This window comes from Gopherus evgoodei, chromosome 3 (assembly GCF_007399415.2).
Source record: "Gopherus evgoodei ecotype Sinaloan lineage chromosome 3, rGopEvg1_v1.p, whole genome shotgun sequence".
In the NCBI taxonomy this organism is placed as follows: domain Eukaryota; kingdom Metazoa; phylum Chordata; order Testudines; family Testudinidae; genus Gopherus; species Gopherus evgoodei.
Genome location: NC_044324.1, coordinates 76,939,728 through 77,011,816, shown reverse-complemented (window position 1 = coordinate 77,011,816; position 72,089 = coordinate 76,939,728). Strand labels below are relative to the sequence as shown.

At 44.2% G+C, this 72,089-nt stretch overlaps 2 protein-coding genes across 2 annotated transcripts; one reads left to right on the top strand and one right to left on the bottom strand.

The window, feature by feature from the left end:
* The first annotated feature begins 28,532 nt into the window (after positions 1 to 28,532).
* On the top strand, positions 28,533 to 33,903 carry CGA (glycoprotein hormones, alpha polypeptide). Its single transcript, XM_030554218.1, has 3 exons — positions 28,533 to 28,632; positions 31,937 to 32,121; positions 33,826 to 33,903. The coding sequence occupies exons 1-3, from the start codon at positions 28,533 to 28,535 to the stop codon at positions 33,901 to 33,903; spliced, it is 363 nt and encodes a 120-aa protein (XP_030410078.1).
* Positions 33,904 to 67,058: 33,155 nt separating this feature from the next.
* LOC115649379 (paraneoplastic antigen Ma1 homolog) lies at positions 67,059 to 68,184 on the bottom strand. Its single transcript, XM_030558325.1, is given in 2 exon segments — positions 67,059 to 67,739; positions 67,741 to 68,184. Coding segments are annotated over 2 exon segments (1,125 nt in total).
* Positions 68,185 to 72,089: the final 3,905 nt, after the last annotated feature.

Genomic DNA, 72,089 nt, shown 5'->3' with positions numbered 1-72,089 from the left:
GAGAGTGGTGAAGCACTGGAATGGGTTACCTAGGGAGGTGGTGGAATCTCCTTCCTTAGAAGTTTTTAAGGTCAGGTTTGACAAAGCCCTGGCTGGGATGATTTAGTTGGGAATTGGTCCTGCTTTGAGCAGGGGGTTGAACTAGATGACCTCCTGAGGTCCCTTCCAACCCTGATATTCTATGACAGGATTAGAGCCTTTGTGCTTTTCTGTAGATTCTAGCACTCTTGTAGAGTGGTCCTAGACCCTAAATATTATATTTTATTATGCAAATTTCTTCTTAAAATACAGTATTACATTTTAGTGTAATTATTGTAAATGGTAAAAGAGCCAATTGCCATTAATTAATGAAAATACATAATCATGAAGAGGTATATTTAGGTCTTATATTGATCTAACTACAATGTATAATGATGGAATTATATAACTATGATATATACTGTTGGAGAATGCCATAAAGATATCTGTGTGTGTGTTTAAAAAAAATGCCAATGAATCATGGGTGTTTGAATGGTTTTCCAAACAGCTGTAAATAATCAAACATAGGAAGTAGTGGCACCTGGGCCAGATCTTGGTTTCATCCCCTCAGTTGGAAGGAAAGAGTAAAAGTGTGGTGAGGGCTGGGTGTGGGTACTGTGGGCTGGACAGTGACTCCATGTGGAAGTGGTACATAGGGATCATACATGCTTAACCTCAGGTTTTTGTTAAATTTCTCAGTCCTTCAAGACTGCCATAAAAAAATCTCAGGACTTCTAGTGCTGTAGCTGGAAGAATGATACAAATGACACAGAGGAGGAATCGAGAGAGAGGGCCTATTTAGGCTTGCTGTCAAGAAGTGAGTTCCTCAGCTCTTGAGACCCACTGTTGTCTAAGGTCACTCAAAATAGAGGAGTACTTCCCTCCTTAATGTAATATAAAAACACTTATTGTCAGATGGCCAAGAGAGGTACAGGGGGCACAGAAAGTAGCCAAAATGAAAATCTCAGGCTTTCCATTTTCACACTGTAGGCAGATATGGTGGGAGTCAAGTACTGGATGATGGATGGGAATGCTGAGGGGCTGGTGATAAGTAAGGGATTTATCAAATTGAAAGGACTGAGGAAAATAGGACAAAAAATGGAAGTCTCAAGTCATTACCCTGGCTACTTTGCTTGTTTCTCCTTCCCTAGCCCTTCACCTGTGTGTTGCTTTTTAGACTGTAAGCTCTTGGGATGAGGGGTAGCGTCTTTCTTTGTTTGTGCAATGCCCAGTACATTGCGGGTACTACTGCAATATTATGGAGGCACTGGTTGTGATTCTGTATATAAATATGTTAAATGGACTGTATGGTGATAGGGTGTGTTCAGGGTGAGTGAACTGTCTCTGCTGTATGGAGAGGAAGAAGCCCCACCCTCAAAGAAAGTGAGAAGAGACGACCCTTCCCCTCAGAGGGAGGGAAAGTGACAGTTGGAGAAAAGGGGGACGGTTGAGGGACAGAGTCAGGCAGTGCATGATGGAGAGAAACAGAGTTTGTGAATCAACTAAGAGAAACAGGGAGAGGGAAGAGCGCAGAGAGAGGGACAGAGAGAAAGTGAGAGCAAGTGGAGAGACTGAGACTGAGCAGGACACACAGATGTGCTGAAGAGGGTTCCCTTTGTTTAAATCTGGCTGGTCAAGTCAGTCCACGTTTGATGGTGTGTTCCTGAGCATCAATTCCTGTTTGTTCCTGACCATTTGTTCTGGTTGCCTCCTATCATTGATTTGTGTGACCCTGGAGATCCAGAACAGGAGTACCAGTAGGTCTAGTCTAATGTGCACCCCCACAAGCAAGCATCACTGAAGGCGAATCCAGCTCTTCAGGAAGTCACAAGAGGTGCTTGAGTCTCAGAGGGTGTTGGACAGAACCTGGTGAAATGTTTGGAGAAAAGGCAATCTTGAACTAGGGGAAAAAAACCACTAACAACCTATAAGATAATAGTCTGTGCATACGTAGATATATTTCTTTATTTAGAGGATTATATTTAGTTAAGTACACTTAGCAGTAAGTTATACTGTGGGTGTATATATAGATTCAAACTGTTATAATTTATTATATATATTCTTCATCTATTTAATATTATCATAGTAGGTGTAATCTAGTTCCACTTGTTCTGATTTAAATAAAATCCCAATTTTTTTTTTGACAACTTGCATTATTTTGGCTAGCATTAAATAACCTTTTATCACCATTGTCAGGGATCCCTACCCACTCTGAAATCTAGGCTACAGATGTGGGGGCCTGCATGAAAGACCCCGTAAGATTATTTCTACCACCTTAGGTTAAAAACTCCCCAAGGCACAAATCCTTCCTTGTACCTTGTATTAGGTAATGCTGCCACCACCAAGTGAATTAAACAAACATTTAGGGAGGACCACTTGGAGCCCTACCTTCCCCAAATATCCTCCCCAAGCTGCTACACCCCCTTTTCCTGGGCAGGCTTGAGAAGATATCCTCACCAATTGGTACAGGTGAGCACAGACCCAAACCCTTGGATCTTAAAACAAGGAGAAATCACTTAGGTTCTTAAAAGAAGGAATTTTAATTAAAAAAAAAGTGAAAGGAATACCTCTAAGATTAGAATGGAAGATAATCTCACAGGCAATCAGATTCAAAACACAGAGGGTTTTCCTCTGGGCAAAACTTTAAAGTTACGAAAAGAAAACCAGGAATGCCCTCCCTCTCAGCACAGAGAAAATTCACAAGCCAAAATAAAAGTAAATCTAACGCACTTCCTTGGTAAATACTTGCCAACTCTTCTTTGATCTTGCTCAGGCCAAAGCCACATGGAACAGACAGAACAGAAGCCTGTCTCCCTCCCGATTTGAAAATATCTTGTTCTCTTATTGGTCCTTTGGGTCAGGTGCCAGCCAGGTATTTGAGCTTCTTAACCCTTTTTTACAGGTTAGAGGATTTGGTGCCTCTGGCCAGGAGGGATTTTATAGTACTATATACAGGAAGGTTGTTACCCTTCCCTTTATATTTATGACAACCATGTAACACTCCCAAGCTCTCACTTGCCAGGTAAATTATACCACTACTGTGACGGATCATTACTAAACCTTGGTGGTTTTGATTAGGTGACCCTCAGATATATTTCATATTACAACACAATAACCCTACTTAGGGCAGACTTCTTACACCTGCTTGGCATCATGAACAGGATAGGCACAGTTTGAGGCACTGCGGACTAAGTTGACTGATCAAGAGACCAAATTTAGAAACATGCAGCCACTCTGCAAGAAGCAAGACAAGAGCAGAAGGAGGCGCTATCTCTGGGTAAGGTGGTTATCAACTACCTAGCAGAAATACCTGTCACCTGCTTTGTATATAGACAGGGATAAGAAAATTCTAGATTTCTGTGGTACCACTATTAAACCTAGGGACCTGGCTGTTAAAAGACTAAGATGGCTCTGACCATGGTGACAAGGAAGGATTCCTGTCTGTTGCCCAGGATGTTTTGTTGTGCCAGCAAAACATGCGCAAACACTTTCCCTGGAACGGAGAGCAAGGTGATTGGCCTGCAGCTCTTATATTTGCTGCATGGTCCCTTGCCCTTATAGTGAGAGCACAATACCGTCCTTCCAGATGGTTGGCAGGGTTCCAGTTCTGCATACCAGAGAAAAGATGGCCAGGAGTGATTCTACTACAGGTACACAGTGCCTACCAGAAATCTTACTACCCACACAACTGCTAAAACAATCATGAAAAATTGTTTTGATTATAATGGATGTCCTGCCAACGTGCACTCACAGCAGGGGAGGAACTCTGAAGCTGGAGTGATCCAGAAATTATGCCATTTACATGGTATCTCTGAGTTGCACAATTCCATATCATTCTTATGGAAATGGACAATGTGAATGATTTAAATGAACTATGCATGAAATGTTGGGAACACTATCACCAGAGAAAAAGACAAATTGGAATCGGTATCTTCCAGAGTTGGTAATAGCCTCCAATGGCATTTACATAGTTTCAAAGAGTATTCACTCATTTACTTAATGTTCAGTAGAGACCCTCATTTACTTTTGGATCTTCAGTTGGAGACCTTAGAACCATCTGAAGTGAGAAACCTGAGTAACAGGGCCTGTGACCACTGCAGCTTTCAACATTTTGTTTGTTCAGTAGCTTTGAAAATGGCAGAGAAAGGCAGCCAGACATGGAAGATATATTAGCTTATGACTGAAAAGCTCGCGTTGCCCTGATCCGGCCTGGGGATAGAGTTCTTCTGACAAATCATTGTCTCAGAGGTCAGCCCAGAATTCAAGACATGTGGGAACCAGTCCCGTACATAGTAATTAGTCAGTTGAGTCCTGATTCCCCAGTGTTTAACGTTAAGTGTGAACTAGGGAGTGTGATGAAGATGATTCATAAGGACCAGTTAAAATTAGCTACTTTCCCCACAGAGAGACAGTCTTTCTGAAAAAGAGCGTAAGATAGGGGACTCTGATTCAGAGGAAGTTCTGGAATGAGAAACTGTGTGGGTCCTGCTAGGGGAGGAACCTGAGGTTCAAGAGACAGACTCAGTAGCAGATGATATTTAGAAGAAGGGGAAGAAAAGTATACTGTCAAGGATGGTAATGTAGAGAAGGAGGAAGTTCTTTTTGTACCCCATAGGTCTTGCCGTGAGACAAAGGACAAATATCCCACCTACCTAGAAAAAGATTATTCTGTATTCAAATAGTTATACTGTATTAAGCGTAAGCATTATAAAATTTGTAATATGCTGGGGATGGTGTATTTAAAGATGGGGCGGGGGGGAGGTATGTAAATATGGTAAAGGGATTTGACCCTGTAGGGTGATGTATGATTTAGGGTGTGTTCAGGGTGAATGCACTGTCATTGTTCTATGGAGAGGAAGAAGCCCCACCCTCTGAGAAAGTGAGAGGAGATGGCCTTTCCACTCAAAGAGAGGGGAAGTGACAGTTGGAGAAGAGGTGGACAACTGAGGGACTGAGTCAGGCAGTACCTGAGGGAGAGAAACAGAGTCTGAGTCAACAGAGAGAAACAGTGAGGAGAGAGAGCAGAGAGAGGGATGGAGGGGAAACTGAGAGTAAGTGGAAACACTGAGACTGAGCAGGACAGACATGCCAAAGAGGATCCCGTTAGTGTAAAGACTGACTTGACCAGCCAGCTATGTGTGATGGTGTGTTCTTGTTAGTTCCTGGCCATCAGTTCTGGTTGTCTCCTATTATTGATTTGTGTGCCGCCGGAGATCTTGAACAGCAGTACCAGTGGGTTTGGTCTAATGTGAACCCTTGCAAGCAAAAATCACTGGAGTCTAGTCCATCTCTTCAGGAAGTCATGAGAGGCACTTGAGTCTCAAAGACTTGGGCATTAGACAGAACCCAGTGAGATATTTGAGGAAAGTGCACCCTTGAACTAGGAAAAAATAACACATAAAAGCCTGTGCATACAGAGAGACATAGATATATTTCTTTAGTTAGACGGTTATATTTTGTTACATACACTTAGTAGCTAGTTATATATGTATTATACACATGCTCTATATTTGAACCATTAGAAATTTTTTTATGTATATCCTTCATCAATTTAATGTTATAATAGGTAGGTAGAATCCAGTTGTAATTGTTCATTTTAAATAAAATCCCCATTACGTTATATTTTTGACAAACAGCTTTATTATCTTGGCTAACATTAAATAACCTTTTATCATGGTGTAACACACTTCCCAGCTCTTACCTGCTTGGTAAATTATACCACTGTGATGGATCATTATTAAATCTTGGTCTGTGGTTTTGGGACACAGTGACCCTCTGTATTTCAAATTACAATAGAATACTCTACTCAAGGAGGTCTGCTTCAAAGTTGGTAAGGTTGAGTTCTATTTTGCATTTAAAAGCAAGGATTTGTCTTTTTGTTTGGTATGCAAAATACAGTATATCCTCCCAAAACTTACAGCGGTTACTCTTTGATTACAGAATGAATTTTCTGAGAATTTACAAGTTTACTTAAAACTTAATTTTAGCTCAAACTAATGCAAATCTGTCCTTTAAAAAAAATAGCATCTGTGTCAATCTCTTCTTTGTCTCAAATGATCTTAACAGAATCATGCAGACACTTAATACTTTTCCAGATAGTTAAAAATAATTGCATTTAGGTTGTAATTAAGCTAAGCTATTAATGATTGTTCTGTATAGTTATGGTTATGTAACTGCTGTAGCACTTCCCTTGGTTCTTGGGTGTCTCTGTGCTGGAAACTCAGGCGGAAGCAAGATAGCCTTGAGAGAAGCAGGGGAGGGCAAACACAGACTGGGAGAGATCTATTTTAAGCAATAGAGGCCCCAGTTGGCTTGGAGGCGTTATAGCAGGTGGCTACATTGGATGGCTACCAATGTGCCCACTCAGAGGAGGAGCAATGTCTGAGAGACAGGTTAGAGTTCAAGTGATTGACAGGAAAAAGCCTGGGAAAGTAGAGCTAGCCTGACCAATAAAGACAATCTTCAGTGAAGTGCCTGCCTCCAGGAGCACTGTGGGAGGAAAGAAGCCATTTGGGGGGTGTCTAGAGCCAATCATTGAAAGGGTAGCATTTTCTGTTGGTCAGCTTGAGTCTCAGACCTGCAGGCAGGGTGTGACACATGACCAGAAAAGGTTAAGCAGCTTGCAGGCTAATTGACCCAGATTCAACCTGTTAGAAAAGTATGTAAATGGTAATTAGGGCCATTCTATGTTAGAAAGGCTAGAACTTTGAAATGTAAACTTGTATTGTTAAAGAATTGGAAGAAGATAGTGATTGTAGTAGTCTATGTTTACCTATATCTTGTTAGAAGTTAATAATATAACCAAATGGTTCTTGTCTAGGGCTGTATTCTGTTAATTCAGAGATCAAAAGGAAACATTAACATTTAGATGAACCTTGCATGAAATAATATCATTGTCTATGTCTCTTTAAAGTTTGTGGTAAACTGTCTATAAATACTTATGTTAATCCATGTAGTTAATTACCAGTAATGTTTGAAAGAGAGGGTTACTTCGAAAGCCTATTGTTCATCCAAGGACTCTGTGCTGCCCAGGAACTATATAAAGGACTCTTGGGACCTGACATTTCATCTCCTATCTGCTTATGCTTTATCAGGGGAAGCATTGAGCTGTAAGATTGAGGTCTCCAAATTCATTTGGATCACCCTGGTGTTCGACATAGGACTGTAACCTATGGACTAGTTCTATGAACTCAATGCAACTCCTAAGCTCACCATCTCTGCTATGAAACTGATCTTAGATCTGTATTCATGTCTGTATGTATAATGATCTTTTAACCAATACTCTTTTCTTTTTTTAAAATAAATTTTAGTTTAGCTGGCTGTAAGAATTGGCTGTCAGCATGTATTTGGGTAAAATCTGAAGTATTCATTAACCTGAGCGGTAATGTGTCCGATCCTATGGGATTGGTAGAACTTTCTTATACAATGAATAAGATTTTCAGTAATCCTCATTATATTTGACTTGGGTGTCTGGGTGGAAGCCCAAGGCTGGGTTGCTGTGAGGGAACTGTGTTTTGGTTTCCGTGTAACCAGCGAGGTATTATAGAAGCAGTTCTGTTGCTAGTTTGGTGAATCTAAGTATTAGAATAACCACCAGCTTTGGGGATAGTCTGCCCCATTTTTTGCATTTGGCCCTAATTGGGCAACCTCAGTGTGGACTTTCCCCCTACCCCTGCCCCGGGACCCTGGTCACACATGGTAATTCCTGAGAATTGGCCTCTGGGTATCTGGAAGCAATAGCCCTAAGCTTGTTCTGTTCCCTCTTCAAGGTAACTCTCAGTTTATAGGGTTGTGTTAGGAGAACTCCCTACCTTGTCAGGCTAAGTTAGTCCTTCAGATACCTAGATAAATCAGTTACCACATAGCAAGTACTGCTCTTGCTGCTAATTCAAGGTTGCCTACCTGCTGTAATTGTATCTGAGCTGTAGGACAGGAGATTGGGAGTTAGGGTTTTTAAGATAATTATATTCTGCACCCTTTTATCCCTGCATCCTTTTATGGTGAGGATCTTGGGGCCAGAAGCAGCCTGATTCCTGTATGAAGAGGATGCCTGCTAACTTTGACTGTCAGCCCCTCTGCAGTTGCTGAGGAGTCTGGATTCAGCTCTAAATCTGAGGATCATTCACAGAGTTGTGAGCACACCATCTTTTAGTTGGTCAGGGCAATTGTTTGGGAGACACCCTGTTCCCTGAACTGTGCCTTCAAGGTGTGGGGTAAGGATTTGGGATTTTATTACCTACAGTCTATTAAATCTGCTTAGCATCTTATTCCATGTGACAGTCTTTTTGGCTGAACCAAGTCAACCAAATTGCTTATTGCTGCTACAGAAGATACTGTTTTTGCAGGTCATCAAGCAATCTCATGGAGAACACATACCAGTGGGACATTACATTTTATTCCTGGGAGTTTTGGGGAAATTCCACAGTATTATCAGTGTGGGGAGGGCAGTGATGCCCCTGAGAGTATGGTTTCTCTGTCCTGTCATATTTACTTCCTGTTTAATACGGTTACTCTGAATATATTGTGATTGTGTTTATTGCCTGGGAGTCTCCGGCAAGTAATTCAGAGTCAACTGTGGTTAGAATTTTCCTTCCAAGCTGCTACAGAAGAGCAAGGGGGTGGCAGTACAGCCAAGTAAATTGATCAGGGAAGAGAATTAAGAAGTTTATACCCTTTTGAGCTGGAAGTGGGATCCAGATAAACTCAGGGCAAGGGCACTGGAGTCCTCCCAAAAGTGGGGTACTGGGGGCCCCCTAGGCCCTGGCCACAGCCAAGCTGGAACAGGGACAGGGAGCCCATTCAGGGTGGGGGGCAAAAGCATCCCTCTGCACAGATCCTGGGCCCCTCACCTAGGGCAGGTGGAGGAACCCAGGCTCCCCACAGATGCCCCTGCAGCTCTCTCCTACCCGGCTCTGGTGAGGGGGGTGGAGGCTTCACAGCTGCAGCCCAGCCATAATAAGAGCTGGGCTGGGAGCTGTGGTGAGCCTGAGAAGAGCAGCCTCTGGCCCATGTCCCCATCCCTGGGATTCCTCTGCCCAGGTCATGGACCCTCCACCTCCATTTGCCTTCAGCCAGGCAGAGAGCCCAAAGGGCGGGGACATGAGCCAGGGGCTGCTTTCAGCCCCTCTGCACCCCAGGCAGGTGGAGGGCCTGCCACAGCTGCCTTGGCTCTCTGGCTGGGCTTCATGCTGGCCTGGCAGGAGGGTGGGGCATCGGGGGGAAGAGAAGATGGGTCAGGCTGTTTGGAGCCATTGAACCAGGCCCATCCATAAGGAGACTAGTGTTAAAGATGCAACTGAGTGGACAGCAGTGCTACAATTATATTGGCTACAGTTAGATTTAAAACATAGACAGTGGGATACAGGGACTGAGCTCTCCATCTCCCTAGCCCCATTCACACAGTGCTCATTTCGATAGCATGCTAAATCAAGAAGTTAATTGCAAATTAAGGACCCAGTTCTCCAGTATGCCTCAGCTGCTTTGCTGTGGAAGATGCTTTGTTTCTTCCTCCTCCATGCACGTGTGGGAGGATCAGGATGAATATGGACCTTTATTAGTTAACAAAACAATAACACAATAGAATCAAATTACAATTGTCTATTACAGAAAGATTAATTTAGCAACGAATGAGATTTCATCTTTCTTACCATTGTGCTGAAAGGCTTAAATGGTCAGGCAGCCTATAAATCAGTCCAGGAAAGAACAAATGCCAAGCCTGAATCTATTTCAGGCCTTTGATTCAGGGCACAATTTATTATTCAAACACCCAAAAACTCATGCAGTAACAGAAAACAAAGTGATTCCCAGAGCAAAGCAGGCTGACATCCCCAGACACGTTTCCCTTTGCCTCTTACAGTCCTGGAAAGAGCACATACCCCTTCCTTCAATCCTTTCCCCCTGAGTCATGTGACAGGTTGGTAGCCCTTAGCCCTTTCCTGGTTGTTACACCCTGTTGCACCGCTGTGTCTATAAACAGATAGTCTGCAGGGCCGGCATTAGCAAGTGTGGGGCCTGATTCGTACTCACCCGGTGGCGCTTCGGGTCTTCGGTGTTATTTCAGCAGTGGGTCTTTCACTCGCTCCAGGTCTTCGGTGGCACTCAAGGACCCAGAGCGAGTGAAGGACCCACTGCCGAAATAACACCGAAGACCCAGAGAGCGCTGCCGGGTGAGTAAAAATTAAAAATGCGCCGGCACGGGGCCCTCTTAGGTGCTGGCATGGGGCCCTCTTAGGCATGGGGCCCGATTCGAGGGAATTGGATGAATTGGCCTAAAGCCGGCCCTGAGTCTGGCTGGGAAATTGAGTGCCATAGCATTTTTTACTGTCAGGGATCTTAGCACTGGTCTCCCAATAAAATACAATAAATCCAACTCAGGCATTTACAGTCCACTTACATTTTTCATATAGTTTAAATTGTATATATTCTTAAAAACAACTGCACGATATTGGTGGCAGAGAAAGGCAGCGGTATTGCATCCTTGAGATGACTGCATTTTAGTGAGGTGTGAAATGACTCCCGTATATCCAGCTTTTGTAACACTTTGTGATTGTTCATGATGAAATGTGATTATGTAAATGTATAACATTTTTATTTTAGAAAAGTACTCTTTGGAGATAGATAACATTGGCAGACCATACTTCTCAATCAGGAATTAATCATCATGAACTGGTCCACTTTTCTAGTGATTCATCACTAATCAGAAATGTAATACACCTCTACCTCGATATAACGCTGTCCTCAGGAGCCAAAAAATCTTACCGTGTTATAGGTGAAACCGCGTTCTATTGAACTTGCTTTGATCTGCTGGAGTGCGCAGCCCGCCCCCGCGGAGCACTGCTTTACCATGTTATTTCCAAATTCGTGTTATATCAGGTCATGTTATATTGGGGTAGAGGTGTACTTTGAACATCTATAGTACTTCTCATCCATGGATCTCAACTTACTTTGCAAGTATTAACAACAATAATTAAATTAAGCCTCACAATACCGCTGTGGAGTCGTTAGGTATGTAGAATGATCACTTAGATTCATCTGTCAAAAAGGATCATTATGATCATAGTGGCTGACCTCCAGCATAACACAGGCCATAAAACATCAGGCCTGTAACTTCTGTTTGATCTACAGCATATCTTTTAGAAAGAGAGCCACATGCTACCTATATGTAGGATAGAACAGGGCAACTGCTTAGGAGTGCACAAAAATGCTCTGCCAGTTGAAGGAATAACGGGAAAGAGAACATTGTGTTAGCTTGTAAGATTTTGAGGCAGGAACCCTCTTTTTGTTCTGTGTTTGTACAGCACCTAGCACAGTCAAGTCCTGGCCCATGATTGGGGCTCTTAAGTGCGACTGCAGTACAATTAACATTTCAGCTGAATGTGCAGAGGGAGACCTGACACATATGCTTTTCCAGGTGATGATGGGGAGGGTAAGTGCAGTCTTAATAACAACACTGTTTTATTAAAGTAACAAATAAGCTATTTTGTGATTCCTAGTGATTGTCTTCTGTGTTCCTCTACTATCATTAACAGAGGTTGTTTATGTCACAATTTATTTATTATTTAAGGTACTTTATAGTACATTCTCCATTTTCATCTGTTAAAACTAGAAATTCAGTTATATGAAATCTGAAAACAACTTGCAGCAGAAAGCTCTGCTAAAACAAGAGAGGGTAAATATACAATAACTGCATTTTAAAGTTATTGACATTTTAGAATGGAGACAGTTTATGCCTAACTGCATCAACAATTTTTTCTTTATTTGCATATCTGTTAGAGTTGCAGATATTGTTTCCTACAGAAAGGGACATCTTTGCATTATTCAGGCCTCTGTTTTAACTGAATTGGCAGTAGAAATGAATATATGAAATGAAATATCTTGTGTTGTACAGTGTACATAATTATTTATCAGAGGTAATGTTAAAACGCACAGGGATATGTTCACATGTATTTTCTGTTAGACATTTTTATGTTACAAATATTACAACATGGTTAAAAACAAACCCATGTCTGTTTCCTGAAGGATTATAAAGGAACAGAGCACAGAAACATAGACATTGACACACCTAATTAGATCAATAGTCCATCTAGTCTTGTATCCTGCCTCTGTCTAATGATGAGTACTTGATGTTTCAGAAGAATTTTAAAATGCTCTGTACTATACACAGCCAATTAACTGAGCAATGCAGTACAAAGGGGAAACAGTTCTTCCTGACCTCTGGAGGTGAATCAGACATGTAGTATGAAGTTTGGTTACCTTTATTGATTAAAAATATTGAATTCAAATTGAAACCTGATAATTAAAACTATGGAGGTCAAACTGAAACATGTTAATGTAAGATATTTTGTTTTGTAACACTTTAGCAATCATATTATCTACAGTAGAACCTCAAATATATGAACACCAGAATTATGGATTGTCTGGTCAACCATATACTCCTGATTTCACATGGTAACTGATCAGGAAGTAGCAGAGACAAAAATACATAAATAAAAGCAAGTACTGTACTGTGCCTGTATTGCATCTTAAAGGTGTGCACATCTAGACAGCCTATCTTCACCCCACTCCCACTCGCGGGGCAGCCACTTAGAGCAAGAGGCTAGGATTGCCAGCACAAGGCAGCTGGAGCAAGCAGAGCAGAACCAGTGCTGGGGTCTGCACAGCTTTCATCCCTTTCCCCCTGGCCAGGAGGGGGACTTGCTTCATGGTGCTGCAAGCTCTCTCTCTCTCTCTCTCTCTCTCACACACTCTCACACACACCCACACCCAAATAGGTGCCATAAATTCTCATGATTGCACACTTTGACCTTGGAAAGTTGCAAGATGAAGAGCTGAATTCTGATTTTTTTTCATAGGTTTTCACTTGTAACCTTATTTCAGTTCAGGGACTATATTATTTAGCTGGCATGGTGCCTTTGCTATAATCGTTATTATTGTACATATTTCTAATATGTCAACAACTGTAGTATTTAGGTGCCTTTTCTTAAGAGCCAAACTGGTGTTTTTCTTTCCCTTTACACTTTGGTTTTAAAACAGAAATGGCTTAGCAGTCAATTCTCTACCCACACTAAGTGTTAAAAGTCATCCTCTCTCTGAAAAATCAATGTTTGGCTGAAGCTTGAGAGGCCTAATAGCTAATCTTAAAAGGCCTGATCCAGTTTCCTTTGAAATCAATGGGAAAACTCGTGTTGATTTCAGTGGGAGTAGGATGGGCCCAAGGAGGTTGCTTCAGTGAGACTATTAAGACGATAAGTTGAATAAACCTAGGAAATATCATATAGTATTTTTGCAACCTATTTCATCCAAACACAGATTATTAATCCATTTTATAATGCTCCATATCTATGTCTTCTATTTTTTCATGTATTATTGTTTTCTGTGTGCCCATTGAATCATTATTGACCTCCCTGTGAAGCAAATAAACAGATATATATCTTCATGTTGGTCTTCCTTTGTTTACCACCTGGATAACGAATGCAATGGTGAAGATCAAACCTGAAAAATGTGGAAAGGCTCAGAAAATAATCGAGATATCTGGCTATTTCTGAACCATTTTAGAATACATCTTTGCATTCTCCATCAGAAGTCCTCTTCCTCCTTGTGAACGTATTGAAGATTTCTTTCATCTCTTCTCAGAGCTCCCCAAAACAAGCCCCATCTGTTTTTGTACCTACAACATAAAAGGATTTTCAGCTCTTTTCCTCTCCATGGATCCCCATCTTTCTGCCAGGGACCCTCCAATATACTATGGGCTAAGCTCAACCTAGTCTACAAGCCCTTTTACTGCTACCAGGCTTCAGCAATTCTGATAGTCTGGCTATAACCTTCCACTGCAACTTCTAGCATTTGGGAGGTTTCATGGTCATAGAGGCACTCAGAAGTGCATTGTGCACCAGACGACACAAGAAATGAATGGAGTGGGAATCAAAATCCAGTAGAGTCACTACCAGAGTTGTTGGATCCTACATCAGGATCTTCGGAGTGGTGGGACCTATGTGAGGTTAGAAGAGAAAAGGGAAACAAGAACATGTGGAAGGAAACCAAAGGTATATTATGAGATCACAAGGAAAGAAAGAGTCTAGTGTTAGGGTTATGAAAGAATAGAGTAACTAGGAGAGGGACATGTTCTTTTCTGAATCTATGCATTCACTAAAGGCTTAATTTTGGCTGCATTTGGAGAAAATTCTGAAATTTGAGTTGATTTTTATTCTACAAGAATCACTTAAATCCACCCTAAAGTCAAATCTTCCATGAACTACGTTACTGAAGGATGCTTGTCCTTATTTCCTTAGCCTTTGCTCTGTAGAAGGGTGATGATGACGGTCAAATAGTTACATTCCAATACATGCTTAAGAGGTTGCTTTGTTATTTTTTTAAATAGAAGAGTTTAATTTTTCTGGAGCAGGGAGATTCAGCACCCTTGGGACCCTTCTAAGTCCTGTCCCCTCCTGACAATATCTGAGAGGTGTCCTAGACTTCTGCTGAGCAGCAAAGGAGAAAAAGGCCTTCATCCAGCTGAGAGATGTGGAAAGAGACAGGATCAGGCAGCAGCCTGCCCCCTAGAATTGCATATGGGGAGGGGGGGAAACAGGCTATGCACTCTGGTCCACATCCATAAGAAAACTTAGGTGCCTAAGTCCCAGTTTTAGGCCCCTCTGTGATCCAGAAACCCCCCATTAGGCTGCTGCCTAACATTCTAAGCATGTAAGATCACTCGGTGCCTACATTTCTGCTGTAAAAGTTCCCTAGGTGCCTACGTTTCTGCATCTGGTATGCACATTGCTGCCTCAATGTAGGTGTCTGGACATTATCTTATACCTAAGACCCAGCCTGATCTACAAACTGGGGGTCTGAGATAGCAGCTGGCAGGGGTAGGATGGAAGAACAGTACCCCCCCCTTCCTAAAGAAAGCTAGACAGAAGGAGAAGCCTCTCCAAAGGAGCAACAAGTACATCATAGGAGGGGAAACAGCCAGCTTCACCATATTAGAAAATGACTGCTCAGGTGCTGATCCTCCCTACCCCCTGCAGAAACAGCCCCTTTAATAGCCTGATTCTGCAGCATGGCAGAGGGTAAATCCCAAGGCTACGACTAGTCAGTGCTGTGTTTAAAAAAAAAATACAAAAAATCACAGAGCACAAAAAATATACAATATACCTTTAAACCCATCAAAATATTGTACTGTTATTAAATTCTTCTACAGAGTGACTGGGAGGGAGAAAGCCTCTGGTAAATCTCTCTCTAGATCAGATCCCTGAAGGGAAATGCTTCTGGGGAATGCCTTTGTAGACAAAAAACAGAAGTAAAGTGCTCCTGGAGGAAATACTTCAAAGGACTATTGTTTCCTTAGTCATACACTCACAGGCTTTTATCTCTCCCAGAGCGCATAAAGAAAGGCTTTTATAACTGCAAGCAGAGTCCAAACAGCCCATAGGTGAACAAAGCCTTCCCTATTAGTCTATCGCAATTAGGCCCAACAATAGCCCTTATAAAATTGGACTCAACTGTTCTCTCCATTTCTCTGCTTTGTAGGTGGTTACACACATAGCAGGGAAGAACTGTGTCTGGCTGATCCCTCTGCTCCTGCTTGATCCTGCCCACTTTCTGGCTGGCTGAGGAGGGGCCTGTGGTCCTTCCTCCCTGTCCTCTATAGAAGCTCAGCTGGATGCCTCCTGTTTTTACAGTCATGGGGGAGACATGGCCGCTATTTCAGCTGTTATCTTAAGGAAACAGAGTTTATTCCTGCAAGGGAGAGGTTTAAATACTTGCCACCCCTGTGGATTGTGTATGGAACATATATCAGTGAAACTGAACAATTTGAGTGGACTCTAGTGAGAATTCAAACACACCCAGAGCAAGGAAGAAATGTATGGGCCAAGGATGGAGGTGTAATACCTACAATGTTTATTGTAACTTAATGAGAGTCCAAATCTAATTGAGGAAGATTGTCGAATAATAGGAATTTAAAGATCCAGTGATTCTTTCCCTTTCTCCACCTCAGAATATGGCTTCTTTCTGCTCATAAATGGCAAAAAACATTAGCTCTACAAAGCATATTTGATAGTAAAGTATGGTACAAATGTTCATATATCTTTCTATCTAGATACTTATATAACCCTTCTCACAGTACTATCTGAGTGCAACAAAAGTTCATTAGAGGACCCAAGTTTGCAATTTGTTATGAGAATCTCATTAAATGATTCAAATTTGTACTGCATAATAAATTAAACAAAAAAGTCACATTTGCAAAAGAGTGGGTCAAATTCTGCTCTCACTTTCACTGATGTAACTAACAGACCAGATTTGGCCAAGTATGTTTCAGTTGGAGATATGGATTGATTAAAGCAAAAAATCCTTATTAAAAGTAGGCGCTTTTTTGGCTACCTTTTATTCCAGTGTAATTCCGTTGACTTCAAAAGAATACTCCTGATTCATTCTAGTGAAAGGAGAATCAGGTCCTAGCCATCTTTCTGTTTCTTTGTGGAGTGGAAGTAGCATTTACAGCAGTCTACCTTGAATTCTGCAATAAAAAAGTATTTAATCCAGTCTGTCTTTTTACCAGATTATACACCACAGTACACAATGTACAAAAAGGTCAAAAAATGAATACATTGGACAATATGCGTTCCCCTGACTGTGGAGACAGTTGTCTGTCTTTTGAAAAGCTTTACTCAGACTCAAGTTAGCATAGCATATCTGGGTTGGAAGGGACCTTAAGAGGTCATCTAGTCCAACCCCCTGCTCAAAGCAGGACCAATCCCCAGACAGGGTTTTACCCCAGTTCCCTAAATAGCCCCCCTCAATGACTGAACTCACAACCCTGGGTTTAGCAGGCCAATGCTCAACAGAGCAGGGGTTCTCAACCTTTTTCTTTCTGAGGCCCCCCTCACTATGCTATAAAAACTCCAGGGCCAAGTGAGGGAAGAGGGAGACTCAGGGGTGGGCCCTCGGACACAGGCATAGTTTGCACTTCTATTTTGGGGGGACAGGGGCTGGTGAGGGCTCGGGCCAGCTCCACATGGCAGGGTCCAGGGAGGCAGCACCACCTCCACCACCTGACTCACCTCAGCAGGCCACCCAGCCTGTCTGGGTTGTATGTGGTGGGGGTTCAGCTCAAAAAATTTGAAAACCGCTCAGGGTACAGGGAGGAGATAGCTAGGGGATGTGTGCGGCAGGGGGGTAGCTCAGGGTGCAGACAGGGGGTAGCTAGGGCTGTATGCGGGCAGGGAGTTAGCTCGGTGCAGGCAGGGGGTAGCTAGGGGCTGTGTGTGGGTATGGGGTAGCTTAGGGTGCAGGCAGGGGGTAGCTAGGGGCTGCGTGAGGCAGGGGTGTAGCTTAGGGTATGGGGAGGGGGTAGCTATGGGCTAGCTATGGGCTGTGTGCAGGTAGGGGGGTAGCTCAGAGTGCAGGCGGGGGGTAGCTAGGGCTGTATGCGGGCAGGGAGTTAGCTCGGTGCAGGCAGGGGGTAGCTAGGGGCTGTGTGTGGGTATGGGGTAGCTTAGGGTGCAGGCAGGGGGTAGCTAGGGGCTGCGTGAGGCAGGGGTGTAGCTTAGGGTATGGGGAGGGGGTAGCTATGGGCTAGCTATGGGCTGTGTGCAGGTAGGGGGGTAGCTCAGGGTGCAGGCAGGGGGTAGCTAGGGCTGTGTGCGGGTATGGGGTAGCTCAGGGTGCAGGCAGAGGTAGCTAGGGGCTGTGTGCGGCAGGGGGATAGCTCAGGGTGCAGGCGGGGGTAGCTAGGGCTGTGTGCGGGTATGGGGTAGCTCAGGGTGCAGGCAGAGGTAGCTAGGGACTGTGTGCGGCAGGGAGATAGCTCAGGGTGCAGGCAGGGAGTAGCTAGGGCTGTGTGCGGGTATGGGGTAGCTCAGGGTGCAGGGAGGAAGTAGCTAGAGGCTGTGCACCAGGAGGGTTCCCCGGTGGTCACTGCTCCCCAGGAGCTCTGCCATCCACAGAGCCATGTCCCCTTGCCATGTCTTACTGGCTGCGTGAGCTGAGAAGCAGCCGCAACCCCAGGCACAAGCAGCAGGAGACGGAACACCATGGCTGCCTGCTCCATGGCACCAGCCAGAGCAGCAGCTGCCCACACTGCCCAACTCCGGCTTCCTGCCTCCAACCTGGCCAAGCGGTAGGGCCTTGGGGGCTGGGAGAGGAGAGGAAGTGAGGGGGTGTGGAGCTGGCCTCCGGACTGCTCTGCTCTATCACTCTGGTGAGGGGGGCAACTACTGCTCGGGGGTTCAGCCCCATGACTCCCGGCTTCAGCCCTGTGGGGGGCTTGAGGGGGTGCCCAGGCTCAGGCAGACCCCTAATTGAGAACCATTGCAATAGAGCTTCTGGTTGAGTCATCTGAGGGATGCAATCATGGTAACAAGTCATCACGGGGAGTAGGGTCAGTCACACATCTACTACAACCTTTGCAGTTTTCATTACTTTTGCTTTAAATTACACACAATATTATACTTCTATCTTCTATGGGAATTGTAAAACTATTTTTTATCAGTATGTTTCAAATTTCAAATTAGTGTTTTTTGTTATTAAAAAGAGAGGGAGGGGCCGGAAAGGAATATAATGGAAACAGACATACACAACTCAACAGAGTTAGAATTTTAAGAATCAAACTATAGAGGTAGGATAAAATTTTCAAAAGTTCCTAAGTGACTTAGGAACCTAAGTCCCATTTTCAAATGTGTCTCAGGCATTGAGGCCCAGATTTTAAAAGGCATTTAGTCTGTAAAAATGCAGATAGGCGCTTAGGTTCAGACTGTTAACAGTACGTAGGCATTGCTCCACTCAGCGTTGCAAGGCCTAAGTGACTTAGAAGGTGAAGTCCTATTTTTGAAAGTGACTGAGGTACCTAGTGGGATTTTAAAAAGCATTGAGTTGCCTAACTGATGAGACTCTCCTAAATCCTAATGACTTTCAGTGCAAAGTAGACTCCTAAGTGTCTAAGTCACTTTTGAAAATGGGACTTCACAGTCTAAGTTATTTAGAATCATAGCAGTGTAGAACTGGAAGGGATCTCAGGAGGTCATCTAGTCTAGTCCCCTGCACTCAAGGCCTTGCAATACCTACATACTGGTAACAATTTGAGCCCTAGTGAGATTTCAAAAGTGCATAGGTGGGAGATTAGGCAACTAAGTGCTTTTAAAATCCCATTAGGTGCCAATCTGCATCTTTAGGTACCTAAATATCTTCAAAAATCTAGCCCTAAGTTATTTCTGAAAACAGGACTTACACTTCTAAGTCACTTAGATGCTTTTGAAAATGTTACCCCAATCCTGCAGACTTTACTTATTCAAATTTGCCATGAATTTCAATGGGAGTTTTGAATGAGTTTGCAGGGTCATCTCTTAAATTATAACAAGGACATGACATGTTTCAATGGACTGAAAATACACGTTTTGACATATTATTACATATAGATTGAAACAATCTCATCGAAAAAAATATTTTTATCTTCAGAATAGGTAATCCTCTATATATTCACCCATGCATTCATTCTGTAACCGTTAGCCTATCACAAATACTTTCCAAACCCCTGAGTTGATCCGACAATCGACCACGGCCTGAGTTATAGTCGTCCAGCAATCTTAAACTGGCAGCTGCTTCCTCCTGCCAACAGTGAGTTTTCTTTCCTGTCTTCTAGGCATGATACTGACTCCATTGTAATTTTCTTCATTCTCCAACTCTTGTACCTTTTGGAAAAGTACTAATCACTCCTCTGAAATCTCCTAAAAATCTGCCCTGGCATTTAATTCAGACACAGATTATTCTTTTTAACTTTTGTATAGATCTTCTTGTTTTTTATTTTACTATTCTCTAATACAGTAAGATCACAAATGTGGAAATCATTTATGCCCTTTAAAAAGTAATTTCCTGCACAGTTTAAAAAGCTGTAGGAAATCTCAGCTAATCTTCTGTTTTTTAGAAAGAATTGTGTTTACTAAAAACTGCAGCAAATTGTAAGAGGCTAGATATTAAAGTCCCTAAGAAAAATCACATGGTGAACAGAACTGAGTGTTGGGCCCACAAGCTGACCTTTCTTGCATTGTATAATGAAAAAAAGTGATCTGTGAGAGTGGGTTTGAGATAAGATCAAAATGATGTAATGGTAATTACATCAAGTAATGTTCAGTCATTAGGCAGAATGCACAGTTGATCCTATGGCTTATATGTAGGCGGGAGAGTGCAATCTAACTTTAATGGTATAAAAGAAAGGGACAATTTTTCTTACCACAGTGACAGAAAAATACACATAAGCTTCAGGGACACCACACAGAAACTAAAACCATCCTTCAGATTCTACATCAACTACTCTGACCGCACTGAACACACTGAAATAAGGTAATTTTTTCCCATTGCTATGAACGAAGAAAAGTTGATATATTTTTCTAGACATTTGCTTTTTACTCAACGTTCTCATAGGTGACGATTAACCTAAAATGTTGGGTCAGTTCTGAGGCTTCTGTCTTTTAGGGTTATGCTGATACAAATGAGAAGAGAACTTGGTCCCAGAACTTTATTCAGCTCTTGCAGCTGAACTCTGATATATTATCAGGAAAATAAATGGTGAGCTAATTTTTGGGAGAATTGGAAGGTAAAAATTTAGTTTTGGGTTGGGGTGTGTGTGTGTGTAAAACTGGCAGCTTACAGTGCTACTGAATCCAGCCATTGTAAACTGACTGTTTGCTGTTTTTCTTCTTTGCTTGTCTGCCATTTTAAGCAGCATAAATGTGGGAGAGGGCAAGGGGAAGGAAAGAGGTGCCAGTATGGGAGGAGGAGGAGCATAAGGGCACAGCAATTGCCCCAAACTGAAGCAGCAGCTACTAGGATTATAGGGTAAACCCCACCCAAATATTTTGTAATATTCTTCATAATAAAGATGGCTGCACCTACATTACCTGATTGGGGGGCTGTGTCATCCCCTTGTTCTTCTGTTAGGAGACCTTCCACTCCACTCTGCTCTTCATGGTCCAAATCAGGAAAGAAAGCCTGTGATTTGAGGCTGCACATCATTCTGAAGCTGGGGTCCACCCGCCTCTCTGAGGGTGTGTGTGTGTATGTTTATGTGTCTTCGCAGACATCCACGTTCTGAGCATACATTTGTTCCAGCTCCATAAATGAGTCCATGCAGAAATAGGGCTCTATGCTTATACCACTGTTCAGAAAATGGTCCATTTAATCACTAAACAGGCAGGTTGTCAGGGCAGTGTTGAATTTCTTATTCTTATCCTTGGTTTTCCAATACTTCACCTCGAGCCCCTTTATCTTTTCCCTGCACTGCTGTCTGGTCTGCTTGATCCCATGATCAGCCAGAAATTGCTGAGACAACCATCATACAATTCAGTGTTCTTCTGTGAGGAGTTCAGGTCCTGGGTTTTACTCTCCTTGGCTGAAAGCTGCACCAAGATACTGGCGTGAGCCTCTGGCCAGGTGGCTGTATGCTGATACAAGCTTATTACTGGGCATTCTTCTGTGGTGTCCAATGGTGGAGATAGATGAAGCTGAAGAAACTGAAAATAGGCAAATAGTGTGAGACTGAGGACACTAAGCAGAAGCATACATAGAGAGACCGCTTCAGATTAAGGAGCAGAGCACAGGCTTCACTCCCAATACACCCTCCTGTTTCATGTACTGCATGCTGGGTAATAACCTGAGAGGACTCCACCATGTTTCTAAAACAAAATAATTCCCTTAATAGTCAATTTAAAGGGATGCTGCAATTGCAGCTAGCATTCAAGCCATGTACATGCAGACTGGCTTCCTAGTGTCTTCTCCCAACTCTTTCCTCCTGCAACCTGTGCTCCTCCCATTAAGTTCCATGCTGGTTGCTAAATCTTTCCTTTTAACAATGGTTGTTATTGTGTGTCTTTTGTACCAGTGTTTGCTAGTACATAGCCCACCATAGGCACCTGGCCTTTACCACTTGCTTGTTGTGGCCTATTAGCCTTCAGACTCCTTCAAATGTGCTGATCGCCAACCAGTCTCCCATTTCTTGACTGTGTTATTGCTGTTGGTAGGGACTTGCTTCCATCCCGTTGCTGCCTTCATTCTGTTGGATGGTATCCAGTTTGTCTCCTATATTGCTCATAAATAAGAGGCTACGTTTATCTCATGGAGGTCACGGAAGTCACAGAAGCTGTGACTTCCAGAGACCTCCGTGACATTTTCTGCTTCAGCCCCTGGGGCTGCAGGACTGGAGCTGGCAGCCAGTGGGGCCCTGGCAGGGTTCCAGTGATAGGGGACAGGTGACATGCTCCTCAGGGTCCCCCTGCAGGTTTCCAGTGACAAGCGACAGCCTCCTCAGGGAGCCCTCCTCAGGGTTCCAGCAAACAGCCTCTCAGAGAGCGTGTGTGTGTGTGTGTGTGTGTCAGAGCGTGTGTGTGTGTGTGAGAGAGAGAGAGAGAGAGAGAGAACCCTGCAGCTCCCAGCCGAAACCGTGGAGCTGCAGCAGCAAAAGTCACAGACAGGTCATGGCTTCCATGAATTTTTGTTCATTGCCTGTGACCTGTCGGTGACTTTTACTAAAAATAACCATGACAAAATCTTCCCCTTACTCATAATCTACTTTTCTGATGACTATCCTACATGAGGTCAGGTAAAGGTTGGGAGTTGTTCTATGTCCTCCTGCTCCTGCCTTAGCCCTGTCTATCTGGGTGTGAAGGCTGTCTGCAGTTGTCTTCAGTTTCATTTCCACTGCTATCCTGAGCCTGTAGATACCACACATGACCTTTGTCCCACTGCAGCTTGGACTGTTGCCTTTTGCAATTGCTTTGTGTTGCTACTTGATGGTTGAACCCAGACCCATTCATTGTGCACAGTGATCTCAGGTCCTTGGCTCCTTTGCAGTAGCTGGCTGACTGCCTAGTTTGGCATTCTTTTAACTGCTTCTGTGTATTGTCTGTCGTTCCTTCACTAGACTGGAACAAGAGAACTCCTCAAGAAAAGCAGAGTCTTAGTTCTATAGTCCATCAGTCCCTATGCTATGTAGTCCCTGGGAGGGTGTATTGAAATGGTCCAACATTCCCAAGTAGGTATTCCTTCCTGTCAGTTTTGACTTTGCCATCAATCTCTTGGCTGTCTTTACTGATGTCTCTGCCTTCCTGTTTCTTTGTGGGACGCAGGGGAAGGAGTCTTGTGCTCACACTCCCATTTGGCACTGAAATGTTTGAATCCTGCTGCATTCAGTACTGTTGCCCATTGTCTGAGCACCCTGTCTCAGGTTTGCCATACTTTGCAAAATCAGCCTTTGACTTCTTTATTATAGTTCTTTCCAGAGTATCCTCCAGAAATTATATGGCAAGCCATGAATGCTCACAAAATTAGGGTTGAGGTGCGGGAGCAATGAGGGCTCTGGCTGGCGGTGCAGGTTCTGGGGTGGGGCTGGGGATGAGGGGTTTGGGGTGCAGGAGGGTGCTCTGGACTGGGACTGAGGGGTTTAGAGGGAGGGAGGGGGATCAGGGCTTAGGCAGGGGGTTGGGGCATGGGAGGAGGTCAGGGATGCAGGCTTTGGGTGCCACTTACCTCAAGCAGCTCCCAGAAGCAGCAGCATGGCCCTTCTCCAGCTCCTACATGGAGGTGTGGCCAGGCGACTCTGTGCACTGCCTCATCCGCAGGTGTCGCTCCTGCAGCTCCCATTGACTGCGATTCCTTGGGGCGGGGGGCAGCGTGCAGAGCCCCCTGGCTGCCCCTACAGTTAGGAGCTGGGGAGAGGACATGCCACTGCTCCTGGGAGCTGTGTGGAGCCACAGCATGTGTGGAGCAGGGCAAGCCCCAGACCCTGCTCCCTGGCGGGAGCTCAAGGGCCAGATTAAAACATGGCCCGCAGGTTGTAGTTTGCCTATCCCTGTGTTAAGGGGTTTTGGACCAATGAATGACAGAATCATTCCATTCCAGAGAGCACACACTAGGCAGTCAGCCCTAGGAAAGGAAAGCGGTGGGACACACCAAGTCCAGTGCCAGGGCAGGGAGCAGCCCAGAGAGCACAGAGGGAGGTACCATGCAGCCCTTTGGGCTCCCAGCACCCCTGCTCTCAATGGAAAGCTCCAGCATCTGGTTCGATTTACACTGGAACAGCTCTGGAGCTGGGCTGATGCCCGTAGACATTTGCAGCCAGTGATACCTGCCAAAAGATGTGGCAAGGGTTTTCGGGAGGCTCATGTGGCTCAGTATGCCAGAGCCCATTCTTGACATCAAACAGGGAACACTTTCACACTAGTTAAATTGGGGAGTACATCTTCAATATCTGGTGATGCGCACTGACTTCTTTTCAGTGCTCTGTTAAGTCATTTTGGATCAATGCAGACCCTCCGTTTACCTGAAGGTTCTCTCACTATTACTAGGTTGCTAACCCATGTTGCACTAGTTTCAACAGGTACAACAATGGCTCTTTGCAGACTTGCCAGTTTCTTCTACAATGGCTCCACCAAGGCTAATGCAATTCTACATTTTGGTAGTCTCATGGGCTGCATTGGCAAGTCTATTTCTAACTTCAGCTTGCCCTCGGTGTCCACCTCCTTGAAATATGTCTTTATACTCCGTTAGAATGCCAGAGAGGGTGACTGTTCTTCTTCCTCTTTCATGGTGAGGATATTCTGGTGTTGTACTGTGATCAAATTCATGGTTTGCACTGCCCTGCTGCCCAGCCACGGTGTACAGGTGGTATGTCAACTACTATAAGCTGCAAATGATAATGTCTCTTGTTTCATGGGTTTTTTTTATTGACAGCCCACATTCTCCTCTGGCCTCAGAATGCTTTTATTGTAGACTGGCCATTGCCACCATGTTTCATGTACCACATACTGGGTAATAACATGAGATGACTCCATGTTTCTAAAACTAAACTGGCTCTGTATTAAGAATAATATTTACAGAAATGCTGCAGCTGTGTCTAGCATTCTAGCCATGTGCACAGATTGGAGGAGGCGGCACCAAGAAGCCAAACTCTTCCTTCTTGCAGCTTGTGCTGCTTCTTCCCAATTCCAGGCAGGTTGCTACACCTCTCACCCCGGTGCACCACTTATGCCAGAGCTTGCAAGAAGCAGCCTTACAGTTTCATCTGCGATGCCTGTGCTAGGAGGAATCCTCACCCAGCCAGATACTGAACTTCAAGCCCTTTTAGGATACTCTGGCCCTTTTAAATAGTGTAAAGGAGCTAGAATGGGATGAAGATCTCATCCTACCTCCTTTTATAATGCTGATTTCATAAAACTGGCTTTTACATATTTTACTGCATGGTTTTGAGCACTGCTTCAGCTATACTTTAATTTCTTGTTATTTGTTTTGATGTCTTTGACTATTTGCTCTTCAAAGTTCACTTCACTCTGCTAATTTCCACCTTGCACGTTGTCTGTTAATTTTTGTTCCTTTCTGGTGCCTTCATTAGGTTCGGATTGCCATTATCCGGCAGCTGCCTATCATTTACCCCTACTCAGCTCAGTGGTTTGAGCATTAACTTGCAAAACCCAGGGTTGTGAGTTTAATCCTTGAGGGGGCCAGTTGGAGATTGGTCCTGCTTTGAGCAGGGGGTTGGACTAGCTGACCTTCTGAGGTCCCCTCCAACCCTGATAATCTATGAACTTCCTTTCTGCTGTTAGGGCTATGCTTGCCTTCTGTGACTGTTAGGGGATGCTTATGTAACCTGCATGAGAAGTCTAAGGGCTTTAATTTCTTCATTTTTGGATTTAGTGTTATTTTGATTACCTCCTTATTTTTAGAAGATCCCTTTAGCTAAAAGTTAGTGTCTCAGTGCTAGTTTTTGGTATGGTCAGGGATCATTATCATTTAGTAGCAGTGTTGATACAGAAAAAGTTTAAATACAAAAAGTTAATTGATTTAGATTATTTTTTTACTGCCTATGCACAGTGAGCTTTTCTCTTTAAAAATTCTGTATGTATTTAGCTCACAGGCTTGGACTCTGATTCTGCAACTGGATCTGCTAGCACAGACTCCAGTGCCTGAGCTTAGCCCAGAAAAGTCAGTGGGGCTCTGTGCAACTGCAGGCATCTGTTCTAGAGGTCCCAGCTGCAGGATTGGTGCTGTAGTGTGAATACATGACAGTGGAATAATTTGGATGTAAGAGTCACTCAGAACCCCCCGACAGGGGAGTCTACAATGGGAATGAAGGATCCATTGTTGTAAGCTATTGGGTGTGTCAGTTGTAAAGAGACCTGAAATAAAATAGTTAAACTGAAATCTGGTTGAGCCCTGTTAGATCAAAAGAGCACTACCTTTATTTACTATCTGACTAGATTGCATTAGTTGTAGAATGTAGTACTTTGCTCTCCTTTATATAATACTTTTCTCCATGGACTCCATTATCTCAGCACAGGATATAAATAACTTCCATTCACTTCAAAAGGAAAGGTCTAGGTCTATCCATTCTAGGAAAGTTATTTTAAAATGGGTAATTGCCGCTATAGCTTGTTTTCTGAGATAGACTGGAACAAAAGTAAATTTAGCTGGGCTGACTGGCCACATTTTGGTTGACAATGCAGTAAAGAAGTTTAGTGCTTGAAAAGAAAGTTCGCAGACCTTCTGCTAAAGATGCTGTGTTGAAAAATGACCAACTGATTTACAATAGCTGAAATGTTCAGCACTGTAGATTCTATATGTATAGTGCAGATTAGCACAAGACTAACATTTATCTTTAGTCTACCTAATGTTTGAAGAAGTGTGCAGGACCCTTCCATGTCAAATGACCACGACTCCGAGATTGGACTCTGCAAGAGAAAATCAGCCTGAATTTTGTCATAGGAATTGCCTTGTTGGATCAGATCTATGGTCCAGCTAGTCCAGTATTGACTCCAGCAGTGGCCAGTAGCAGGATGCTTCAGAGGAAGATGCAAGAAACCCAAAGTGCTTGTCAAAAAGTTTCCTGCTGATTGTTTGTTCCAAAATGAGTAACCTTTATTAGCATGGCTCACCTGAAGTTAGGATAGAGAGAATATTGAGGCTTCATTTTCCTCTTCAGTGAAGGTTTAAAAACACCAAACAAACTACAGGCCAGATAAGAAAAGCACTTGGGGTGAGCTTCTGTGCTGTGCATCTGAAAGCGCTCACAGCCGAGAGGGAGGGGAGTTATGGTGGTCATCTCAAGGCAGCCCCATTTGGAGCATCCTCTTGTGGCAGGCTGCTGCATACCAGGTGGACCTGCATCAGTTTCTCTCCTTCAGAGTTCCCAGAAATAGTCCCAACAGTTTTTCCAAGTACAAGTAGCCCTCATAGGGTTCATTTATTACAAAAGAAAGTCCTGTGCACATAAACCATAACCCAAGCCCCATAACCATAGTCCAGACAATCCATCAAGTAGAGGTAGAGCCCCAGCAAAACGCACCACACCTCAACTCACCACACCACACCTTCAGTCCCCTTTGGCCCTCCAGCTTCACCTCCCCAGCTCTGAGAGCCAGGAGGCAGCTCCCCCTGCCGCTGTCTGCCTTCAGCCCTCTCCTGCCTTCTCCATGGCTCTCTGGGTCAGGAGAGTCAGCAAGATAGCCCCTCCACTGGCTTCCTAGCCCTCTTCGGCCTTCTGGCACTGGCTTTGACTCAGGCTAGCTCCTCCACTGGCTTGCTGATAACTTCCCTCTCTTTCCAGGGAGGGCCTGCAGAGAGCTTTCTGCTCTCAGTAACTTTCCCAGGAGATCTCCTCTAGTCTCCAAACTGACTTTCCTCAGGGCTCCCCTGGATCTTTTTTAGCCCTAGGTGCTGTTCCACCCTCTTAATTGGCCAAACTGACAGCATCTGCTCTGGCATAAGGGAGCCAGACCTGCTTCATCTGCAGGGGCCAGCCATTCTGTGACAATAACTTTAAACTACCTTTACCTCCTTCTGATGCTGAGCTGGTCTTGGGGCTGGAGAATCTGCTGGTATAACTTTGAGAGCCCTGGGGACTGTCTGATTGATGGCAGCGTGCCTCTGCTGTGCTGCCTGGAATCTCTGCCTACCTTACCGCTCCAACCTCCCCGGCATGCCATCCTTCTGCTCCCAGCCTCACCCCCTGCGTGTCACCTCTGCCTGAGTTTGTGGTGCTCAGGAGGCAGCCTTCTGTGGTGCCTGCACCAAGGGAAACCTCTCCCAGATGGATATAAGGCTTTGAGGGTCCTTTTATGCTGCTCTGGCCCCTAAGGACTCAGAGTAGGGGTGAGAATTGGACCCTTAGCCTGAAATTTCATGTGCTAATTATGCAATTATTTTAACTGAAAATTCTGTCAAGGTTCCTTATCTTGGTCAGACTACAGATATTTGCTTCTCTGTTTTCCCTGAACCTACCATAAATATCAGCCAGTTATAGCTTTTATATTTTATGTTTGTGTTGACATCCAGAAAAATGTATTAAAAATACAAAGAGAGAAACTATTATTAAGATGATGATGATGTAAAGCTGTAAAATGAACAATGGTAAGTACATTGCAGTTTCTAATCATCATTCCAAATAATGTCTGTAGCTGATGGTGTTTCCAATGACAATAATGCAAGAATGTCAGATGAAGACTTTGTTTGTGTCTGTTCTTTGCAGAAGAATCATGGATTACTATGGGAAGTACGCAGCGGTCACTCTAGTCATGTTGTCCGTGTTTCTGCATATTCTTCATTCTTTTCCAGATGGAGAGTTCCTCACACAGGGTGAGCTACCTTTAACATTCAGAAATAACAATACAAAAATCAGATGTGTATCAATATAAACATTAATTAAATTTCCACTCACTGTATACTGTGGTCATAAATCTTATCTGCCAGATACATTTCTTGGCATGCTAGACTGTAAAATGAACATGAAATGAAAATATAATGCTATAGTAATATATTATATTCATTTAAATGCCACTATATACATTGCATCTAACACTGAGACATCTCTTACCACATTGTTCAGTTCAGAGTTTTACAAACAGAAAATCCTCTTTGTTCAGAGGCAACTTGGGCCTGGTCTACACTGAAAAGTTACATTGGTATAGCCACATGGGTTAAGGGTGTGAAAAAACCAGGTCGCTGTACTAGCATAACTCTCAGTGTAGACATAGCTATGTTGACGGAAGAGGGCTTCTGTCACCATAGCTAATGAGGTGTGTTCCTACATCCCTTCTATCCATGTAGGCTATATCAACCCTACGGGGCTATGCTGGCACACATAATCTCTGTAGTGTAGACATACCCTCCATCATGTTTTTCATTTTGTGAAAGCAACCCAGTCTATCCATCCCACACATATGACTTTTGCCCACTTCACCTGCCCTCTACCCACTAATCCTTCTCTACTAGGACAATTTCTATCATTCCAAACTTCTAAGAAGCTTCAAGCTGCTATCATTATTAAAAACACTCACTAAGCTAGTCTGCCATAAAAATATTTCCTTTTCTTCCCCCAAATGCAGGATTTTCCCCAAACATGGGATTTCCCCCCAAATGACACTGCCCTCAGGTGCTGGTGGGGAATATTAATTCCTGAACCAGAGCAAGTTGAAAGTCTACTTGTGACCCTTCAGGGCTACAAATGACAGCTTTATAACATTGGAAAGGGAAGAGCCAGGGCTTCTCATGATAACACACAGCATATGCATCTATCTCTTGTAGATCCCGGGATAGTGGATGTTAAAGTCATTGTATTTTATAGAAAAGCTATTTTAGGTCAGTTTTAGAGTATTTTAAATTTGTTATCATTTTTTCTCTCTCCCTGAGTCCTGTGCCGTTGATCTCATGCTAACTAATGCACCCAGGGTGAGATCCTTACCCCTGCTCTGGCCCTCATGTGGGGTCAAATGACAGACACCATGTAAAAAGGCCCTGACTCAGGAGTCTGGTAGAAGAGTCCCCGGCATAGGCATTGTGGAAGACAGCAGTGAGGCTGTCTCCCAAGGCTTGCTCACAAACCCTGGTATAAAGGCCCTGCTGAGGGCAGGGCTGACAGCATATGACTACACTGCACACTAAGCCCATGTCTGTGGGACCTGGGCTTATGGACTTGATGTTTCCAAGCTCATACTTGAGCGTCCACACTGCATTGTAAACCTGGGTTTACAGTTGCTGTACTTGAGTCTCACAACTGTGCTAACAAGTATTGGGGGTAGCCGGGTTAGTCTGTATCCACAAAAACAACACGGAGTCCGGTGTCACCTTAAAGACTAACAGATTTATCTGGGCATAAGCTTTTGTGGGTAAAAAACCTCACTTCTTCACATGCTAATGCGTCCGTACTGTACTACATAGACCTTCTGACTCAGGTCCGTGGCTTGAGCTGCATCCACCTGCAAAATAATGGTGCTTTAACCTACGTCCCAGCAGGACTTGAGCTCTGACCCCACCCTCCTCCAGCAGGGTCTTATGACTTGGGTCCTGAGTGCTTGTTGATCTGAGTCAGACTGATTTGTGTGTGACTGGAAGAGGGGTGTTAGCTTAATTCTGAGTCAGGGCGCAGGCTTGGTGTGCAGTGTGGACATAACCAATGTGGGAGGAATGTGTCAGGGGCAGGGTCACAGCATGGAGCGCAATGTTGTGGAAATCCCAGGCAGTGCTGCAGTTCATAGGGAAGCCTGAGGAGGCAGCTGTAATTTAAACAGACCCCCTCTGCGCTACTTCCTGGGCTGTGAGCTCTGTACTGCAGTTCTTAGATACATGTGCAGCATGGAACCTGACCTCTGGACTTTACCTGGGGGGGTTTATAAAAATAAGACTCAATACTCTCTACAACATTTGTAAAATATTTTTTCTGTATAATATGTGGTATGTTTATGCCCTGATTTATCAAGGGCCAAATTCAGACCAACACTTATACACATGCTCAAAGTTAAGCATATACTTAAGTCCAATTGACTTCAGTCTGGGATGACCACATTACTCATAACTGGCAAGGAGGATCATCCCAGATGAGATCCCATTTCAGCAAGGTACTTAAGCACATGCTTAATTTTAGGCACATGATTGAGTTAATCCCTGCTCAAGAAAGCATTTAACCACATGCTTAACCTTAAACTCATACTCCTGTTACTAGGGATTATGAGTGCCTCAGTTTTTGAGTGCCCAGCTTGCTATGCTTAAAGAGGCTTGACTTTTAAAAAGTGGGGAGCATCTGTCCTCTGAAAATCAGGTTCCTTTGATGAGTCCCAGATATGTAACAATGAAGATACCCAGTAACAACAATCACTTTTGAAAACCTTGGCAACAGTGATAAAAACTGTTCATTATTACCTTAGGTAACTAATTCTCTTAACATGGGGAATGTCTAAAGCAGGGGTCAGCAACCTTTCAGAAGTGTTGTGCCAAGTCTTCATTTATTCACTCTAATTTAAGCTTTTGTGTGCCAGTAATACATTGTAATGTTTTTAGAAGGTCTCTTTCTATAAGTCTATAATATATAACTAAACTATTGTATGTAAAGTAAATAAGGTTTTTAAAATGTTTAAGAAGGTTCATTTAAAATTAAATTAAAATGCAGAACCCCCTGAACTGGTGGCCAGGACTTGGGTAGTGTGAGTGCCACTGAAAATCAGCTTGCGTGATACCTTCAGTGTGTGTGCCATAGGTTGCCTACCCCTGGTCTAAAGAATACTGCAAATACTGTGATAAAACCATTTAGCCACTAACAAGTTTTTAGGGATGACAACTGTATATACTCACCTATAACCCACTTGTAAAGAAAATTAATGAGAAACATGGAAAGGAAGCAATACATTTTTGAGTCTTATCTGGAAAGATGCCATGAATGTAGCCTTGCAAGTTGTGAGTATTCCAGAGCTCCAAACCCTCGACAGAGAAAATCCTTCTTTCTGTTGTTAGATGATAACTGGGGATGACCAGCGGCAAAACCCATGTTGTGCTTTTTTTTTTTTGTCTGTTAGTGAAAATAAAAATCTAATTTCAAATCGGCTAAGGCAAATGAGGAAACATTTCAGTGGCTTGTTTATAGTTTCTGTTGCTTATGTATTTGTGATAGGTTGTCCAGAATGCAAGCTAGGGGAGAACAGGTTCTTCTCAAAGCCAGGAGCTCCCATTTACCAGTGCACAGGATGTTGTTTCTCCAGGGCTTATCCCACTCCCATGAGATCAAAGAAGACAATGCTCGTTCCAAAGAACATTACATCAGAGGCAACATGCTGTGTAGCAAAAGCCTTTACAAAGGTGAGGACAAGACCGAAGCCCGTTTAAGCTTGTTTTATGATGCAACATAAATCAATGAATAGAGCAGAGTATGTTCCTGCCATAGGGCATTTAACCACCATTTGAGGAAAAAATCCTAGATGCTTACGTTCTGAGCATCTGATTTCTATTCTTTTAAAGAAATTAGCATGTTAAACATTAGATAAACCCTGAGGGCCAGATCCTCAGCTGGTGTGAATAAATTGTTTGCATTCCACTGATTTCTATAGTACTGCAATGATTTATACCTTCTGAAGGTCTGGCCCTGATTTTTTGCCCTTCTCCCAGGTTATTTATTTATTAATTTTTTTTTGGCAATTCCCCTTGACATGCAATATTACCCTAAATATCACATAATTGGTGTTTGACTCTGTTTGATGTGATTTCCCTTGCCTATTCCCTGCATTGGCAAGAACCATTCTGAGCAGCAGGGAGACTGGTCAGGACAAGATATGATTATTAAGTTAGGGTAAAAAATAGTACCAGTATACCTCCAATGAAACCTGTTTTTCACCTACCCCTGTTATTTGTAACCCTTCTCCATATACCACAGCCTTAAATTCACCCAGAGGTGTGGGCCTGTGTAAAGCCACCAATCTAGTGAGTCCACAATGGCTGGATAGTTGGCATGTAGCAGAACTGCACACCCATTGCGCACAGCATAGCCAACCTCTGTGCCAGCTCCACATAGACAAGCATGGAGGTGGTTTTCAGGCCATGAAGGGAGGAATGGAGGTGTGGTACCACTGGTTGACCACCCAGATTATCCTTGCTCCCATTCAGCCCATATACTTTGGCCAAGATTTTTTTTTAAATGACAAGTTATTCTGAAAATCTCCTTGCTTGGGGGGCCACCTTCAGATATGGAAAAGGGTCTTGAAATTTCAGATTATGGATGCTTGACAGTTTCTGAAACACAGGCCCCTCTCAGGGTATGGCTACACTTGCACTTCGCTTTGAAGTTTCTAGTGTGGTCGCAGCGCCAGCCCTGGGAGAGAGCTCTCCCAGTGCTGCATGGACTCCACATCTTCTACAGGTGTAGCTCCCAGTGCTGCGGCACTGTTTACACTGAGGCTTTACAGCGCTGTATCTTGCAGCGCTCAGGGGTGTGGTTTTTTCACACCCCTGGCACGAAAGTTGCAGCGCTGTAAAGCGCCGGTGTAGCCATGGCCTCAGATGTGCCAAGTTAGGCACTCAAAATCACTAGGCCATGGCTACACTGGCGCTTTACAGCGCTGCAACTTTCATGCGCAGGGGTGTGAAAAAAACACCCTCCTGAGCGCTGCAAGATACAGCACTGTAAAGCCTCAGTGCAAACAGTGCCACAGCGCTGGGAGCTACACCCGTAGAGGATGTGGAGTACATGCAGCGCTGGGAGAGCTCTCTCCCAGCGCTGGCGCTGCGACCACACTAGAAACTTCAAAGCGCTGCCGCGGCAGCGCTTTGAAGTGCAAGTGTAGCCATACCCAAAAAGTGCTTTTGAAAACCTTGCCTTCAGGCTTTGTGGCTCTGAGCTATAGAAAACCAGTGTAACACATGATTCAGGTGCCATTCCGATACCTATATCTCAAAAGACATTTGTACAGTATCTAGTTGAGAGAAGAAAGGCTTCAGAAACACTTTGCATGAAGAATTTTGTTTTAGCATGTAGTTAATTATAATTGTGTGTGTGTTTCTTTTTAAAAGATTACCCTTAAGGACAACGTGAAGATAGAGAATCACACAGACTGTCATTGCAGCACCTGCTACTATCATAAATCTTAAAGCCTGTCCCATCGGTAGTGACCACGGATGACAATGAACGGAATTGTTTGTTTTTCCGCTTTTATAGCACCTCTATTTAAAATATTAGGTTTTCTGATCAGGGCATTTTAGTGTATGATCTGATGAGATGTACAGCTGTTTATCTCCTCGTTACTTCATCACGTATCTAACCAAGTTTAATTATTTCCATTAGGAGTGAAATATAGCACTTTGCATGACAAAAAAAGCTTGATCCATTTTTAAATAAAGTGTGAATTAAAGTATCAATGTTTTTGTCAGGAAAAAGGCAATGTAATAGTTCAAAGCCAAAAACATTTTGGCAGGGGTTAAGTTCCAGGACTTTTGGGGGTGCAAGGGGAAAAGGAATGCAAGTCTATTGTTTTTGCTTAGATATATATTTTATGATTTTTTTTTAAACTTGCAAAGTTTCTGTTATCCTGTTTTCTCTCCTTTTCCTTTCAAACTTCCATTGTAGGCAAGGAAGTTGAACCATATCGGAAGCCACATAAAACCTTTATGTAGTGGTTTATTTCTGTGTCACCTTTCCCCCCTTGTTTGAACTAGTCCTTCTCTGACATGTTTTATTAAATGTAAGATCAGATGCTCCTAAAATACAATTCACCCATATCTGAGGGTATGCATTCATATGTGGGGTGTGGGAACAGGGAGTGGTACAGACAGACCAGCCACATAAAGGGGGCCTCAGAACTCACCAGCAACCGCACACCATACAACATAAAAACTAACCCAGGAACCTACCCTTGCAACAAAGCCCGATGCCAGCTCTGTCCACATATCTATTCAAGTGACACCATCATAGGACCTAATCACATCAGCCACGCCATCAGGGGCTCGTTCACCTGCACATCTACCAACGTGATATATGCCATCGTGTGCCAGCAATGCCTCTCTGCCATGTGCATTGGCCAAACTGGACAGTCTTTACGCAAAAGGATAAATGGACACAAATCTGACATCAGGAATCATAACATTCAAAAGCAGTGGGAGAACACTTCAACCTCTCTAACCACTCAGTGACAGACTTGAAGGTGGCAATTTTGCAACAAAAAAACTTCAAAAACAGACTCCAAAGAGATACTGCTGAACTTGAATTAATATGCAAATTAGATACAATTAACTCAGGCCTAAACAGAGACTGGGAATGGTTGGGTCATTACACTAATTGAATCTATTTCCCTATGTCAAGCTCTCCTCACACCTTCTATGGGTCATCTTAATTATCACTTCAAAAGTTCTTTTTCTCCTGCTAATGATAGCTCATCTCAATTGATTAGACTCTTCCTGTTGGTATACATACTTCCACCTTTTCATGTTCTCTGTATGTATAAATATCTCCTGTCTGTGTGTTCCATTCTATGCATCCAAAGAAGTTAGCTGTAGCTCCCGAAAGTTCATGCTGAAATGTATTAGTCTCTAAAGTGCCACAAGTACTCCTGTTCTTTTTTCAGAACTCTCTGTGCACCACAGAAGAGGGCTCTATGTAAGCTCCAAAAGCAATGCATCAGCCCCAAATGGGCAAGTGCTTATGAGAGGAGGGATAGTTGGCCAGTGTGCAGCATGGGACATTTGCCCGTGCAAATCCATTGATTCTAAAATCCTATGCAGGATTTGCAGAGGGGTCACTCCCCCAGCATACGGGCTGGAGTAACGAGTGTGGAGGAATTGCTCTACAGTTCTGTGGCCTGCCTGCAGGTAGTGGGATAAATGAATTCCAGCTCTCCCAGACCTTGCTTATTACCCACACAAAGCCCAAACACTTTGGGTAAGCACCTCACGCTGGCTCTGGGCCCTTTATGCCATGTATAAACGCTGGAGTGGGTAAAGGTGTCTCGTTTGTCCAGGAGAGGATCTCCCTGGAGCAGACACTGCAGAAGACACCTGTAAGGCAGCCTTCTGAGAACCCCTTGGCAAGCTCTGGCATAGGGGGTGCACCAGGGTGAGGGTGAGAGGGCCATCTTGGGGGCAAAGCTGCAGTGGAGATTCTGGCCTGTGCTGCACTGCACTGTGTAGCCCCAAGAGACTGCTGTCATATAGACAGACCCCCAGAACCATCTAAATTATACCAGGGCTCTGGAACAGCCCAGGATTTGGCAGACATCTCAAGTCTCACACATAAGCTGTGAGACTCACATATATGAATCCTCGCTCACATACTCCTGAAATCTCAGAGTGGACCCTGGAACTGGGAGCTGGAGCCCAAGTAGGGGAGGGATAGCTCAATGGTTTGAGCATTGGCCACTAAACTTAGGGTTGTGAGCCCAATCCTGGGGGGGGCCCACTTAGGGAGCTGGGGCAAAATCAGTACTTGGTCCTGCTAGTGAAGGCAGGGGGCTGGACCTGATGACCTTTTCAAGGTCCCTTTCAGTTCTATGAGATAGGTATATCTCCATATATTATTATTTAAGTGATAGGTTGCAATGCCACTCAAATTTGGCCTGGCTGCCCTTCTGTCATGACAGCTCTGGTTACTTCCTCCCCATTCTCCGGCGTGTGCCCTGCCACTGCTGGGGCTGGGCCTGGTCAGGACCTGATTGGTTCTCAGCTCCCAAACAATCAACCATTAGGGAGGCAGTAACTAGAGCTAGGTGTACTGGGGTGGTGATGGAGCCTCTGTTGGTGGCAAAGTGGAATTGAGTGGAGCAATAGGAGGCCGCAGCAACTTTATTAAAAGACAGTGCCCCTTAGTGACTTAGCTCAATCTTAAAAAGAAAATTTCTGAGGCTGAGACCCCTTGCATTTTTGTGATAGCGTATTAGTATTTAGAAAAACTCATGCATTACAACTTTGTCAACTTAGGCTTTCTGGATTTGGAGGGCCTGTAAGTGACTTAAATACACAATAGCTCCCCCTCCCACTGGGCACAGTTGCCAACTTTCACGTGATAAATAAGCACCCCGACTTTCACAATAAGCCGAAAATCAAGCTAATCCCATTTCAAAACAAGGCCAAAACAAGCCAATGCCTAAGAACCTCAACACTCTATGTTACTAGATCCCCCCGGTGTGCAGTCTGGGATTGTGGTGGGCCTGCTGTGCACCCCTGACTCTCTCCTCCCCTTACTCCTGCTTGCCCCTGGCCTCTGCTTGCTGCCCCTTACCCCTGCTTGCCAGGAGCCAATCAAAAGAAAGAAGCAACAAGCTACAACAAGGAACAGGCTACCAGCCAAACAAGCTACAAGCCAAAAACTAGCCAACAAGCAACTCACAAGCGAATTAAATTAAAAACAAGCCCAATTTTCTGTGTCTTTTTCATGGTTTGGCATAGTTGCCACTGGGTTGTGAGTTCTGTGCAGTGGCTCTAGTTTTCCTTGGAACATGGAGTAGGAACTTGGTGTCTCTCCCACGTGCCACTTATGCACTGCGGCTACATTTCAAGACACTTGACTAGTTGTCCTATTATTATTATAGTTTACACTTGAGGAAGGATGAGGAGTTGTGGAAGGAAGAAATAGCTGGGAAATATATTTATTTGTCACTCAGGAAAACAGTAGCTCAGAGGCATTGTAGAACTTTCAACAAACAGTGTGAATAAACTTTCTTATTTAAATATAATATTGAATACTAACAGTATCTAAAAATACAATAAAATATTGGATACTTGCATATTAAAAAATAAACAATGAAGACATTTACCCAAGAAATACCCATGTTCATGTCTTATGACATATTTTATATCAATCTTTTAGATCGGGAGAGGCTTTTTATAATAGATAAATAATAGTACTTACATATTGGTTTACATTACATATTCAGACATTAAATAATTAAGATTAGCAATCTAATTTTCTGTTTTGAAACGTTCAGACTCCTTGAAACCACAGGCTCACATTCTAGCAGGGTGAATAAGTGGAGATCCAGGCAGTTGATGGTATGTAGGTTTTTTGGATGAGACCTTTAAAAATAGAGGTCCTGTCTGGTTTTTATAGACACTAATGTTCCCATGACTACTTTTGTTCTGGAGTACCCAGATTTCCCCTCCAGCTGCCATTGGTGTTTGGTGTGCTAGATTTGGTGGTCCATCTGTCTGTTACAGGAGAGTTCTGTACAAGAGAGATCTCTGTTGTCTAGCATGTAGCTTTTAACGCTATCCTTCACACCAGAGGAGGCCATGTTTCAGTAGTGCTGTGTGGATACGTAGCCAAATCCTGGCCTATGTGGAAATAAAAGCGGTGTTAGCCCCGGATGAACCCAACCTGCCCTGCCCTAAAGGATCCTGAGGATGGTTAGGTCAAGGTGGAGAAGGGGGTGGCTGGGCTCCATTGCCACTTCCTGGTCAGGATCCAGAGAACTGCTCAGTGGATGCATATTTTATGTTAATGAGATTCTCCCCCCCAGTCTCTGTATTTGTTCCTGGCCCATATAAAACCTGAAGAACTGCCATGGGGGGTTTGAAGGAATGTTAGAGCTGGATCCTCATTTAATAGAAAAGGTCTTGCCAGAGGCAAGTTGTTGGGGTGTGGGATATGGGATGCACTTTCTCTCCCTCACACGGAAAAGTTATCTTAGAAGGAGGGGTTCTTAAGGCCAAATGGGCTCTTTCTGTGTTCCCTGCTCCATCTGGGAGCATGGACTTTATAAATTCCTTCGTGGCTGCAAGATCTCTTTCTTGAGTGGTAACAGCTAATTTAGACCTCATCATTTTATATGTATAGTGGGGATTATGTTTTCCCTCGTAGGATCATCTATTGGAAAGGATAAAAATGAGGGGTTTTAAGGCCTCACAACATTCTGGGAATAAGCCTAAAAGTTGGCATACTGGCAACATGTAGGGCAAGAGGGAAAATGCAACTAAAACACGATATAAAAACTTGGCATTAGCAGCTTTTTAGAACTCAGGGGACTACAGTTAAAATTTGTTTAAAATTACACTAATTTAAGGTTGTGAATTTCAAGGTATTGAAACGGGGACCATGTAAGGAGTTACTCTCTGAAGTTCACTGCTGAAGGGGTTTTGCCTGCTCACTCTCCCAAACTTTTCCATGGAGTGGGCCTATATCTCATTACACTGTTGTTCTGCCAGCCTCTTTGGCTTGCTTGTGTCTACCTAGTCCTGCGCTGTCCACAAGAAGGAACTAGCTAAGAGACAAACAATAACTTTTCTTTAACTTTTCTGAAAGTAGTGAGAAGTTTTCTTAATTATCATTTAATAACCACAAATATATTGAGAAACAACAATACATGAGAATGGAACCCGTGCTTTAAACCTGGCCTCCATGGAAAGACATGCCCATTGTATAGATCTGCAGTTATCATTTAATTTCTCACTTGCCACCCAAACCTCCATTTTTTCAGGATTTTAGAAACCAGTGTTCTCACAAATCCCTAGATTTAAAGATTAATCCCAACTTCATTCATACAAGATTGTAGATGATGTACGACAATAGTCCTAGCTATCACAGTTTCTGAGGTAGTGGCTACTAAAATCAGGTCAGAACCGAAGAGAATGTAAAACAAAATCATAATCAGAATAATTTTGAATTTAAGTCTGACAGCTCATAAACCATCAAGGCTAGAAACAATTGCTATCTGTCACTGAAAAGTCAATGGATTTGACCCTATTTGAGGATAAGTAGTTTCCAAACCATTTTGGGATATGAATAAGGTCATACAGTGGGAGGCATTCAAGATTTATATATAAGGAGAATCTTTGCTGGATTTTTAGTAGAAATAGAAAATAAAAGAGGGAAACATAGGAACATAATACTGGAAAGGACCTCTGGGCTATCAAGTCCAGACTCCTGCTCTTGCAGGCAATCCAATCCTATGATTCCATTCATAAATTGATCATGCTCCTTCTTAAACAGTGGTGCAGGTACTGTGGTACGGTCCAGTAAGCCATACCAGTAAGATATTTATAGCTGGTACGGCATCCTGGAAAGACAGAGGAGGAGCCTAGTCCCAGCCCCACCCTCAGCCCTTCCACGGAGCTGTTGCTCCTCTGTCTGGGCAGCAGCTCGCTGGAGGTCAGGGCTGGGGCGAGGGACTGGGAGCGGTACAGCTGCCGGAGAACCTGCTGGCATTCTGTTCCTTTTCCTGCTGTCATTCCCAGCAGGGAAAGAAGCAGAACGCCGGCAGCTCCTCCAGTGTGGTTGTACTGCCATCAGCCCCACCCTCGGGCAGGGCTGCTGTACAGATGGAGGAGATGCAGCTCCGTGCAAGGGCAGGGGGTGGGGCTGGGGGTTGGTGCAGCAGCTGCGCCAGAGAAGCTGCCGGTGTTCTTCTCCTTTCCCTGCTGCAGTTCCTCAGAGCCCAGATCTCCTGGGAGAAACCTCAGCGGCAAAAGTAGCAGAACTTGGGCCGCTAAGCTGTCCCACGCCAGCAGCTGCTCTGGCACAGCTGTACCGCCCCCAGCCCTTCCACGCAGCTGTGTCTCCTGAGTCCTCCTGCCTCGGGTCTGTATAGCAGACGTCTCTGTGCAGCAGGAGGACAGAGCCCGCCCCTCTCCGCCCCCGGTAATGTGGGATGGATGTGGATCATGGGGAGGGATAAGGAGTACGCTGGGACCTTGGCCTGGGGGCGGAGTGGGGAGGAGTCACGTGTGGGGGGCCACGTGGGGTGTTCACATGCCCCCTTCCTTTGTGTCCCTCACATGAGTGCAGCGTACTCCCAAGAAATGATTTATACTTGCACCATTGTTGTTAAAACTAGTTTGTTTGTTGCCCTCACTACTCTTATTGGAAAGCTGGTCCAGAACCTCATTTCCAGAAGCCATAGCTTCCTTACAGTATAAGATGGCTCAGCTGGAGACTAAATTGGTGATATATTATCCAGATGACACTGAATGAGAACTTCATCAACTCAAGACAGAGACTAATCTCTTTTTTACCCAAATAGCCAAGGAGGATCTTCTCTATCTGTGGATAAGGGTATATGAACATAGAGATAAAACTGGATCATTGTGAGCAGGGCTTATAGCTAGAGATAAAGCAGCCAGGCCAATACTCACAATTAAAAGTGCTGAAGATCCATCATGCTCACATCCTGCAGAGATAAATAATGTACTTTTAGATTATTATAGTGACCTATATAAATCCAAAAGATCAGTCCTAAAATCAATCAAAGTATACTTCAAAATCAACCCACAGTGGGTAAATTCAAAGGTGCCATATTCTGAATAGAAGAGAAAAAGCCCTCGGCTAAAATAACATCTGACAGCTATTTTCAATAAATTCCATTTCAGACAAAACCTTTTACTAATAGATGTACTGTGATGCCTTTGACAAAAGTTAATTCCCCTCGACACTAAGGGAGGCCATGAATCAGTATTCGGTGTTGCCAACTTTCATGATTTTGTCATGAATCTCATGATAATTATTGTTCTCCTTAAATCCCAGCTCCTGGAGTCAAGTGGATATGTGATGATTTCAACCTTCATTCTTAAATAAAATCTCTAAATTTCAAGCCCACATGGCTGTGGGGAAAGCTTCAAAATGTGACCCCAATGCATCCAAAAGGCACAAAAAGTAGAAGGCAAATAAAAAGAACACCAAATCTATTATTTTTACATAATCTCATGATTTTAAAGCCAATCATGATTTTTGGTGCGTCTGACTCACGATTTTTGAACATTTGTGCTTGGCAATACTGAGTATTAAACCTCCTTTCCTCACCTTGTTATCCAATTTCCCAGCTAAATGATTACTTTAAAATAGTGGTGAGGAGGAATAATTCCAGGAATTATTCACTCTGACCAGTCAGGGCTTGTACATGGCTGCTCTACAGCTGCAACTTTAAGAAGGCCGTCCTGCATTGGTTTGAGAAACTAGGTAACCATATACGACAGCCTTACTCAATGAGAAAGGACCTTTGATTGTGTCACCAGAAGCTTCCTTTTGTAAATATTGCCCCATACATGGTTTCGATATAACTTCAGGCAATGAGTAAGCACACTGCATTATGAAGCAAAAATGTCAGTTAAATCATTTCATTTAGGATCTGTGAGATTTCCTCTTTTTGGAGGTGCTCACCAGGGTTGGCCCTGGTCACTGTTCTGATCTGCAGTTTCCCGAGTCCCTGACACATTTTCTATAAAACACTCAGTTGACAGGCAGGGCTGGCCCACAACATTTTGGCACCTGAGGCGGGGAGCTCAAATGACGCCCCTGCCCCCTTGCTTGGGCCAAAACTTTGAAAGGTCTCAATTCTGCCTTCTTCCTGTTCTACTCCTCTCATGGTACTGCTCTGATACCTACCCCAACAAAAGAGAACTAGCAACTTAAAATGCCTTGTTCAAAAATTTTAAGTAACACTTTCAAATGCCTGAACAGTAAATGTAACTTTTCTTGTCTGCATGATGTAGAAATAGAGACTGGCATTTTTATCTGTTTGAATAATCAAAGTGGTGCTTTCCATGCCTTTTTGGTTGCAAAGATTGAACTGCTTCCTGAAGGTCCACAGTCTGGGCCAGCTCATGCTCTATTGAGATGGTTGCAAGGCCGACCAGCCTCTCCTGTGTCATTGTGGAGCGTAGATGTGTTTTTATTAACTTCAGTTTGGAAAAGCTGCATTCTCCATTGGCAACTGTCACAGGAAGCATTAGAAGTATGCGCAGAGCAACAAAAACATTTGGAAAGAGGGTGGTCATCTTATTTGTGCACATATATTCCAGAACAGCCTTTGGAGCTGATTCTGCTGAAATGTATCTTGAAAGGGCTTTCAGTTCATCGCCTAAATCACTTGCATCAATATCGCGCATGTCATCATGTGTCAACACTGTCTCTAGTGCCCTGCATTGCTGGTGTAGGTCTTCTTCAGGTGTAGTGAGGAGTTTTGGAATATTATACAACATTCCAAATATACTGCTGTGTTCCTTAAGCTGAATGAAACATTCTTCAGCTGACTTTACTGCACAATCTAGCACCAGGTTAAAGAATTCAACTTTGAATTTTTGTTTGGGGTCACTTATGGGATTATCCTGTGCCTCATAATCAAAATGTTTTCTTCTTCGGTGACTCTTGTATTCTTGAGTGGGTGGGAAAATAACTTCAGTGTGAAGTTTCTCTGCCAACTTCTGTGCACTCTTCAGAACGTTTTGAAAAATCCCTCATCTGATCGGTAAGACTGTAGGTATGAGTTTGCTTTGTCCAGTTGCTCCATTGCTCCAACACCTTGAAGTCTCTTGCTTACAACATTTATTTCAAACAATATGTCATGCCACAAAACTAAGCCATGCAGAAATTTGAAGTTATGTATGTTTGTTGATTCCATTTCCCTCTGCCACGGTTCTCCCATGGGCAGTTCCTGTTATAGCATTATTCTCCATAATGGCAACTATGGCATCATCTATCTTCCCAATTTGGTGTTTGATAGGCTTTATTGCCTCCACTTGACTTTCCCATCATGTGGCACTCAGTGGTTTCAGGGTCAGAGAGGATATTCCCAGATGTTGCTTCAAAATTTGCCATCGATGAGTTGATGCAGAGAAAAATACACAGATACTTTTGAATGACATTAAAAAATTCAGCAGCCTCACTATAAGCTGATGCTGCATCACTGACCACCAAGTTCAATGAATGAGAACTGCATGGGACAAAAAAAACTCGACAGTTTAACTCTCAGATCCGTGTCTGCACTCCTGTGTTCTTTCCTCTCACATTGGCACCATTATCGAAGCCCTGACCTCCAATGTCAGCTATCACAATTCCCGTATCTTCCAGCTTTTTAAGAAGCACATTTGTCATACCAGCTCCTATAGTATCATCAATGTCAATAAATTCTAGAAAATGCTTTCCAACAGTCACCATTGCAGGGACATTTTCACTAGGTTCTGTTCTTATTACAAAACACACCATTAAAGTCATTTGCTCCTTACTTTCTAGTGTCCAGCTGGCTCAGGTTGCTACTTGGGATAGACAAAGCATCCACCCAATGGCTGCTAGAAATTGCTGTAAACTGCTTTCTGAGATGTAATTGGCTTTGTAGTCAGGTCAGGTTCAGACCAGATCAAATATTCCTCTTATGGAATTCCATGAAGATATTTTCCCCAGATACATTTATGTATAGGTTCAAAGATAAAGCAGAGCTGAAGCTTCCTGCCTGCAGTCTCTCTTCCCACACCTCCATCCCCCATGTAGTACGGGATAGTTGTGATATTAAGCAGAGTCCTGAAGAAAGAGTGATGCGTAAGTTATACAACCCCCTTGAGTAGATCTGGGAGGCACTGGGCCTCAGAGACACCCCTCTGAGTCATAATTCCTTCCCTGCTTTCTCCTCCCTCCTGAGAAGTGCGGGGATGGTTAGTAATTTACAACAGTATAGGCCACTCAGCCTGTCTGAGCTAAGCTTGATAGAGAGTAGGCCAGCAGACCAAGGTTCTGCTCATTTCCCATTCCTCCCTGGCCATTTGCTCCAGAGATGCAGTAACAGGATGAGGCAGCACTTTAACACTGAGCGCTCATCCCTAAGGGCCAGTAGCCTTCATAGAATTTTTTCTGTATTGCACGTGTGCGTAGCCTAGGGCTTCATAAGCAGCTTCAGATAAGGACAGGAAAGACAATGTAGGGAGAGTTATTCACTTTTTCCCCTTTAATTTTTCTATTCACTTGAGTTAGAATAATTGTAGTTCTACATTTATTTGTCACTTTATTTCATAGCTTTATGCTAAGCCATTTATCGCTTCCTTATCCTGCAAATATCCCCCATGGGAGGTTTCCAGGAAAAACTACAGTAAGAAGCAATTCTTGAAAGCCACCGAATATATTAAAGCCCCAAATATTGAACTTTTGTCTTGAAAATACATAAAGAGAGAGCAGTTTTCTGGGAGTCTGAGGGAAGGAGTTCCAGATGACAGGTGCTTAGAGTAAAAAAGCTGGAGCTAGCAGACTATATCTGCTGGAATTTAACATTTAAAAGCATTGGATAATGGCATGACCATTAATAACATTTGTAGCTATGCAGGCTAAGATAATAATAAGAGTAAACAAATATCATACGTCAGGGAGTAAGCTGGCCTCGGGGGCATTAGAAAGGAATTTTTCCATCATGTGCTGCTCAGCACAAATGACTGTGTATGATAGTTTTTCGCATTTCCCTGAAACATCAGGTATTAGCCACTTCTGTCAGTAGACACTAGACTATATGGCTTAAGGGCCAGATCCAGTATGATAGTTCCTATTTTTCTGTTATTACTGAATTTTATTCATAATGTGCTAGGTACTTCCCAAACATAAAGGAAGACCTGGAATCTGCTCTGAAGAACTTGCCAGCTAAAAGGCAGACAAACCAAGAGGAAAAGAGGTACAACAAATTAGTAAAGTGGTCAAGGTAGCAAACTGGCCTTGTGAGGTAGTATAATGCTGTATTAAAACAATTATTTTTTGCAAAATATATCAATTTCCCTCTAACTTTGCCATAATCAGCTTGTTGGTTTCTTGTGCAGGGGCAGGGACACAGTCGGGGGCTGTTCTCAGGCACCCTGCCCCCCCGCTCAGGGAAGGTAGAGGGTTCAAGGCTCCCCACAGTGGCCTGAGCTCCATGGGCAGGTCTTTACCATGGGCTGACTCTGGCTTCTGGCTTGGCCAGGGAGTGGGACCTTAGGGGAAGAGGAGGAGTAGGGGGTGGGATCTTAGGGGAAGAGGAGGAGCAGGAGCAGGGCCACAGAGAGGGGCAGGGCTCCTGCACGTGTTCCACTTTTGCCTTTTGAAAAGGTGGTCACCCTACTACTAATGCCCTTTTAAACTGTCCCTCCACCTAGAGCATGCCCTGCTTATGCTTAGGGGCGAGGCCTTCCTGGCCTGGTACTGCTCCATACCTTGCTTTGGTTTAGTACAGGGTGACCAGATGTCCCAATTTTATAGGGACAGTCCTGATTTTTGGGTCTTTTTCTTATATAGGCTTCTATTATCCCCCCGCCCGATTTTTCACGCTTGCTGTCTGGTCACCCTAGTTTAGTTTGAGGTGTGTAAAGTGCACCACAGCCATGTAAAATGGCCTAAGCAGCCTAAAGGGCCCTAACAGCCCTGTGTCTGGCTGGAGGAGGATTCTGCATGTGCAAGTACTGAGGACTCTTCTCAAGCCCTGAGGCTGGGGCCAGGTAGGCTGTGTCAGGACTGAGGCCTCAGCATGTAGGTGGAGGGAGTTCTAGACAGTGCCGCAGCCAATAGGACAGCTCAGGAAGGCTTCTGTGATTTAAAGAAGCCTCCAGGTCTAGGTTATGCTGGGGGCCTTTCCAGGATGCAAAGGTGCCTTAAGCTACTTTAACCCTTCCTCCCTCTGGGCTGCGAGGGAGCTCTGTTCTGTGCAATGCAGAATCTCACCCTAAGACTCCAGAATAGTATGGCCGCTGTGTGTTTCTAAGCATCCACACATTTGTCAAGCATGTGAAATGTATTGCTATCACCCTGTAAAGGGAACTGGAGAAGTAAAGTGCTTCAAGATTAGGAGTTTGTCTTTTAAGGTGAAGAAAAAAGAATTTCATTATTTTAACTTTTCAGATAGGTGCAAGTTGTCTGACTACTTTCTCTCCCTGCCACTTTATAAAGAGGTCACCATTTACAATGGTCAAGAATTTGGAGCCCCCGTGGTGGCCCTAGTTAACAGGCATTATTTTGCTTGGTGTTTGTTTTGAGCACCATAAGAATTACCATGCTTGATCAGACCATTGATCCATCAGTTCAGCATGCTGTTTCTGTCAGTGGCCAAAAATGGCTGCAACAAACTCTGCAGTAGACAGCTATGGAATAACATGGCTACAGGGAAAATTTCTTGTTAACCTTATAAATTGGAGGTTGTTTATGCCCTGATGCAGGAGGGTCTGTATCCTTTCCAAACTTGAAAAAATAATCCTTAGTATTGTAACTGAATATTTTGACTGAATTGGCCTTGTTAACATTGGTTCTCCACTTGTAAGGTAACTCCCTTCTCTTCATGTGTGAGTATATTTATACCTGCATCTGTAATTTTCACTCCAAGCATCTGAAGAAGTGGGGCTTTTTACCCACGAAAACTTATGCCCAAATAAATCTGTTAGTCTTTAAGGTGCCACCGGACTCCTCGGTGAACATTCTTCATATCCATACAATTGTCCAATCCTTTCTCTGAGGGCTTGTCTTTACTGATATTTCAGGCAACACAAATTAAGCTTTTCTCCTTTGAACTTAAGCAGAGACAAACATAAAACTATTTTTAAAGGATAAATTGATATAAGTGATGTGCAGATACCACAATTGCACATCAGATGTACATAGACAGATAGATAGATAAATTACCGAATAACTCCTTTCCTCTCTACATTATTTCAGTGTCGGGGGTGGAGGCCGGGGGAAATCTATCAGCTGTCTTCTCTTCATTCCCGTATGGCTATTGCCAGAGACAATAGGTTATAATTGTAGAACTCTCCCAATTGAAACATTGTCCTCTGAGTATGTGTAAGGATTTCAGGCCTTCATTGCAGCCTTATCCTAAATACTTCTACTTGGCAATCATACCTTAAGTGACAGGAGGTAGCAGATTATTGATTCCTGCAAATCTCTTGTGCTATATCTGTCTTACCCAACTGCACATTCAGTTAAATCTGATAGGGAAGCTTTCTTTCAGAAAGATTGTCTTCAGTCATCCGAGTTTGTTGTCTTGGATATGTGACAATGTGAATATGATGTAGAAAATGTGCGAAGTTTTACTGAAAATCAAAAAGAAGCTGGATGCTTTTTGTTTTTTGTTTTAATTTTTCTATAGAAGGTGCATTTTCTGTGTCTCTGCCTTTGCTCCTATTTGGTATTTATGGATCTTGAGTGCCACCTAGTGACAATGCAGATCCATTTTATTCCAGATTTGTGTCTATTAATGTACAGTACTATACAAGTGGTTTTCAACCTTTTTTCATTTGCAGACAGGGCCTGATTATGATATTCTGAGGCCCTAAGCTATGTTGAGTGTAAAAGGCCTCATACCATAAAAATGAATTTATATTTGCATGAATACAAAGGCAAAATTGTAAAAATAGAATAATAATCTTCATTTTCAGCAGCCCTCTCTATAACGATGACATCATGACAGAAATACATTTTAGACACATTCTTCAAACTAATTGCATATGTAAGTAAAGTAGAAGTAAACAATATAATATAAAAATACAAAATTAAAAAAAATATAGTAAATAATACAATTTACTAGAAGAGTTCTCAGGAAATTTTTATTTTCTGTTGGGGCATCTAAACTGTGGAATTCCTTGTCTGAATATGGAATGAGATTCTTAGAGATACACCTCTACCCCGAAAGAACGCGACCCGATATAACACAAATTCGGATATAACGTGGTAAAGCAGCGCTCCAGGGGTTGCGCGCTCCGGTGGATCAAAGCAAGTTTGATATAATGCGGTTTCACCTATAACACAGGAAGATTTTTTGGCTCCCGAGGACAGCGTTATATCGGGGTAGAGGTGTATAAAATGGCAATAGAGGATACAAAAGGCAATAGAGAGTATAGGATGTGGATAACCCAAAAGCTTAGTGCTCAACTATTAGTTATATTGATATGAATTACACCCAGGTAATAAGCAAACCATCAGAAAATTATATGTGGGTTGTATTTTCCCAATAAATTGATTTGTTTTGTTTTTATAGAAGGTTATGCTGAATTACCTAGTACTGGTACTAAAATTAGTAGCAGAAAGCTTTTATTGAATCCAATAAAATAATAATTTTATATTATAAATATTGATATTTATATATCTATACAACAATGAATAATATAATTATTAATATGTCAAAAACCTGTGTTATTTTACCAGGATATTTCTGCGAAAATTAGTGCTATTTTGTCTATGTTCTCACAGAAAAACAAAAGGATATATAATTTTTTTTACACCATGAATAAGGAAAATTATCCTTCTTTCCATATGAATAAATGAAAAAACATTTTATTAATTTTGTTAGGGAAATACAAAGTTTATCCATACTATATATAAAATATATTTACAAATGTTTATTCTGATTTAATTTTAGCTATGAAACAATGAATTGTTGGGATTTTTCTTTTGTCATACTATAAAAATATTATGTATTATGTATATGATATGTGATTTATAAGTCTACAAAAGAATTTTTACATACCATGCTACCTATAATAAAATATTATCTGGTGTGCTCTAAACCCGCCAAGCAGAAAACCCCAGTCTTTTTTTCTGGGCAGACATCTCTCTTTGCATTCGCTTCTCTATCCTCTGCCTCCAACAGGACCACTAATTAATCTCCAGTAAACATCTCAGATACAAAGAGTGACAACAACATGCTATATGTAGGAAAGGGAAAGAAAGAATTTACCAGAAAAAAGACTGGTTATCTCTAGACAGGCATTGTGAAAGTGAGAAAACCTAGCCTATATTGAAGCAAATAAAATGACTATTATAGGTTTTAATAGCCTATAAATCATATATGCAGATTGTTTGAAATAACTTGCTCACCAAGTACTCAGAATATTTTGATACATATGTATATCTTCCTTCACTTCTCTCAGAACCTTCATTTATCCTTTCGTCAGCACTCTCTGATATTTACTGTGAAGGTTCCTGAAACTGACGGAAGGAAGCCATCACAAATTTATCTTCCTCAAGATCCACTCTACCCAAGTCCATAAGACGATCACCTGCAAACTCAATCATGTGAAGCATGGATAGTGCATGAACGAGAAAGGGGCATGCACACTAAAATACACAATTGTACGCATGTACAGATCAAAAGAAGAAAGAACTTCTAGCATAGGAGTATGAGCTTGGCAGGACTGACTGCTTCACAACACTGCCATCTCCGACCTCACATTTCCCCCAATTTTATTGGCAGTGAGATTATCTATTTATTTAAATAAGTTATGAAGGAACGGTCAGAATTTTACCAGTAGCAACTGGCCAACAAAACGCTGCCTTAGGAGACTGATAGCAGACTTACTCATAGAAATACTAATTTTACAAGTGCAATGATTGCTTTTTTCCAAGCCCTGGCCTCCTGCCTGTCAATAATGAACAATTAATGAAGGGTAGGGGTAGGGTAAGGGTATTTCTGTAGCAAAACAAAAATTTCTATATATAGAGACAATCTTCTTTTCCCATATCTCCTTTATTTATCAATTTGATAAAATTTGGCAAGGAGTCAGTTTTTTCTTTTTTAGAGGCCCCTCATATTGTGAGGCCCTAAGCTATAGCTTAGTTAGTTTATATCTTAATCCGGCACTGTTTGCGGACCCCTAAAAAATTCCAAATGGAAGCGCAGACTCCTAAATCGTAGACATAGTCTGTGGACACACTGGGGTCTGTGAACCATAGGATGAAAACTACTGTACTAAATGGAAAAATGGTTGGAAATTTTACAGTTTTAAGTATTATATAAGTTGGCAATATAATAGTAATATGAAATATTTATAATGAAACCTTAAACCTCACAAAAGGCTGCATGGTTTGGAGTTTCATTGTGAAATCAGCCTATTTGGGGTTTCATAATTTCACAGATACTCCACTTAAGTAACTGACCTAACCATGTCTTGTAAACTTTCATATCATTTGTGTTTGTGTGTTAGGATTAGTGGCCATTTCAGTCATTTCTAATTTCTATGGTGAGGCTGGCAGGAGAGCAGGGAGAAAATTTTTTGACCAAATATTTTTGGGTTAAAGCTGCAGATGCAGCAACACAGAAACATTTCATGGGTTTCACCCAATTGTTTAATTTTAAAAAATGAAAAAAATTCTGAAAATATCAAAGGATTTTGTTTTAACATTTTCAAAATGAAATGTTTTGAATGTTTGGTTTGGAATGACATTTTATTGAAAAATTTCCTTCAATTTTATTAAAAAAAATTCAAACACATTTTAAAATGCTTAAAATCAAATGTTTCATTTCAGGGCAAGCAAAATGTTTGGTTTGACCTGAAACAATTTTTTCAACTTTAACATTCCCCACATGTTTTGAAAAGGTTAGTTTTTGGTTTGTCCAGAAACTAAATTTGTCTTTGAGTTTTTGAAATGGCCAATGAACTGAAAAATCTGTTATTTACTCAGCTGGAGCTAGAGGCCTCTCAAAATGCCATCCACATGTGCTTCCATATCATCCTGAGCTTTTTGAGACTCTCGATCAGTGGTCCCCAACCTTTTCCGTGGGGTGAGCACCGGACGACTAAACGCTGAGGACCGTGGCCACCGGATAAGAAGTCAAGAGGCGTCACTGCCGAAATGCCGCCGTGAAGCAGTGTCATCAAGAGGCATCGCTGCCGAAATGCCTTGACATCTGACTTTCAGTCTGCCCTCTGGCCTGTCTCGGACTCTGACTTCCTGGCATCTGACCTGGCCTGACTCCCAACTCCAGCTCTGAGCACTAGGTCAGACTGCCCACGGTCCTGCTTGTGACAGTAACAGCCGCATTATACACCTTGAGATTACCAGTGCAAGCCTGTTCATGAATGCTTTGGACACAGTTTCCAGGAACATCACTCACTCGTTCTTTTTATTTGCCTTCTGCTTATACTGCCTGTAGCAGTCACTTTTTCGAGCTTTTCTGCCTGATCATAAGGGCAGAAAACTTGCTTTTTAAAACATGAAAGCTGAGATTCTCATATGACTCCAGGAGCCGAGGTCCTCAGAAAAATACCATATGTTGTGAGACTTGCAATCCAATCACAAGAGTTGGCACTACAGATGTATCCATTATTTTCTTGTCAACTGCCTTGCATTTTCACTAGCTCAGACTCCTGTGCCAGGTGTGCTGTTGGTTCTAGAGTTAGCTCAGATGTTAACTGTAATTTTTCTGCAAGTTCCTTGTTTAAAATTTCTACTCTTAGATGATCCCTTATGTGGGGAGGTACTGTGGCCTGGTGGGTAGCCCACTGGACTCGCACTCAGCAGACTTGTGTGCTGTTCCTAGGTGTGGCGAGTTACATGGAGCAAACTGCTTCACCGCTGTGAGCCTCAGTTTCCCCAGCTGTAAAATTAGCTCCTTTATAAAGTGTTTTGAGGTCTACTAATAAGTAGGCACAATGTTGTGCTTGTTCATAATAGGACCATTATATTGCTTTCCATATTTTCTCAGGACCTCTTCATGCTTTGGTCAAATCACAACTGTTTGTGCATGACATTACTTTTAAAGATTAAACCAATTTAAGAATAACTATGATATTGTTGCTAAAATTCTGATCTCCATCCTTTATGAAGGCAAGTGATTTTATGAATGTTTTCAGCTTCCTTCCTCATTGCATAAATTAAAGAGCCGACCTGTAATCCGCTGCCGTCTGTGCTAAGCTTGTGGTGGTTTGGGATTTGGCAAAGCATTCCTTGTATTCCATGGATTTGTCTCATTGAAAATCATATGGAGGATTGAACACTGGCATTTTCTTTTCTTCTTATTTATGCTGGATTAAAATGAAACAATTTCTGACACTCTGTCCTGTGCCAATGGTAGGGAACCACACAGAATAAAGAACTTTATTAGACTAAGGCAGGGGTTCTCAAACTTCATTGCATTGTGACTCTCTTCTGACAATGAAAATTATTACATCAGCCCAGGAGAGGAGATTGAAGCCTGAGCTTGCTTGAGCCCCACTGCTCTGACTTTAGTGGCCAAAGATGAAGACCAAAGGTTTCAGCCCCAGGTGGGGGTCCTGTAACCTGAGCCGCATCACCCAAGGCTGAAGCCCTTGGGCTTTGAATCTGGGCAGTGAGGCTCAGGCTTCAGCCTGGGGCCTCAGCTAGTCTAAAGCTAGCCCTGGCAACCCGATTAAAACCAGATCACGATCCACTTTGGGGTCCCAACCCACAGTTTGAGAACTGCTGGACTAAGGGAAACAGGATTAGCTATCTCAGCCTTGCCAATATTATGGGTTTCTTCCATAGGCAATGGGTTTTCTGACCATTCTGCTTCTGTTGGGGAAACCTGTTAGGCAACACAGAAATCTCTTCTGTTTGGCTGTGCAGGTGGGGGTGTGGGGAAGGCAGCCAATCAGAGCCGCTCATTATGTTGAAGACTTCTTCCTTGCTGATCACAAGGAGCGGACAGCACTTTCACCCATTCCCCAAAGGGCTGGGTGCTCTGAAGCAGCTAGCCCTCCTGCTCCTGGCTCTTCCCCTCTGGTTCCCAGCACTGCCCTCTGCCAGGGCTGGGATGGAGGACTAAGAAACTCTCTCCTGGACCAGCCTCCACTCCTTGTACTGGGAGGGATGACAGACTCTCAGCTGCCCTCAACCAGGGCCAAGAGGGGAGGGAAGGAGCAGAACAGGTAGGGAAGAAGTTGAGCGAAGCAAAAGGGCAGGAAGTGGCAACAGCAGAATCTGAAGAGGAGGCCTTTGGGGGCTGTAATTTAGTGTTCACCTCACATTATCCCAGAAAGGGTTAATGTGGCCCAGGAGGGATTAAGTAACCTGATAGACCACACCTGAAGGAGAATTAAGTTTGATAGGCTTGATTGAGGATGGAGCCCAGCTGGTCAGGAGCAGGCCTAGCTAATATAAACCAGGAAGTGAGACTAGAAGGAGTCTGCAGTGTGAATGTCAGCTGTCACTTTTACTGTGCTTAGAGAGGGAAAGGAGGAAACCCATAGACAGAGGAGAAGCCCTGGGATGTTGGCCCTGAAAGAGGGGTTTACCCAATGGTGGAGGGGAAGCCTGAAAGATGGAGAGTTGCAAAAGGCTCAGGGAAAGGGCAGCAAGGTTTGGGATGGTGCAGACCTTGGCTGCTTGCTGGTTCACGTGTCCTTGAGCTGGAATGTGGAGTAATGGGTGGGCCTGCGTTCCCCTACCAGTCACTGGGGAAGTGGCACAGTCTCAGCATTGGAGCTGAAAACTCTCTGCAACAGTTGCCCAATGGACTTTGATACCTCAGAAAGGGAAAACTACAATGACCTGGCCAGAGTGCCAACTCAGGAAGAAGGATCATCCTGAGTGACAAAGAAGCGCTGTAACTCCTGGAGCATGAGAGAGGACGCAGCACAAGCGAGAGACAGAAGACGGAGCCAGACTAGGCAGAGCTACTCCCCAGATGCAGCCACGAGGAAGTGCCCCAGCGGTGAGCAGAGAACCGTGTGATAGGGTGACAATTAGTTCTAAAGCCCGAGGGGCATATTAGCACTGAGGGAAGGGTGTGTATGTGTGTGTGTGTGTGTGTGTGTGTGTGTGTGTGTGTGTGTGTGTAATTGGGGGTCGGTGGGAGGAGATTAATTCATGGGGTATTTTTTGTGTGCTTCTGTCTAGACTGGATAGAGTATAGACTGGTGTCGCTGCACCAGTGCTACCCTCAGTGTAGACAGGCAATGCTGCTGTTTGCACTAGTTTTTACCCTTCCCTGAAAACATTGGATAATGGCCTCTTTGTCTGTCTACACTAAGGATTACACTGATATTGCTACCCTGATAGCTATAATCAGGCAAATCCCCAGTCTAGACAAAGTCTAGTGAAATGCTAGGAGAGGCTGGCAGGTATACAGCCTAGATCTGTACATAACCCCTTTCATCATAGAACCTGAATGCCTCATTAATATAAATCAGATTTTGGACTATTTCACTGGAGAGCTTCTGCCTGGAACTGTAAGTTCCAGAGCACCATGTGCCTAGCTTCCCACTACAGAATTAAAGAAACAGCACACATCTCCTCACAAGGATATGGGTCTTGGTGTGGAGGGAGCAGGTTAGCTGGCCTTTCTGTGAAGATTCGGGAGTTGGAGTCATGTCCTTAGCTCCCAGCAGAGCTCATTTAAAGGAGCAGGCTTGGGGACTGCTGGGGGCAGGATGCCATGTAGGAAAGGAGAGAAGAATCTTTGACTCTGTTGTGCATATGACACCCCTTTTGGGAGGTAGGAGATCCACATGTGGGGAAAACAGTGTGGTGAATTTCACTTGGGTTTGCTCCAGGTTCATCTGGTGTTTGTACATGTTTTGACTATATGAACCCAAAACTCCACAAAAAGCGCCGGTGAAGATTGGGAACTGACTGGAATCAAGCTGATTTATTGTTCCTCAGCTGGCTAAATTGAAACCCAGGGGTTTTGTACAGCCCTAATATTATGGAAAAGCACCTGTTCTGTTTTTCTGAAGGAGTGTTGTGATGAATCAATTTGGATCTTGATTTCAATCTTCTTCTTTCTTGTTACTATTTACACGTGTGTAATGCAGGGAAGATGGACAAGGAGCTGAGATTTTTTTTTTGTTGTTGAGAGTTTGACGTCACTTGAATTAGAATAATTGTTCTTTTTTTCGTATTAAATACATACAGATATTGTACAAGAAACTTATCCAACTAATAATGGCAGGTTGGCAGGAGTCAGGAATATTTTCTTAAGAGAAAGCACCCCACCCCCCAAAGTATATAATGCATATAATCCATAGAGTATATAGAAAGCTTGAATATACCTGGACTGAATCTCTTTCTCCCATGCTTTGTATATTGCTTGTTTTCTTAGATTGTAAGGGTAGGGACTGTATCTTGGTATATATGGTCAGCCTTAGTAAATTGGGGCACTGCCGGAATGCCAATATATAACAAGGGGGTAAGTTAATAGTACTCATAATTGAGCCTAAATGACATAATTGATAATACATTACCCTTTCGTTCCTAGAGACATGGACTCCTATCTTGGCTTAGGTTGCAAAGGCCAAATCCTGCAGTCTTTAATTGAGCAAAACAATGCATTTTTATCCTTGGGTAGTCATTTAAATGAGTAAAGTGTGTGTAAATGCTCCCAAGTCAGAGCCATAGTATTTTACACCCACTTTGTGCTCAGTTTGCATAGGTGTCAGCACCAGCAGCCCACCCCTATTTAATTATGCACATGAGTGGTCAGCTGAACAGGGATGGACTAAAGCATGTGTATAGGTGCTTTCCTGATTTAGGCCCTAAATGGCTACACAAAACAGAGATCGGGCCCCTTGTCTTGAACAGATGTTTGTCCTCATTAGAAAATTACCATAGAATTTGGCATTTTGTCAGTCTCTGATCAAGAGAAACCAAGGACTGGAATTTCTTGTGTGTTATGGGTCAGTATTGAGGTTCCATAGAGCTGGCTGGGAAAATTGCGTGCCATGTGATCACATTATAGCTGCCTCACTAGTTTTTTAAATTAAGAAACATTTCCACTTTCTTGCTGGAGAGGGCATCAAAACTCCAGTCTGAATTTTACACACACGGCTTTCACAACAAGTGCAACATGTTAATGAACAACTGTACTGCAAATGAGTTACAATTTAATTGACGCTAGTGAGGTCTTCATTGCTCTCACACTTCTATTGTGACACCATAAATGAAACTTGGAGTGTGCTGTTGGGTCACTTTCAATTTCGAAAATGGATTCTAGCATTGCTCCTGCCATTTGTTTCACAGAGATTGTTTTCAAGTAACGGTTAAGATTTGACTAATGTCAGTTATTTAGCACTGGTTTAATTAGGAAGGGTGCTATGGTGAAATTCTAGCTGGCTTAATTATTGTCTTAGGAGCTAATTAGGCACAAATATAAACTCAAATCCCCAAAGTGTTATGGGTGAGGGGTACACTGCTGCTATGTAGAGAAAAGATCCTGAAATAGATTTCTTTTTGCCTTCTTTTTCCAACTATGGGCCCAAAGCATTTGAGTGTGAGTCTTTGAAAACAAGGTAATTCAAAGCTGCTTTTAATTTCCACTAGCTGATACTGCTATTGCACTTGACTTCCATATAGGGGATGGTGGAGGATGAATGTAGTTGTTACTACTGCTATTTTATGAACTGGATGGTAGTAGACATACTTCATAGTATATGTATTATGGACTACTGCATGGTAATGAATATACCTCATAGTGTAGGGTGACCAGATATGAACACAATCCCCTATCTCCAAAAGGATTTAAAGGGGGGTAAAAGGAAGGTGATGAAAAATGATCAGATCAAAGAGAGAACCTCCATATGAGGACAGACTGAAAAGATTAAGACTGTTTATTTGAGAGAGAAGGGGGAATGATAGATAATGAATGATTTAGGGAGGGTTAAGCAAGCATTCTTGTTTACTGTGTCTCAAAATACAAGAACTATGTACATTATGGGACATTCAATAAAATTGAAAGGCAACAAATTTAATATTGATAAAAGGAAATACTTACACATTATTTAATTAATCTGTGGAACTCATCTCCACAAAATATTGTTGAGGCTAAGAGCTTCATAAAGGGGATTTAAAGAAAAAAAAAAGGTGAGACATTTGTATGGATAATAAATATCTCCACCGTCACATAACAGAATTGAAAGGTATGAGGCGTATAAACTCTCATATGTCAGCACATGAACCAACCCACAACTTCCTGAGATTAGGAAGAAAGAGCAGGTTATTCCACAGTTGCGCATTTTGCTGTTACAGTACAGAACCGTTTATGTGTGACCCGTTTACGCGTGAATCCGCTTAATGCGCTGTAGCGCCATACCTCCCAGTGTTGCCTATTTAACATGCAAGACTCGTTAACACGTGGTACAGGAACTTGCTATGTAGCGCTACAGATTTGCTCACTAACTCACTGACATAGAAACAACCCAGGAAACTACAGACCAGTTAGTTTAACTTCTGTGCCAGGGAAGATAATGGAGCAAGTAATTAAAGAAATCATCTGCAAACACTTGGAAGGTGGTAAGGTGATAGGGAATAGCCAGCATGGATTTGTAAAGAACAAATCGTGTCAAACCAATCTGATAGCTTTCTTTGATAGGATAACGAGCCTTGTGGATAAGGGAGAAGCGGTGGATGTGGTATACCTAGACTTTAGTAAGGCATTTGATATGGTCTCGCATGATATCCTTATCGATAAACTAGGCAAATACAATTTAGATGGGGCTACTATAAGGTGGGTGCATAACTGGCTGGATAACCGTACTCAGAGAGTAGTTATTAATGGCTCCCATTCCTGCTGGAAAGGTATAACAAGTGGGGTTCCGCAGGGGTCTGTTTTGGGACTGGCTCTGTTCAATATCTTCATCAACGACTTGGATATTGGCATAGAAAGTATGCTTATTAAGTTTGCAGACGATACCAAACGAGGAGGGATTGCAACTGCTTTGGAGGACAGGGTCAAAATTCAAAATGATCTGGATAAATTGGAGAAATGGTCTGAGGTAAACCGGATGAAATTCAATAAAGAGAAATGCAAAGTGCTCCACTTAGGAAGGAACAATCAGTTTCACACATACAGAATGGGAAGAGACTGTCTAGGAAGGAGTATGGCAGAAAGAGATCTAGGGGTCATAGTGGACCACAAGCTAAATATGAGTCAACAGTGTGATACTGTTGCAAAAAAAGCAAATGTGATTCTGGGATGCCTTAACAGGTGTGTTGTAAACAAGACACGAGAAGTCATTCTTCCGCTTTACTCTGCGCTGGTTAGGCCTCAACTGGAGTATTGTGTCCAGTTCTGGGCACCGCATTTCAAGAAAGATGTGGAGAAATTGGAGAGGGTCCAGAGAAGAGCAACAAGAATGATTAAAGATCTTGAGAACATGACCTACGAAGGAAGGCTGAAAGAATTGGGTTTATTTAGTTTGGAAAAGAGAAGACTGAGAGTGGACATGATAGCAGTTTTCTGGTATCTAAAAGGGTGTTGTCAGGAGGAGGGAGCAAACTTGTTCACCTTAGCCTCTAATGATAGAACAAGAAGCAATGGGCTTAAACTGCAGCAAGGGAGATTTAGGTTGGACATTAGGAAAAAGTTCCTTACTGTCAGGGTAGTTAAACACTGGAATAAATTGCCTAGGGAGGTTGTGGAATCTCCATCTCTGGAGATATTTAAGAGTAGGTTAGATAAATGTCTATCAGGGATGGTCTAGACAGTATTTGGTCCTGCCATGAGGGCAGGGGACTGGACTCGATGACCTCTCGAGGTTCCTTCCAGTCCTAGAGTCTATGAATCTATGAATCTATAAATCGATAGGAAGTATGGAGCGGAAACATGTACATCTTTACCACTGATGGAGGGTGGAGGGGGGGTGGGGGAAGAGGCAGCAACATCAAAGCGCTGCCGTGGCAGTGCTTTAAGGACAGTCCTTTGTGTGGCAGTGCTTTAATGTTGCTGCCCCTTCCCCCTGTCGGCGGCCCTGCCGGTAGGGTCCGTACCGGCAGAGCCATCGACAGGCGAGGCAAAAGGGGCAGGGACATTAAGCACTGCTGCAGCAGCACTTTAAGGACTTTTTTTGCCACAGCAGCACTTAATTGTTTCTTCCCCTCCTCCCGGTTGGTGGGGGGCCCAGCAACGTTAAAGCGCTGCCATGGCAAAGGGCCCTGCAGCGCTGTAACGTCCCTGCCCCATTGCCCCCCCCAGCCTCCGATGGATTGGGGGGGGCAAAGGAAGCAGTTGCCCTGGGGCCGGCGATTTAAAAGGGCCCAGGGCTCCAGACGCTGCTGCTGCTGCTAGCGCAGCAGTGGCATCCGGAGCCCCGGGCCCTGTAAGTCAACACAAGAGCCCTGGGCAGCATGGGCCAGGTGGCCTGAAAGGGCTGGTTTGGGGTGCTGACCCGCCCCCCCAACCTTGCCCCTTCTGCCTGAGGCCCCGACCTGTACTGGTAAGTTGCTTAACCTACTTTCACCCCTGCCCCTCACCCCACCCCTTCCCTCCAAGGCCCCTCCCCTTCCAGGGGCCAGAGCTGCCCCTTCCCCATACCAATAAGTGTCCTGAGTTACTTTCACCCCCATGTAATAGTAATGTTTTTATTAGATTACACATTTGAATGTATATTCTTGCAAAGTGCCGTTAACAGATAGGCCTGCACGTGAATATGTATGTAATCCTAGGTAATTATACATGTGTGTGTATATATAGATATCTTAAGATATTTCAGCATGGCCCTTTTAACCCATGGTCCGTTAACAGCCATCATGATGGCTTGACTCTTGACATCCGCGCATAGACGAGTCTGTATTGTATTTACACCATACTCTGTACTATCTTGTCCTGGCCTCTGTCAGATTATATGGACTGCTGGTCTGATCCAGAGTAGCAGCCCCTGTGTTCCTGTAAAAATTGAGAATTGGCTAGATAGATGCTGTACCCTGCTTAAGGAGAAAGTACTTGTATCAAATAGACATAGCTGGGAAATTGAAATCCTTTCCTATGAAAAATTTCAGGTTTTACAATAAAACTTCATCCTGAATCAGTACAAAAAGTCCAGTGCAATTTTTTTTTTCATGGATAGAGATTTCCAGAAAAATTCCATTTTGGGAGAACTGAAATAGAATTTGCTGGCTTCCCATCTTCCACAGAAAGTGAAACTGACAAGAGCCTTCCAGGAAGACTATTGGAAACTGAACACCCTGGCTCTTCACTTCCCTGCCTCTCTTCCAACCTGGCTGCCAAAGAGAGAGAACCAGAGTGTCCAGCATCTCTACCTCCCTTGTTTTGCTGTGGGGCTAGAAACTGACAAGAGTCTCCCAGGCAGGCAGCTGGGCAGCAATCATTTCAGTTTTCCCTGGGAGAAGTTTTTTTTTTTAAGTGGAAAATTTCATTTTTTTTAAGTGCATTTTTTGTGGGAAAACCATTCTGGCGGAAAATTCCCAAGCAGCTCTAATAACAGTATACAATACTAAGCCACCTGCAAATAGACTCCTCTTTATCAAATTGGCCCATTTCCTTATATATTTACCAAAAATCACCTAAAGGGCTTAACACAAAATGAAGATGAAAGAAATTTCATACCAGAAGAGTAAGTATTTCATTGGCTGTGCAACCTTAATTCGACCCCCTTGTGCATATTGCATTATGATACAATCTTTAATTACATGATCACATACTATTTTTTCCCAGAGGACCTTCTGCCTCATTCAGTGCACAGGGTGGACCTATTCTGGAGATCAAATGGTAAGTAATGCACATTGGAATACATAGTTCTAACTATAGATATAAAACGATGGGATCTAAATTAGCTGTTACCACTCGAGAAAGAGATCTTGGAGTCATTGTGGATAGTTCTCTAAAAACATCCACTCAATGTGCAGCGGCAATCAAAAAACCTAACAGAACGTTGGGAATCATCAAGAAAGGGATAGATAATAAGACAGAAAATATCATATTGCCTCTGTCATAAACAGATAAGAAAAGTAAAGTACTTCTGTGCTATTAATATCTCTTTGACTGTAAAGGGTTAACAAGTTCAGTGAGCCTGGCTGTCACCTGACCAGAGGACCAATCAGAGGACAGGATACTTTCAAATCTTGAGGGAGGGAAGTTTTTGTGTGTGCTGTTAGTTTTGGTTGTTGTTCACTCTGGGGGCTCAGAGGGATCAGATGTGTGTAACCCTTCTGCCCCTCTGAGTTGGCAGCAACAAGGGCCGGGTTCAGTATCCAGGGATTCCGTTCAATAACCCAATGCCAAACCAGCTCGAGCCCCCCACCCAGTGACCTGGGAAAATCTTACACCCCCCCCAGGCACCTCAAAGAGGCAATGCTTCCCCTCTCGCAAGCACAGAGTCTCGGTGTAGCAGAAAAGGTTTAATACATGAGATAAACAACAAACACTAAATTGGGAAAAATACCTCAACTAGAGTTCATAGACCAAACCGTGAGCAAAGACCCACCCCAGGAAATTGGGCTGTGTCCTCTTTCCTGGGCTCTTGAGTCCAGCAACCCCCCAAATCACCCATAGTCCCAAAAGTCCCACAATCCCAAAAGTCTCTGTCCTGGGTCAGTGCAGCCCCAAAGTTCGAGAGTCTATCTGCAGAGGCCCCCCCCCAAGCCTGGGCAGAAAGGGGCACCTTACGTGTCCGGGGCCAACTGCCCTGCCTCTCCGTGGGTTCTGCTCCCGCCTTCTCCGCGAACTGCTCCGCTTTACCAGCCGCTCCCCTCCGCTCCTCCAGCCATCCTTACAAACTGCTCCGCTCCACCAGCTGCTCTGTTTCACCAGCTGTCCCGTGATCCGCTCCAGCCGTCCCCACAAACTGCTCCACTCCACCAGTAGCTCTGTTCCACAGTATAGCTTTGGACTCCCCACTAGTTAGCACAGTACTCAGTGCTCTCAGCTCAGTAATTTCAGCTCTTTAGTGATTTTCAGCTCTTTAGTGATTTCAGCTCATAGTAGGGGAGCCCCAGTGCTAGTGCACCATTAGCCCAAAGTGAGTTCAGCTCAGTAACCTGTATTTACATTCTTAAGGGAATAAAAAAATCAACTCTAACATTCCACAGTGGAGAGAGGAAGGGCTAGAACTGGTGCTTCTGGCTCCACAAGGCGACTTCACCACCAGGCACAGATACCTGTCCCCGGCCTCTCTCAATTCTCTGGGTTTTGGAACCCATGTCCCTTGTCTAGCAAGTACCACCCAACTGAGGGTGAGTCATTTGTCACCAAGCAGTCCCACAGCTCGGCAGTCTGGGATAGGGTAGGCGTGCCTATGCAAATACACTCTCTGAAATTCTTTCCACCAGATGTCAGTGTAGAGCTTATCCTGACACTGCTTACATCCTCCCCCTAGCCAAGAATTTGTCGTCCCGACAAATCACATTCCCTACTATACCAACTTATTGGTCCCCTCCAAAAGGCATTAGATAGCCCACTTTAGCTTTCACAAACCTGTGTACTAAATGTATAGGCTCCTCACTAATCACCCCAGGTGCATTGTAAGTTAACCGTTTCACTGGTCTTATTACCCTGTCTCTCCTATTGAGAATCTCTGTTGCTATGGTAGGGGGGACATCCTCTTGAGTGATGGATGGGGAGGTTTCCTGTGAGTTCCCCTCGGATACTGGCATAGGCCCCTGCATTTCTAGTTCTAACAGTGGAGGGTCGCAGGTGCTCTGGACATCCTCCATCTGTATGTCACCACTGTCCAATAGCCTGTGTAAGTCATTACACGGGGGTCCCACCAGTGGCTCAGGGATGTCAGGAATGGGCCTAAATACTTCTGCCATAGGGTTTAGGGCGGAAGAGGATGTGTTCTCTTCTGATTCAGCGGATCGAGACTGAAATCTTGTCTTCATCCCAGGATACACCATGGTTGTGTCTTCCTCCTCAGACTCACTTTCAGATGTGCTGAGTAGGGGTAGGTTAGCTGCAGGGAGTCGGCGGTCCACGTTGGAAGGCGGCTTTGGCACAGCACCTTCGTTCTGCCCAGTTGCCCGGTTGTGGCCAATCTCATAAGGGCTGCCTACCAATTCCCCCACAGGGAGCAAAAGGTTTCTGTGCATGGTCTTTGTCTGCCCTGTACCCTCTTCAGGTTTGATCTTATAAACCGGCAGGTCTCCTAGCTTTTCCATCACTAGGTAAGGTATTGCCTTCCACCTGTCAGCTATCTTGTGTTTGCCAGCAATACCCAAATTTCGCAGCAGGACTCTGTCCCCTGGCTGGAGCTCTTGCAGACGTACCCTAGCATCATATCGATGTTTGTTGCGGCCTGCATTCTTCTGAGCTGCAGATGTAGCTAAGTGATAAGCATCCCGCAGCTTTTCTTGTTGTTGGGATAGATATTGCTGGTGAGTTTCATAGCTATCTCCATCCTCGGATACACCAAAGCACAGGTCTATGGGTAATCTTGGTTCTCGCCCAAACATTAAGAGATATGGGGTGACTCCCGTAGCGTCGTTCTTTGTGGCGTTGTAGGCGTGCCCTAGAAATGCGACATGTTGGCTCCAGGTTGCCTTCTGCTCTGGCCGCAAAGTCCCTAACATATCTAACAGGGTTCGGTTGAACCTCTCTGGCTGAGGATCACCCTGTGGGTGATAAGGCATTGTCCTTGACTTTTTAATTCCTGCTATCCTCAGCACCTCCTTCAGAAGGTGACTCTCAAAGTCTCGTCCCTGATCCAAGTGTATCCGGGCTGGGAATCCATAAACTGAGAAATATTTTTCCCACAGTACTCGAGCGACGGTAGTGGCCTTCTGATCACGTGTGGGGTATGCCTGCGCATATCGTGTATAATGGTCGGTCACTACTAGAATGTTCCCAATATTCCTCTTGTCTACTTCTAAGGACAAGAAATCAATGCAAACCAGCTCCAGAGGTTTGTTGCTGGTGATGTTCTTCAGATATGCGGCCCTTGTGGGCAGAGTTTTCCTTTGAACACATCGAGCGCAGGTGTCACATTTTCTGCGAACATCTTCGGCCATCCGAGGCCAATAGAACCTACTGCGGATAAGTTCCAGGGTCCTCTCCATCCCTAAATGTCCAAAGTCATCATGCAGGGCCCTCATGGCCAGGGCTCTGTACTCTTTTGGCAGCACTAGTTGATTCCGTTGCTTTTGTAGAGGGTCTGTGGTCACGCGGTGTAGCACTCCCTGAATCAGTTTCAGTTTGGTCCATTCTCTCAAAGTAGTTTACCCTCTGGGGTAGGTGGGACAACCGCAGCTGGGCCTTGCCCCTCTCTTTTGGCAAGTAGTGTATCACAAATGTCAATATCTTGCAGCTGGGCTTCCTGCCAGTCAGCCGCATTGAGCATGGGCAAGGGAGATTGGTCCAAAGCAATATAGTTCACTGAAGCAGAAGGCATGCATTCCAGGGGCAGGCCCAAAGCTTCAGCAACACATCCATGAAGGCTCTCAGGGGCCTCCGGCTCTCGGCGACTCACACTGCAGATAGCTCTCACGCCATCCGTGGGTATCACAGCAACGTCAGGTGCCTGCGGATGTCTGGACAAGGCATCTGCATCTACATTGCTCCTCCCTGATCGGTATTGAATGCTGAACTCATAGCTAGCCAAGGCGGCCACCCATCTCTGGCCTGTAGCATCCAATTTAGCACTTGTGAACACATAGGTCAGTGGGTTGTTGTCTGTCCACACCTGGAACTGAGCACCGTACAAGTAGTCTCGAAATTTCTCAGTGATGGCCCATTTCAAGGCCAAGAACTCCAGCTTGTGGATGGGGTAGCGAGTTTCACTGTCAGACAGTCTTCGGCTGGCAAAGGCTACCGGTTTGCGTTTGCCTTCCACTTCCTGATACAGTACTGCTCCCAGACCCTCCAAACTGGCATCAGTATGCAGGATAAATGGTTTGCTTGGGTCAGCAAAGACTAGGATGGGAGCATGAGTTAGGCGAGTAATGATTTCCTGAAAAGCTCTCTCACATCTTTCATCCCACCGCGGCCCAAATGGTTCGAAGGGGCCATAGTGTCTCTGCAAAGGAGGCTTTGGAGGCCTCCGTTTATTCTGGGTCTTAGATTTGTTCTTGTTGGACTGGTATCCCCTGGTAAGATCATTCAGAGGTTTTACAATCGTAGCATAGTTCTTCACAAATCTGCGGTAGTAGCCACTAAATCCAAGAAACGTCTTGAGTTCTCTGTAGTTAATGGGACGTGGCCAGGTAGTGAGTGCTTCTATTTTATCGGGGTCAGTACTCACACCCTCTTGGGATATGATGTGACCTACATACTTCACTGAGGTTTGGCAGAACTGGCATTTATCAATTGAAAGCTTCAAACCGTATGCCTCCAACCTATCGAGCACTTTAAGAAGTCTTTCTTCATGTTCCTCCAGGGTTCTTCCAAACACAATCAGGTCATCCAAGTAAACTAACACTTGCAGTAAATTCATGTCTCCCACGACTTTTTCCATAAGTCGTTGAAATGTGGCAGGGGCCCCAGAAATCCCTTGTGGCATGCATTCGAACTGGTAGAACCCTAACGGGGAGATGAAGGCTGTCTTCTCCTTATCCTCTTCTCCCAGAGGGATCTGGTAGTATCCACTCCGAAGATCCAACACAGAGAACCACTGACTACCCAGCAAACAGTCCAAGGCATCTTGTACTCGAGGCATGGTGTATTGATCAACTGTAGTGCGTCTGTTTAGGGTGCGGTAGTCAATACACATCCGGATTTTTCCACTCTTCGTACGAACGACCACAATGGGTGAGGCATAGGGGCTTCGTGACTCTGTGATGATACCATTCGCGATCAGCTCTTGAAGATGATGGCGCACGTCTTCCATCTCAGAGAGGGCAATCCTCCTAGACCTCTCCCTGAAGGGTCGGGGATCTTGTAGCCTGATATGGTGTTCCACTCCCTTTGCACATCCCACGTCCCACTCATGTAGTGAGAACACCTTGGATCTCTCGCAAAGCTTCTTCCTCAGGCAATCCTTCCACTCCTCAGACAGCGGTGAGTCCTCGAAGTCAAACTTCGCAGGATCTATCATTGGAACTTCAGCTTCACACTGGGGTCTCACAACGCTTTCAGGCTCAAAGATGTCTGCAATCTTCTGCCCTGGTTTTACAAACACATCACAGCGTGTTTCATTAGCAACCAGTATCGTCACCTCCTCCTGGGCTTCAGCAGGTAGGGTTATGACTCCATTGAGAACCAGTACTCCTTCTGGGAGCCCTCCCTTGGTTGGCTGCTCTACCACAGCTAATGTTTCCTTACTGCCTTTTAGGCAGGTACTCCTGACAATCACCTCCTTTTCTGACATGGCAGGCACCACTAAAGGGACCGGGCCCGCATACCTCAGTGCTCCTACTGGCAAATCAGGCATCACTTTTCTTGTGTCCTCAATTTTTCTGTAAGCCGCGGCACAGTGTGTGTGTATCACCAAGGTGTTCAGATATTGGTCTCCTGCTTGCTGTCTGCAGTAATCGGCCAGTATCCTAACGAGGCTGGAGTTGGTCCCTATTAGCACAGACACATCAGAGGCTCCTTTGGGGTCAGGGCATATTAAAGCAGCAGTGTCCACCTCCTGTCTTACCCCAGCAATCTCTTCTGGGAATTCCAGGTGTACTATGACATAGCCCTGATAAGGGTATTCATCCATGCTGAGGCCACATAGGCCAAGCCCTGTCAGGGGCCGTATAGCAAGATGCCCAAGCATCTGCTGGTAGAAAGACTGGAATATGATAGTCACCTGGGATCCAGTGTCAAGCACTGCTCTACATTCTGTCCCTTCAACCTTTACAGTGACCTCCACTCGGGGTCCTATCAATCCTGGGGGGATTCGGGCCGCATGGTTCCTTCCAGGGGAGCCTCCGCATCCTGCAGGCCTAGGCGGCTCCCTTCCCAGGCCCTGAGGCCGTTTCCCGACTTTCCCCAGGTGGTCCTCAGCTTTTGATATACCAGCATGGGATTGTCTGCATTCTGACACCTTGCAGCAATGTGCCCACTCTGGCCACACCGGTAGCAGAAGAAGGATTGTCCTTTCCCTTGCTGTCGAGGGGGTGCAGATGTTCTAAACGTAGTCCTCTGGACCATGGTAGCAGAGGGTTCCTTGCACCTTGAAGTCTTTGCTGAATCGAGGGTACTCTCTAGTTCAGTCACTTTCTATGTCAAGGCCTGCACTCGCTGAGTAAGTTCCTCTTGAGGATTCACCATTAGTGCCTTGGGTGTCCGTGTGGATGTTGTGCCAGTTGCTTGGTGTTGCTGCACCTCCCAAACCTTGCCAGCTGCCTGCCTCTCTTCTTCCTCTCGGACCTCTTTTATCAGGCGAGAGTAACTTGGTGGATTATCTTGCCATTCCCTTAATCGAAGGTGGAGAAGGATTGGGTTCTGATATTGAATTCCTCTCAAAATCTGAGCCAATCTAGTCCGGTCCATTTGCTTAACGGCTACTGCTCCCCTCATGATGGCTCTCTGTAATAATTTCTCCAATCTTTGGACATAGGCAGAAACCTTCTCTCCCTTTTGTTGCCTGGCATTGAGGAATTTGCAATAAACATCCTCTGAACCCTCAGTTCTCCCAAAGGCATGGTCCAGGGCCTCTAGGCAGTCCCTCACCTTGACCCCAGGGTTACTGAGCTTCAGGGTGCGAATCACATCTAGAACTGGCCCCCTGAGACACTCTACTAGTCGCCTTCTCTTTTCAGCCTCAGGCACCGCCCACTCCTGCAGCATCTCTGTGGTGTGCTCCAGCCAGGGTTCAAATGCTTCCTCCCCAGGTATTGGGGTGGGACCCCCAGAAAACAACCTCAGTTTACGATAGAGGCTTGACTCGGGGGTGGGGTGGCATGACCTTCCCTAATGCTTGCCCCAAAGCCTTCACCCACTCATCAGGTGAAGGAGCAGTCTCCTGTTGTGGGGCTCTCGGCTTAAGGCCCAACAGACCCGGCATATCAGCCAAAGTTTTTCCCTCTTTCCCCAAAAAGTCTGACATTTTCTTTAAAAACTCTACATCAGCAGTAGGGGCTGGTGAGGGCTGGCTCCCAGTGGTTATTACCTTCCACTCACCATCATCCACTGCTTTCGTGCCTGGAACCTGTAGAGGGTCCACAGCCGAGGGCAGCTCACACAATACAGCAAAAGCCCCCTCTTCCCTCACAAAAATGTGCCCACACATTTTGCACTTACACAGGTACTCAGGGGATGACCTTAACATAGGTTCTATTGAGCCCTCATCGACTGCCTCCAGCACCCCCGTTACCAGAAGACAGTTCCTGGGGTCAATATTCATCCCCTTGCACCAAACCTCTAACAAGTGTAGGGCCATTATACAAACTCTAATCTTTTCCCAATACAACAGATCAAAAACAACAAGGTAATTAGAGGTTTTCCCAATTCAATGGATCACTCAAAATGTGCTTGCGAGGAGTACTGACCTAGGATATCCCGGACAAGCCCCCAAAAATGTAACCCTTCTGCCCCTCTGAGTTGGCAGCAACAAAGGCCGGGTTCAGTATCCAGGGGTTCCGTTCAATAACCCAATGCCAAACCAGCTCGAGCCCCCCACCCAGTGACCTGGGAAAATCTTACACCCCCCCCAGGCGCCTCAAAGAGGCAATGCTTCCCCTCTCGCAAGCACAGAGTCTAGGTGTAGCAGAAAAGGTTTAATACATGAGATAAACAACAAACACTAAATTGGGAAAAATACCTCAACTAGAGTTCATAGACCAAACCGTGAGCAAAGACCCACCCCAGGAAATTGGGCTGTGTCCTCTTTCCTGGGCTCTTGAGTCCAGCAACCCCCCAAATCACCCACAGTCCCAAAAGTCCCACAATCCCAAAAGTCTCTGTCCTGGGTCAGTGCAGCCCCAAAGTTCGAGAGTCTATCTGCAGAGGCCCCCCCCCCAAGCCTGGGCAGAAAGGGGCACCTTACATGTCCGGGGCCAACTGCTCTGCCTCTCCGTGGGTTCTGCTCCCGCCTTCTCCGCGAACTGCTTCGCTTTACCAGCCGCTCCACTCTGCTCCTCCAGCCATCCTTACAAACTGCTCCACTCCACCAGCTGCTCTGCTCCACCAGCTGTCCCGTGAGCTTCTCCAGTTGTCCCTGCAAACTGCTCACTCTGTGGGCCGCTCCACCCGTCTCACAGCTACTCCGCTCTGCCAGCCGCTCTGCTCCACCAGCTGTCCCGTGATCCGCTCCAGCCGTCCCCACAAACTGCTCCACTCCGCCAGTGGCTCTGTTCCACAGTATAGCTTTGGGCTCCCCACTAGTTAGCACAGTACTGTGCTCTCAGCTCAGTAACTTCAGCTCTTTAGTGATTTTCAGCTCTTTAGTGATTTCAGCTCATAGTAGGGGAGCCCCAGTGCTAGTGCACCATTAACCCAAAGTGAGTTCAGCTCAGTAACCTGTATTTACATTCTTAAGGGAATAAAAAAATCAACTCTAACATTCCACAGTGGAGAGAGGAAGAGCTAGAACTGGTGCTTCTGGCTCCACAAGGCACCTGCACCACCAGGCACAGATACCTGTCCCCAGCCTCTCTCAATTTTCTGGGTTTTGGAACCCATGTCCCTTGTCTAGCAAGTACCACCCAACTGAGGGTGAGTCATTTGTCACCAAGCAGTCCCACAGCTCGGCAGTCTGGGATAGGGTAAGCGTGCCTATGCAAATACAGTCTCTGAAATTCTTTCCACCAGATGTCAGTGTAGAGTTTATCCTGACACTGCTTACACGTGCAACCAGGTTTCTCTCCAATACAGGCTCTTATAAGTTCAGACTAGTGAGTACTAGGTAGATAAAGCGAGTTAGGCTTATGGCTGTTTTCTTATTTTGCAAATGTGTATTTGGCTGGGAGGAGTTCAAATGTGTATTTGGCTGAAAGGAGTTCAAACTGGTATTTTGCTGAAAAGATTTTAATTTGTACTTGTATACTTAGGCTGGGAGAGTATTCCCAGTGTCTATAGCTGAAAGACCCTGTACCTATTCCATTTTTTTTTTAATTTACAAAGATAATTTTTACTGTTTTTTTCTTTCTTTAATTAAAAGCTTTTCTTCTTTAAGAACCTAATTTTTTTTTATTCTGGTGAGACCCCAGGGGACTGGGTCTGGATCCACCAGGGAATTGGTGGGGAGAAAGGAGGGAAGAAGGAGAGAGAGGCTGATTTCTCTCTGTGCCAGGATTATTTTCTCTCAGGAAGAGTCTGGGAGGGGGAAAGAGAGGGAGGGAGGAAGGTGAATTTCCTCTCTGTTTTGTGATTCAAGGAGTTTGAATCACACAGTGATCTTCCAGGGTAACCCAGGGAGGGGAAGGCTGGGATAGGCAACGGTGAAGGAAAGGGTTTACTTTCCTTGTGTTAACATCCAGAGAGACTGGGTCTTGGGGCCCCTGGGCAAGGTTTTGGGGGGGACCAGAGTGTACCAGGCACTGGAATTCCTGGTTGGTGGCAGCGCTACAGGTTCTAAGCTGGTAATTGAGCTTAGAGAAATTCATGCTGGTACCCCATCTTTTGGATGCTAAGGTTCAGAGTGGGGAATTGTATCATGACAGCCTCTATATATATCCAAGGTATGCCCACATCTTGAATACTGTGTGCAGATGTGGTTGCCAGTCTCAAAAAAGATATATTGGGAAAGGTTCAGAAAAGGGCAACAAAAATGGTTAGGGATATGGAGCGGCTTCCATATGAGGAGAGATTAACAAGACTGGCACTTTTCAGCTTGGAAAAGGGACGACTAAAGGCGGATATGATACGTTGATAAAATCATGACTGGTGTGGAGAAAGTAAATGAAGTGTTTACGCCTTCTCATAACACAAGACTTAGGGGTCACCAAATGAAATTAATAGGCAGCAGGTTTAAAACAAACAAAAGGAAGTATTTTTTCACACAATGCACAGTCAACCTGTGCAAATTCCTCAGTCCCTCCACATCCACCCAGTATTTTATGCCTCACTTCACAAGACTATAAGAGGGTTAAAAAAAGAACTAGGTAAGTTCATGGAGGATAGGTGCATCAATGGCTATTAGCCAGGATGGGCAGGGATGGTGTCCCTAGCCTCTGTTTGCGAGGAGCTGGGAATTGGCGACAGGGGATGGATCACGTGATGATTACCTGTTCTGTTCATTGCCTCTGGAGCACCTGGCATTACCCACTGTCGGAAGACAGGATACTGGGCTAGATGGACCTTTGGTCTTATCCAGTATGGCCATTCTTATGAAACAGGGTTGTGTAGTGAATGGAACTGTTGTCCATAGAACTCCTGCCTGGTTTGTTGAAGAAGTTTGAAGGTGTGTACTGAATAAAGCATAAGACAGCAGGAAGAGAAATGTCAGTCTCATGATTAAGGCAGTTGAATGCTGCCCTAGAGAATTAGATTCTATCCCTGCTGCTACAGAATACCTATGTGATGCTAGTCAAATCACTTAAACCAAACTTTTCATAGGTGACCACTTATCTTCTCCTGGCACTGTGGTCCAGTCCAGTTGGGCCCTTCCTCAGCTACCTCCATGGAGATCAGCCTTACGAGACTTTTGATTTCTGGTCCTGGACCTGAAATCATAGCTCTTGCTGCCTTCACCCCAAGTTTCACAAGAACTTTGGTGTCCATCTCAGTCCAGCTAGCTGCACGCTCTCCTGGATGCCATCTGATATGTACAAGTGCAGCAGGAGAGCTATGCAAGTGTTAGAGGGGTCTGAACAGGTTTATTTATATTGTTTGGAGGGAACATCCAAAAAAGCCCTGGGGAAACTTTGCTGATAGTCTCCCCCAGTGCATTCCCATTCAAGTGGAGTCTAGCCACGTCCACACAGCGTGCAATTGTTTGTGTATCATTCAATGCCGATGGTCAGGAATGAGGCACATGAGCAGGAACCAGAGGAAAGGCAAGGATCAGGCACAGAGCAGGAGCACAGTGGGAGCTAGGAGTGAGGGCAGGAGCAAAACAAGAGCCAGAGCAGGTCAGGGACCAGATTTGATGCAGGCTGCAGGAGGCAGGCTCTCCCCCTTGACAGGCCAGCTAGCTTGAGTTTAAAGTGCCACCACACTCAAGCTAGAGATTTTTGTTTGTGGATGGTTGGACTAGTGCAATGTTTCCCAAACTCAAGACACTGCTTGTGTAGGGAAATGCCCTGGTGGGTCGGGCTAGTTTGTTTACCTGCCACATCTGCAGGTTGGATCGATCGTGGCTCCCACTGG

Bases quoted from the DNA above. Each gene is read 5' to 3' on its own strand.
- CGA (XM_030554218.1), top strand. From the start codon at position 28,533: ATGGATTACTATGGGAAGTACGCAGCGGTCACTCTAGTCATGTTGTCC. The intron at 28,633-31,936 runs GTGAGCTACCTT...TATTTGTGATAG, and splicing joins TGGAGAGTTCCTCACACAGG to GTTGTCCAGAATGCAAGCTA. The intron at 32,122-33,825 runs GTGAGGACAAGA...TCTTTTTAAAAG, and splicing joins TAGCAAAAGCCTTTACAAAG to ATTACCCTTAAGGACAACGT.